This window comes from Peromyscus maniculatus, chromosome 5 (genome assembly GCF_049852395.1).
Source record: "Peromyscus maniculatus bairdii isolate BWxNUB_F1_BW_parent chromosome 5, HU_Pman_BW_mat_3.1, whole genome shotgun sequence".
NCBI classification, from domain to species: Eukaryota; Metazoa; Chordata; class Mammalia; order Rodentia; family Cricetidae; genus Peromyscus; species Peromyscus maniculatus.
The window spans coordinates 50,472,308-50,528,821 of NC_134856.1; the positions used below are offsets into that span (position 1 = coordinate 50,472,308).

Below are 56,514 nucleotides of genomic sequence, written 5' to 3' on the forward strand. Positions count from 1 at the left end.
CTCCATTTAAACCAATTAACTCCCCACTGCAGCTGAGTCACCAACCCCACTTCAAGACTCGCTTGGTGGATTGGTCCTAGGAAGCATGCTTCCCAGCTAGGTGGTGTTTGGGGGTGCCCTCCTGTTTTCTTTGATTCAATATTTGGGAACCATCTCTGAAGAGCAACTGGTACCAACCTCAGCCATTGGGATAGTGAGTGGAATTCTCTTGATTATTTTTAACATTAAAAAAAATGTATCTTTATTTTGTATGTATGAGTGTTTTGCTTACATTTGTGTCTGTGTGTCACATGTGAGCCTGGTGCCTGCAAATGACAAAAGAGAGCATCAGAGTCCCTCAAACTGGAGTTACAATGTAGTAATGAGCTACCATGTGAGTTCTGGGAACAGAATGTGCTCTTAACTGCTGAGCCATCTCTCCAGCCTACATTGTGTGTGTGTGTGTGTGTGTGTGTGTGTGTGTGTGTGTGTGTGTGTGTGTGTGTGTGTGATAGCACATATGTGGATGTCAGAACACAGCTTACAGGAGTTGTTTATTTCTCCTAGAGATCAAGCTCAGGCCATTGTGTTTGGTGGTTGAGTCATCTCATTGGCCCTCTTGTGTGTGTGTGTGTGTGTGTGTGTGTGTGTGTGTGTGTGTGTGTGTGTGTGTGTGTGATAGCACATATGTGGATGTCAGAACACAGCTTACAGGAGTTGTTTATTTCTCCTAGAGATCAAGCTCAGGCCATTGTGTTTGGTGGTTGAGTCATCTCATTGGCCCTCTTGTGTGTGTGTGTGTGTGGTTTTAAAGACCCCTGTGTAGATGAGCCCTCTAGGCTTGCTAGCGTGTGTTTGTTGGCAGATTTCACAGGATAACCTGGACTTTGAAAGACCAATCATACAGAAGGAGACAGTGGCTGGGTGTGGTGAGGACTGCTTGTAATCCAAGTGCCAAGAACACCAGAGACAGGCAGATCTCTGGCTTTCACTGGCCAGCAAACCTAGCAAAATTGGCAAGTTTCAAACCAGAGAAATACCATGTTCCAAAAAAAAAAAAGAAAGAATGCCACATGGCCGTGGAGGTAGAGATCGGAGCACTGCATTTATACACCAAGGAGCACCAAGATCTCAGGAACGTGGTAGAAGCTGGGAGACAGAGAAGGGACAATCATCAAAACCCTCCAAAAGATCATGGCCCTGACCCCTGATCTCCAACTTGTGGCCTCCAGAGTGGAAGATCGGTTCCTGTTTTTAAGCTGACCAGTCTGTGGTGTTCTGTACAGGGCACCCAAGGACCCACGTACAGTGGCCACAGCACGATGAGCTACACATGTGTCTGTTCACTGAGTACCTGTTGAATACCTCCTGTGTGCCACACACACCATTCTCCTTCCATACGGGAAACTGCCGCCTCGGTGGGGACTTTACCTTTCACCTTTAAACCTGAAAACCAAGATGTGGACATTATCTGCCCAGCTTATCGCCCTGGCTAATTAGCAGCACCACCTAGAACTTAACTTAATTGGAAAACTGCAAAGTAATTTAGATATGATAACACTATCTCCAACAAGGAGACAGTCACTGGAGATGGGCAAGGACTTCTAGAAAGAGATACAGAGTTGCAAAATGAGACTGTTGGGTTTTTTTTTCATAACACAGTTTGTATTTTTTGTTGATCTCAACTTTTACTTCGTGTGTGTGCATGCACATGTGTGTGTGCACACTGTGTGTGTGTGTGTGTGTGTGTGTGTGTGTGTGTGTATGTGATTGGTGTTATTGTTGCTGTTGCTGTTGTACAGGACTATCCTCTGAGCCCAGCTGCCACAATCTTCAGGATGGGCCTGCTCCCAAAAAGATTATCACAGCAGGGCTCGTTGACTCTCGATGTCCCTTCTTGGAAGCAGAGGACAAGGAGGGTTGTGAGACCCTCAGCTGAGTATCCACCCCCTCCCAACAAGCTGTATGTAATTATGCCCTAACTGCTCATGGCCTCAAGGTCTCTGAGAGAGGCAAAAGGATGCAGGTGGGGATTAGAGGAGGGAGCACCATCATCCTGGGGACAGACCTTCCAGGGTGGCCACTTTAAGGTCACCCACCCTCCTGTCTGTAACTGTCACCCCTCACCCAATGTTCAACCTGATACACTCATTGGCTCCCCAGAGTGAACGTGGGTGGATCGGCTCCTGGGTTTGTCATTGTGGGCATCTCCCCCATGGAAGGAATTTTAGCAATATGTATGTGCTTATGTATGAGTGAGTACACGCATGTACAGGCCAGAAGTCAATCTTGGGTGATGTTCCACTTGATTTTTGAGACAGGGTCTCTTTAGCCTGGAGTTCACCAACTAGGCTAGTCTGGGTTGCCAGTGAGTCTCAGGGATCCCCCTGTCTCTGCCCCTCCAGCTGTCCTGGAACTCACTCTGTAGACCAGGCTGGCCTTGAACTCACACAGATCTGCCTGCCTTGCCTCCCTAGTGCTGAGATTAAGTGTGTGCACCACCACTGCTCAGCTTCATACCCAGTTTTTTAATGTGAGTTCTGGGCATTGGATTAGATCCTAATGATTACATGACCAGCCCTTTGCTGTGAGCCATCTCCCCAGCCTGCCATGTTTACTTGTTAACCTCGTGAATCCATCCTGTGGGATAGGCTGTCCCATGAAATGGGATACACACACACACACACACACACACACACACACACACACACACACACACACACACACAGACACGTGGGCACGTACATACACCCCACCCCTCCCACTGTTCCTGTGTTCAAACTCTACTTCACCACGGAGTATGATCCCCATCCACATGCACAAGTCAACAAGCCTCATAAAGCACTGGCTATGAGGGGATGAGATGTGATGTATGCAGAGTGCAGACACCAGGTCACTGAATGTGAATCTCCTTCCGTTAGCCCCAGGGTTCAAATTTCCCTTCCAAATGGAGTTGGTGGAGGCTGCTGGCTACCCCTGTGAATACCTGACCCTTCCAGGGCAAACAGGGGCTTTGTACACGTCAAGCCATGCCTCTTGCAGAGGTAGATCCCAGTGAGACCTCGCTGTCTGTCCACCAAGACTGTGGAGGAAGCCCAAGCGATCCCCAACTGCTGGGATTTTCTGTCCTCCGAGCATAACTGCCATTACCATCTTAGAGCAGCTGTGTCTACCTGCAAGCATTCCTCAGCAAGGTCAGGCCTGTGGTCGTTCCTTCACAGAGGGAGAGGTTGGGGTGTCATTAGACACCTACCCCCACTTGAGGTTGCAGGCACTCCCTCCCTCCTGCACCCTCTTACCAACTGCCTGTAATTCTTTTCTAGCTGCATGTGATCTCAGGTGGTGCAGTAGTATTGAGAAGGTAGAAGACTAGCTGTAGTGCGGAGCCTGTCCAAGCATCTTGGGGGAAAATGTCATCCATGCTTCACAGAGCTCTTTGGTGATGTAGCTGGGGCTCATCCATACTCCTAAAATCATGGGCTCACCAAGCTAGAATCACATGATCCTTTCTGGGTTGAATGGACATTTGTTCGTGACTCTCAGGAAATGCTTTTATATTATGTTTGTGTGTGTGTGTGTGTGTGTGTGTGTGTGTGTGTGTGTGTGTGTGTGTGTGTGTGAGCATGCCAAATGTCACATGCAGAGTCAGAAGACAACTTCAGGGAGTCAGTTCTCTCCTATCGTGTGGGTCCCAGGGATTGACCTCAGACTTGGTGGCAAGTGCCTTTACACCACTGAGCCATTGCCGGCCTACATATCTCGTGCCTAAGTTAAGACATTGCATCGAGCAACCTACAGGAGGTCCTGGCATGAGACGCTCTGTGCAATGCGTCTTCCTCTCTGTTCTTCTCATTTCCCTTTGAGCAACGCCAGCCTTCACACCTTTGACCTGTTGACAATTCTCCTCTCCCTTCTCTTCCCTTCCTTTCCTGTCAGCCATTCTCTCCTGCTACAGCCTCACAACACGCCTCTCACAGTCAGAGTCCCCTGTGTGGGGGCTGTGCTAGGGGACACTTGAGATAGCCCAGCTCTTCCTCTGTTAGGACCTCCCTCCTCATCTCCTCCAGTGGGCTACACCTAATCAATCACCCAGCAGGTCTCGGCTCTGTCTCTGGTCCTCGTGGAGGCCCTCTGTGTTGGCCCCTGTCCTCACCGTGCACTTACAGGCTTGCGGATTTCCCACTCCTTTCCTTTTCTCTGTCCACTCTCGCTGGACAGGAGTGGCCCATACTCGTGGAACTAATGAATGAGTGACTGAATGTGTGGGCCAATGCACACTTCTGTCATTCTTGGCCTTAGATGTTGTATCCCCTACACTACGGGTTAGTCATAATTGCCTCTGCCCCCTTAATCACATGTCAATGTTATCTTAATAGCTCTTCTGTTAGCTCAGCACTATCAACAGAACTTTCTGGAAATATTCTGTGACCGTCCAATGGGTGGATCCAGATCCCTTGAAACATGGTTGGTATGAATCAGGAAGTGACTTTTTAATTTAATTCCATTATGAGTCCTTCTTTCTTTCTCTTTGAGAGAGTTTCATGTAGTCCAGACTGAACCAAAATTCTCTATGGAACTAAGGCTGACCAAGAACACCTACTTCCTGCCTCCCCTTCCCCAGTGGTGGGATTACAGACATACACCATCACACTCAGTTTATGTGGTGCTGGAACTCAAAGCCAGGGGTTCATACACACGTGCTAGGCAGGCACTGGACCTGGGAACATCCCCATCCCTCACCGCAATTCATCTATATTCAAATTGAATGGCCACAGTTGGTGACTGGCTGTCACCCGAGTGCCTGCCCTGGACATTGTCTCCCAACTTAGATCCCATTGCTTATGAAATAAATTTCTACAAACCCTGTCTGGTCCGGTCCTAGCCACTTCCTCTCTCATCCCAGAGGAAGTAGAGACTCAAGTTCAGACAGAGTGAAGCTACGGTGGTTCAATGCCGGCTGCGGAGAGTACCCATCTCATGGGTCTGTCAGGCCAGGGCAAGGCACTGCCCCTACGGCTCCCCTGAAGAACTGACTCATAGAGAGTGCTCAGTGGGTGATGGCCACTGCTGTAAAGTGGGGACAAAAAACAAACAAAAAGAGCATGGCCATGTTTGTATGTGCACAACGTGCTGCTAACATGGGAACTGGCTTCCATGCTTTGCAGGGTAAATTGAGGTCTCAAGGGGCCGCAGTTATTTTTTTATTTTTATCTTTGAATGTATTTATTTACTTATGTACTTACTTTTTTGTTCATTTGTTGTGTGGGAGGGTATACATGCACAGTGCACACATGGAGGCTGGGGGACAACTTGTGGGAGTCAGATCTCTCTCTCCACCATGTGGGCCCTGGAGATTGAACCCAGGTCATCACGCAAGGGCCACAATTATTAAAGCCCAGGCTGGGAGCTTCAAACCCAAGTCTTCTATCTTTTAACAGAAAGCCTTCTCTTCTCACCCAATAGTGTTGTTTTCCCCCTGAGCCCCTGGTGTATCCCAGATACCTGTACAAGGATGTAACTTTCACAGTGTGGAATAAATAATTCTGGCATGTGTTTGGATATGACAGCAGCATAAACAGATAGGTTATCAAGGGGCTTACTAAAAATGTGGGGTAGAGAGGAGTGCTTTCTAAGAGAAGGGAGAAAAGATAATGGGCTTTGGGATTCTGACGTCACTGCACTCCACTTCAGAGCTAGGGAAAAGGAGGCTCAGAGAGAGGAGCGTGACCAGGCCCGCAGACACTCCAGGCCAGTGTCAGTCAAGCACTCCGGCTCTTCCTGTGGATGGGCTCCTCAGCTCCGGCTGTGCGCAGCAGAGTCATCTGGAGACGTTACTAGAACACTGGCCTCTGGCTCCGCTGAGATTCTGAGTCAGAGGGTCTGGAGCCCAGCCCAGCACCAGCACTTTGCAAGCTCTCGATAGGCAGGGGAGGAAGCACAGCCTGTTCTAGAACTCTCCGAAACCCTGAATGGTGGCTCTCAGCTCAGCCCCCACCCTCCTCCACAGCTGGGTATGTGAAGGCAGGCACCATGGACCCCTCTCTTTCTCTTTCTCCCCAAACTGTGTGTGTGTGTGTGTCTGTCTGTCTGTTTGTCTGTGTCTGTGTGTTTGCAGGTGAGTGGGTATGCCATCACGTGTGTAGGCCAGAGGACAGTTTTGGCAGTTGCTTTCTCAGGCACTGTCTACCTTATTTATTTATTTATTTATTTATTTATTTATTTATTTATTTATTTATTTATTTATTTATTTATGTTTGAAACATGGTCTCTCCTTAGCCTGGAACTCACCAAGGAGGCTAAACTGGTTGGCCCACAGCTAGGGAGCCGCCTGCCTCCACCTCCGTAGCACCGGGATTATAAACAGGCATAATATAATACATACTCAAGTAACATGAGTTCTGGGGATTGAACTCAAGGTCGGCCTCATGTTTGCAAGTCGAATACTTCACTGACCAATCCATCTCCCCAACCCCAAATCGTCTTTATTTTAGAATTCTATTTCATTACATAAAACATAGAAATTGTACACATGTGAGGTGTCCCGTGATGCTTAGGGGATCTCTCCACGTGTCGTGCAGTGTGGAACCCAGCTTGATCCTAGCCTTCTGTTACTCTGAGGGCATCACTCTGAGCAGCAGGAATCAAGACTTCAATTCCCACCCAGTGCTCTGAAAAATTCAATGTAGGTTTTAGGCAATGGCATCATATCAGGGTATGTGAATGTCAGGGACACCCTAGAGCCAAAGACAGTCATGGCTTCTCCCTCTTGACAGCCCAAGTTGAATTGAAGGGTTTCAGCTGGGCTGGCTGTCCAGCAAGCCCCAAAGATCCTCCTGTCTCTGTTCCCCAGTGCTGGGATTTATGTGGGTGCTTCAGGGGAACTCAGGTGCTCATGCCCACACAACAAGCCATGTCCCCAGGCCCTGAAGTTGTTTGGTGTTTTAATTATTCTTTGGTTCTTGATAAAAGCCTTTTCTTCCCTGTCTTTGTTTTTAAATGTGACACATTTTTTGTGCCCTTTTTCCAAAAAGAAAACCAATCAAGTGTCCATTCATATGATTTTTTAAGAGTGAGAAGTAACTAGGCCCTTGGTTAAACACACACACACACACACACACACACACACACACACACACACACACACACACACCTGCCACAATTGTGTTTGCAGAAGGTGAAGATGTCACCAACCCACACCATGCAGCAATGTGATCAATGCATTTGATGGTTGAAGAGCCTTGGCTGATCCTGATCATCTCCCTGATTCAACCATAAACACATCCAGTTCTCAGGATGGGCTAGCTCAGGCAACCTAACTCAGCAGAACGTACCGAATCCTCTCTGTCAACTGTAAGCAGAGCCTTCCTTGGGTAAGCTAAAAGTGAAAGCAGAGAGGAAGAGTTGGAAAAACACTAACAGGATTAAAGATTAGCAGTAACACATGGCTTGGGAACTGACCTTTGACCAAACGTTGTATAAATTACCCAGCAGTTTCTGGCAGCAGGCAGAAACACTGACTTGCGGAGAAGAAGGAGGCAGAGAAGAGAGGGAGTGTGGAGGGACAGATGTAAAGGAAGAGAGGGCAGGAAGACAGGAGCACACAGGGCATCATGTCCACTCCGGTAACATCCTCCTCACTGCCATCCTCCAGTTCCATGGAGATGATATTTGGCAGGAATAAGAAAGAACAACTGGAGCCAGTGTCAGCCAGAGTGACAGGTGAGACTTCTGGGTTGAGATGGGCATCTTTTTTTTTTTCTTTTCTTTATTATAAGCTGCTTTTGGAAGCCTGGTAACCCATTTATAGGGACAAGATAAGCCAAGATCCCAAAACCATCTCTGTGGTAAACTGGGTGTGTTTGCACAGGGTAACTCAGTTTCCAGGGAGAAAGCTGTTCCTTCTCAATGTCTCCCAAAGGATACCGGGAATGCTCTGATAGCCACAGTGCAAGTGGGGAGACCAGAGGACAGCTTACAGGAGTGGGGGTCTTTCCACCATGTGGGTCCCAGAAATTGAAGCCAGGTGTCAGGCTTGGATGCAAGGGTCTTTACCTGCTATGACATTTTGTTGGCCCTCAGGTGGCGTTTTCTAATTGAGGAATTACCTTAGACGTTGATGAAAACCTTCCCAGCTTTTTTGTATATGTTCTGTGATTATCATGGTAATATTCAATGTATCTATGTTAAATTGTATACAACATTTAGATGAATATTTAAATACAAAAGACAAATTTAAAGTATCATTATCTGAGTGTACTCCCCTCAAGTTTTTAAGCTTTTATTATCTTAAACCATGTGTGTATGTTTGTATCTGTGTCCAGGTATGTAAATATGAGTACAGGTATCTGGAAAAACCAGAGGTGTTAGATGCCCTGGAGCCTGAGTTACAGGTGGTTATGAGCTACAGTGGGTACCGGGAATCAAACTCAGGTCCTCTGGAGCTGGAAGAGCAGTGTGTGCTCCTAACCACTGCACCATCTTTCCAGATCCTCTCAAGTTTTCTTAAGTCAGATGTCTTAGTCAGGGCCACTAATGCTGTGATGAAACACCATGACCAAACCAAGTTGGGGAGGAAAGGGTGTATTTGGCTTACACTTCCACATCACGGTTCTTCATCATTGGAGGAAGCAGACCAGGAACTCAAACAGGGCAGGAACCTGGAGGCAGGAGCTGATGCAGAGGCCATGGAGGAGACCATGGAGAGGCCGTGCAACTTCCTGGCTTGCTCCCCATGGCTTGCTCTTCATGGACAGTGAAAGGAGAGAGCTGACCCCTGAAAGTTGTTCTCTGAACTCCACACACACTGAGGACAAAAGTCAGCCTTGGGTGTCATTCTCAAGATGTCATCCACTTCGTTTTTCGAAACAAGATCTCTCCCTGGCCTGGAGCTTGCCAGTTTGGCTAGACTGGCTGAGGAGTCTCAGGGATCTACCGTCTCCACCTCCCCAGCCCTGGGGTCACAAGCACGTGCCATCATGCCTGGGTTTTTTATATGGGTTCTGGGAGCCAAGCTCAGCACCTCCTGTTTGGGTGATGAGCACTTTTGGAGCCATCCCCTAGCTTCTAGAGTATTCTTCCATGCCTTAGTGAGGGAAATGTGCTCCCTCAAGACTGTAGGGCAGCATTGGGCTGCAGCACTGCCCCTAGCAAAGTGTGTTTGGAGCATCGATTCTTTCATCTCCTTAATGGACCGTGAGCAACTTCAGGCTGGGGATGGCATCTATTCTTCTTGGTCATCCTCAATGTCAGCAAACTACCAGCCCTATTGCACCATTTCTAGAAAGGACCGTGGAGTAAATGGACAGACAATGAGTAGTAATTAGCTCTAGGCACTCAGTTTCTTCCCAAAGCCCCCCACCTCCCCTGCTTCCCCCTTTTTTGGAGTTTTTCAGTTTGGTCGTGGAATCTAAAGAGTTCATCTGGCAACTAAACCATTTATCTTTTAACAGGCACAATTCCAGCATGGCTGCAGGGAACCCTGCTTCGAAATGGACCCGGGATGCACACAGTGGGGGACAGCAAATATAACCATTGGTTTGATGGCCTGGCCCTCCTCCACAGCTTCTCCATCAGAGATGGTGAGACCCCGGCATGAGTTTCCTGTTGCCGTGGCAACAAACACAAGGCAGACTCCAGGGCCTGAAACAACAGGAGTTTATTCTCTTTCTTTGGAGGGAGGGGGTGTCAGAAGTCTGAAACTGATGACACTTGGGGTAACGTCAAAGTATTGGCAGGGTTTCTTTCCTTCTGGAAGCTCTGGGGAGAACCCATTGCCTTGCTTCGCAAGATTTCAGACGCTGCCTATGCCCTTGGCTTGTGGCCCCATCCCTGTCTCATAGCATCCTGTATGTTTTTTCAACCTCTCTGTCTCTCTCTTTCTTCTCCTTCCCCTCTCCTCTCCTATCTTCCTCCTCCTTTTCTTCTTCCCACCCTCTCCTCCTCTTTTCTCCTCCACTTCTTGCTCTCTCTCACTCTCTCTACTCATCAGTACAACCTCGTTGACCATCCCTCCCCCCTCCGCCCCCCCCGCCCCCCCCCCGCCCCCGTCTCCCTCTTTCAAGGACTCTATAACGCCACCATGCCCAGTCAGGTAACCCCAATGCTTTAACGGAGTAAGACCCACCAAGTCCCTTCCCCCACGCTGGTTCTTCAGGGGCCCGGATGCAGGCTGATCTTGGGGAGAGCATCACCCAGCCTGCTGCCAACACCTCTGGGAAGATGCCCAAGGATCTCTGTCATTTCCACTTATGATCAAATCTGCCATGGGATGAGCAATGACAGGGAAGGTGACAGGCTGGGAACTCAGACATGCCTCTGATCCAAACAGGAGGAGAGCAGGCTGAGAAGAAGCCAGCTGAGCACAGTGCTTGCCCTAACCGTCATGGCAGTGTGTCCTGGGCCCCCTCCTATCAGGGCCTCCCACATCTGCCACCCAACCCTCCAAGTGTCTTCAGATTGCCACCCAGGCCTCTCATCTCCTCTGAAGCCTTCAGTCACCACCCCGCCCCGCCCCCATTGTGTAACAGTGGAGGTGGAAACACAGGATGTCAGCGTCTGTGTCCCCCCCCCCCATGTGCGGAGAAATTGGGGTTGGGGGGTAAAGAAGGAAATGCAGGTTGTTGTCCATTTTGTTTTGTGCATTTTATGGTGGAGCTTTCATTCTGTAGATTTTTGTTCCTTTTATTTTAGTTCTCAGGTAGGCGTGTATCAGATGTTGAACCTATCCTCATATCCCTCTATATGCTCTTTTTCTTCCCTCTCTCTTACCCCATTTGTTCCCCTAGACAGTTTCACTTCTACATTCTCTCTCTCTCTCTCTCTCTCTCTCTCTCTCTCTCTCTCCATATATATATAATACATGCATAATTGTATCTATATATATATATTGTATATATTATATATACATATGTAATTTTATGTAACTATATCTAGGAGCCACAAATGAGAGAAAACATACAATATTTATCTTCCTGAGTCCGACTCAATTCTCTTAATATAATAATCCCACCTCCAGCCATCTTCTTGAAAACGACCCAACTTCATTCTCTACAGTTGAAAGAAAATTGAATTGTATACACATACCGTATTTTCTTTACCCAGTCTTCTGTTGTCGGACACCTAGGCAGGCTCCATAACAGCTATTGTGAATGGAGGTGCAGTAAACATGGGTGTACAGGTGTCCCCTGGATGTGTTGCCTTAGAGTCCTTTGGGTAAATACCAGGAGTGGTATAACTTCACATGGCAGATCTAGTTTTAGTTTAGCTTTGTGGGTTTTTTTTTTTTTAAAGACTTATCTTTAATTATGTGTATGCTACTGCATCTGTGTGTGGGTATGTGCATGTGAATGCAGTACCCAAGGAGTCCAGGAGAGGGTGGTGGATCACCTTGAGCTCAAGTTAGAGGTGGTTGGGAGCCACCCAACGTGGGTGCTGGGAAGTGAACTCAGGTCGTCGGTAAGAACAGAAAGCACTCTTAACTATGGACCCATCTCTCCAGTCCTTATTTTTGGTTTTTGAGAAACCACCAACCGACTTCTAAAGTGGTTGGACTAGTTTTCATTCCCACAGGAGTGGATCCTGGCCAGGACTTGATTTCACGACCGCCAAGCTCACTGGGGTGAGATGCAGTCTCAGTGTAGCTTTGAATTTTATTCCTCTGATAGTTAGTGAGGTTGGACATCTTTTCATATGATTACTGGCATTTTATGTTGGTATTTCATGCTTTGCAAACCGCCTGATCATTTTATTAGCCCACTTATTTCTCTAAGGAAGTGTAGGGCACAATGGGCATGGCAGTGCACACCTTTAATCTCAGCACTTAGGAGACAGAAGCAGGAGAATCTCTGTGAGTCTGAGGCCGGCCTGGTCTTACGGAGCAAGTTCCAGGACAGCCAGGGCTACATAGTGACACCTTGTCTCAAACAAAAAACAAAAAAAGGAAAGGAAGGAAGGAAGGAAGGAAGGAAGGAAGGAAGGAAGGAAGGAAGGAAGGAAGGAAGGAAGGAAGGAAGAAATGGAGAGGAGCTGGAAAGATGGCTCAGTAGTTAAGAGCACTTGTTACTCTGGTGAAAGACTGAGTTCAGTTCCCAGCACCCACGTGATGGTTCCAGCCATCCATAATGCCTGTTTCAAAGGATTTGATGCCCTCTCATTATGGAAGCTGCATGAGTGTGTGTCACATACATACATGCCTACAAACACTCCCACACATAAATAAACATTTTAAAAAGTGAACAGGCAGACAAATGGTCTGTGGTCTTCCCCAGAGACCAACAGAAGTTAATGCTTTAAAAAACAGCAAAGACCAAGCATGATGGTGTACACCATTAATCCCAATGCTTGGAGAGGCAGGGGCAGGCGGATCACTTTAAGTTCGAGGCCAGCCTGGTCTACAGAGTGAGACCCTGTCTCAAAAAAATTAATTAAATTAAATTAAAAATAAAAATAAAATCCATCAAAGACTGGGTAAAAGAGAAGGAGCAGAGAAGAGGAAAGTTGGAGAAGGGTAGAGAATAGGTTCCTTTGTCTAAATCTAAAAGGACTTCAAAATAGAAAGTTTTGTTTAAAGTAGTGATGGTGAGTGATGCCAGGTCTCTGTCAGCAGAGAGACTGTTTCTAGGAGATAAAGTCATCCCACTAGGATTTGAATAATCATATGCACATGCATGTGTGAGAGTGTGTGTGATATGTGCACAGGGGTTTGTATTGTGAGCATGTGCATGTGATGTGTGTCAGGGTGTATGGGTACACACAAGTGTGTATAGTGTGTGTGCATACATGTATGTGTGGTGCATGTTGGGGGGTGTGGGAGTACACATGTATGTGTGATGTATGTTGGGGTGTATGTAGACACACAGCATTGTGGTGTGTGTCAGGATATGTGGTATACACAGTATGTGTGGTGTATATTGGAGTGTGTGAGTGCACACAAGTGTGTATGGTACATGTGTCAAAGTATGTGGGTATGTACACATGTGTGTGAGCACATGTTGCAGAATGTGTGTGTGTGTGTGGTTGTGTGTTGAAGTAGATGGGTGTACACAAGTGTGTGTGGTGTGTGTCAGAGTGTGTGGGTGCACATGTGTGTTTGGCTTATGATGTATATGTGGATACACACCCTCATGCCTACCTTAATCACAAGACTATCAGACTTGACCCAGTTCTTGAAGACACTAGGCAGAAGATTGCTGTTTACTCTGTCCCTTCAGATGGGATGCGGCTGCAGGGGGCTCAGGAGAGCAGGGTAGGCAGTGGCTGATGACTTTAATCTCACACTCGTTGTCCAGCGTCAGCCTTGAGCATTTCCAGAGCTACTTTCTCTCTGGGCCTCTAGTACTCTGGGATCCCACAGCTCCCTGTTTATAGGAAGTGGGTGGCCTGGCCCAAGAGTTTACATTTCAAGTGAAAAGAATTCACCTTTCAAGCCAAGCACTGGGGCCCAAAGGCCCTTAGCCAGTGCGTGTGGAGGGTGGCATCCAGAGAGAGTGACCAAAGAAGGACAGGCTGGCTCTAAAGTGGGTCTTGGTGCCGTGCGGCGCTTGGCTAAAGACCGACACCAGGCTCACCCTCCAGGCGAGCTTCCAGCTTTAAATATCAAGGGTTTTCCTTGACCATCCGGAATTTCAGCAGCCAACACACTTGTGTAAGTCACTTTTATCATTTCGATGAATACCTGACGGAAGAACTTACAGTGGAAGGAAGAATTCCTGTGGGACTCACAGCTCATCTTGGAAAGATTGGTGGCTGGAGAGAGAAGCACACCGCCATGCTGCTTCCACGGGCTCAAGACCCCAGCCCACAGGGTGCTCTTACCCACATTCAGAATGGCTCTTCCGTCCTCAGTCAAGCCTCTCCGGAGACAGCCTCTAAGATTTGTCCAGAGGCGTGTCTCTGAAGTGATCCTGAAGTTGATGGTGAAGGTGAACACACGTATACTGTGTACCCTGCAGCCAGATGCCTCACAGCATCTCATGGAAATGCTGACTCTGGGAGCTGGGAGAGGGCTACGTGAAGTCAGCCACAATCTCAGGATGGCTAGTGTTGCTAACATGGTCATCATTTCCCCTTAGGTGGAGAATGGACGTGGTTTTCATTGAAATGTATACTCAGTCCTTTGGAGAAAGATAAAAATACACCCCAGAGGAAAAAAAAGCCATTGGTGCTGTTAGGAGTCATTTGAGGGATTATCAGGGAGAGGGCTTGTTGGTGTGTGGGTGTTAGGCCTCATATCCCCTTTCTTAACTGAGATATCACCTGTATGAGATGGTCCATTCATAAAACTCTACCCAGCTGCGCATATGGAGTGTATTTTTAGTAGAGTCAAACTGGCTGTATCGCTGTGTTAAGACCCTGCCTAAGAGGGGCCATTTCTATGTTCATTACCAGTCTAGGAATCCATTGACTACTCACTAGTTGTATAACTTAAGACATTTAACCTCTCAACACGTCAGTTTTATTGGGTGAGAATGGATCTGTGGTTGCATTTGTACTTTATGTGCTAAGAAATTTTGCATTCAAAGTGTTATAACTTCTCTGATGTTGCTGTTACTTGGCAACTTACAGAAATGTTAGTTTCTGTTTATTCAGGACATTTCTTTTTATATTGATTTATTTGTGTGTATGTGTGTGTCAACACAAGTGCATGCATGCACCAAGGACATGGGGCAGGGGGGGGGTCAGTTCTCTCCTTCCACCATGTGGGTTCTGGGCATCAAACTTGGGTCATCAGATTTGCCAGCAGGTACTTTATGCACTGAGCCATTTCCCCCATCACCCCCTCCCCATCCTTTATTTTATTTTTATAACCCACTGAGTCTAAATCACAAGGCTCCTATGTGCATAGGTGTGGGGCCGTCCACTGGAGCCTGGGACACCTACAGGGATCACACCTCTACAGAGAACGGACTCTGCTTGCAGCTAACAACTGCCAGTAGCTCTTCAGCTGGGAGTGGGAGGGGGAAGGTTGTGAGGTCATCTCTGCGCATGTTGACTTGATGTCATACAGGGAAGCATAGCTCTTGAGTCTGAGTGCCCCAGTTCTACTGAGTCCAGAAGACCCTGTTTCAGCTCTGTCCTCCCCAGCCTCCAGCTCCTAAACTCTTTCTGCTGACTCTTCCTCAATGTTCCCCGAGTCTTGAGGGTGCTGACTCTTCCTCAATGTTCCCCGAATCTTGAGGGTGCTGACTCTTCCTCAATGTTCCCCGAGTCTTGAGGGTGGTGACTCGTCCTCAATGTTCCCCGAGTCTTGAGGGGAAAGGGTATAGTATAGCTGTCCCACTTACGGCTGAACAAGGAGACACTGCTTCTATGCAGGGAGCTAGTGTGGTTCTGGGTCCTGATGATAGGCCTGGGGGAGTTCCGACCCTCTGTGGATACACAGAATTGGGTGTTATGTCACTCCCCTACACCCGCTGCAACAGATACGAAATATTTCTCCAGGAGGCTGAGATTGCTGACACTGGCTTCTGAAGGTAGGTCCCCCAGCTGTGAATGAGGCCTCAGGGGTCAGCACAGCCTTCCCAACTAGTGCTCCGAATCTGTGTTTTCCCCAGACAAACACCACCATGGTGGAAGGCATTGCCAATGGCTAGGCCATACTGGGCAAGGTGACTGTTCCTGAGCCTCAGTTCCCTTGTGTGGAAATGGGGTATAAACAGGCACACTTACCATCTTCTTATGAGTCTCCAGTGACGCTCTAAGTGGTGTGGGTTAGAGATACAGCTGTTAATAGAGTGCTCCCCTAGCATAAACAGAGTCCTGGGTTTATTCCCAGCACCACATAAACATGGCCTAGCAGCATGGGCTTGTCATCCTAGCTCTTGGGAGATAGAGGCAGGAGGATCAGGAGTTCAAGGTCGTCCTTGGCTATAGTAAATTCAAGGTCTGCCTGGGCTACATAAGACATCCCCACACAGCACGCACGCACGCACCATAATACTGCCACTTTTTTTTTTTTTTTTTTTTTTTTGGTTTTTCGAGACAGGGTTTCTCTGTGCAGTTTTGCGCCTTTCCTGGAACTCACTTGGTAGACCAGGCTGGCCTCGAACTCAGAGATCCGCCTGCCTCTGCCTCCTGAGTGCTGGGACTAAAGGCGTGCGCCACCACCACCTGGCGACACCGCCACATTTTTTAATGTAAATGAACTTACACTCCAAATTCTCTTTTTAGTGTAGTTACGCACTTGCATGGAAGAGGCCTGTCTGGGTGACAAACCTCTTTCCGGCCCTCCAGGAAAGCTCCTAGAATGGCTGACATCAATTTCAAAGCCCCCGAAGGTGCCAGGCTGACCAGCGTCTGCTTCTTCCATTTCAGGGGAGGTCTTCTACAGGAGCAAATACTTGCAGAGCGACACCTACTGCGCCAACATCGAGGCCAACAAAATCGTGGTGTCCGAGTTCGGAACGATGGCCTACCCAGACCCCTGCAAAAACATCTTCTCCAAGTAACGTCCCCTTCTGAGTCTCAGCAAATGTCATGCTTTTTTGATATCTTTGGTGGTCAAAACAGCCCATATTTTCTCCTCTAGTAGTTTTCTTCAGGGTAGATAAACTCCGTGTGGCTGACCTGTGACCGTGGACACTGTGTGATTCGTGATCGTTGGAGGCCAAGGGCAGTTGACAAATTGTCAGATGTTCTCCTGCCCGGCTGGTGGGAGAGCGCTGGGACATTATCAATCAAAATGACAAATGTGTGTTCCCTTTGGTCTAGAGATACACTTGCTCCTGTCTGCAATGACAAACGGGCAAAGTTATTCCTGGCTGCGTCATTTGTTATGATACATGCTGCAAACAACCCAAACGTCATTGCCAGAAGTCTGGTTGATCACATGACACTAAAAAAGCATACAAAAATGCCCCAGTCGGGCAGAGAAGAAGTGAGGCTGCTGGCTATGATGTACAAAAATATTCTAAGAGGCATTAAGTTAAAAAGTTGTTTGTTTATTTGTTTGTTTGTTTGTAAGTCAGGGCAGGGCTGAGGAGATGGCTAGTGGGTGAGAGCACTTGTTGAGAGAAAGCGTGAAGTCTTGACTTCAAATCCCCAGAACTGCTAAGTACAGTCACAAGCATGCCTGTAACCCTAGCATAGTGTGAGAAGGAGACAGATAGATTGCAGGGATTTGCTGAGTGCCAGCCGAACTCCAGCTCTAAAGGGAGACCTTGCCTCAAGAGAGTATGGTAGAAAGTGAGACGCAGGACACCTGATGTCTCCTCTGGCCCACTGTGCACACACATGGGTACATGCACCTGTACACATACATGTGCTGAACTGCACACTTTTTTTTTTTTTTTAAGCAAGGTTCATCAATGTGTTCTCTGTTCAGGGAGAAAAAAAAGAAAGAAGTCTAGGTGTATTTTTGCTTCCACCGGGCATAAAGCCATCAGCTGTGGGAAGCTGACGAATGAGGGGGTGGGGAGATTTTTCTGGGACACACCTGAATCCATTTGGGTTATGAAGCAGATGCATGTGTTACACACTCAACGATTAAATCCTTGGCTAGAGTCAGACACACTTCAGAGAGCTGTGAAAAGATTCGGGTGGGCTGACCAAAGATAGGAAGGCTGCTTCTGCTTTTCCAGGGCTGACATCATCCGTCCCTACAACAGGGCGAGTCGCCCTTGCAGATGGGCTGAGCTGGGGAGGTGTCAACAGAGAAAAGGGAGTGGACTGGAAGGACTTCAAATCCACACCTGGAGCGGGATCCCTGCAGTTGCCTCCTCGGTCGGTAGGCGGAGCACCACTCAACACTTGTGTCCATCGTTGCCAGTTGTACCGATAAACCGCCTTGGATTCTCTTTCTTCCTGTTTGCAGTTTGGCAAAATGAACCATGAGTCTTAACTAACATGAGTTTGTTTTCTTTTTTACCAAAACTAATTCCAGGGCTGAGGATGTAGCTCAGTTAGTAGAGTGTTTACACAAAGCCCTGGGTTCAATCCCAGCACAAGCTTAAACCAGATGTGATGGACCAATGCTCTATGTCTGGACAGAGTCTCTCACTGAAGACAGAGCTAGCTACTAAGCAGGCGAGTTCCCGGGAATCCTCTTGTCTCCCCCTCACACAGCTCTTGGGTTGCAGGCATGTGTGTGACCATGCCTAGCCAAGAGGTGGCAGCAGGATGGTCAGAAGTTCAAGGACATCCTTGGGCACATAGCGAGTTTCAGGCTAGCCTGGGACAAATGAACCCTTGTTTCAAAAGAAAAACAATCAAAAACAAAAAACCACAAGTAACTTCTTGACAAATTTGAATACTCAGTGAAAACTCAGGTTCTGCCAAAGCAGAGATTCACTGTTTTGCTAGGTCTGGGGTGGGTATTATGGGTACGTGTCTGATATCTGTATGGCTGCTTAAAGTAGTTGGGAGCCTATCAGCTCCTGCTGGCTCTAGGTAAAGAGCGCCCTGCACTTTTGACACTCGGGAGGAGTGTCACGTGACCACTTGCCCCAGCACCTCACTTGCTGGTGAGTCCAGGTTGTGGAATGTGTGGGGAACCTGATACCTGAGTCCTCCAGATTCCTCGGGTGACCCCTTGAGACCCACAGTCTTTTCTCCATCGCTGAAGCAGAACGTGTTAAACGGTGAGAAGGGGAGTCGCAGAGAGCAGGGCTCCCCAGACACAGCCACTAACACCACCCCCTTTCTTCGCAGAGCTTTCTCCTACTTGTCCCACACCATCCCCGATTTCACGGACAACTGCCTGATCAATATCATGAAGTGCGGAGATGACTTCTATGCCACCACAGAGACCAACTACATCAGGAAAATCAACCCCCAGACTCTTGAGACCCTGGAGAAGGTATCACAGGCTTACAGTCAGCATCCATTTCTGACCCAGGAAAGGAAGCCCACTCCCCACCCCCAGGGGGAACACATGCATGATGGGGGTCCCAAAGATGATTCCACCTACTGGACGCTCTAGCCATCTTATTGGATAAACTCTATGATGTCCACGCAGTGAAATCTCCTCAGGATGCCTTTCTCATGTGTCCCCATGGGGCTGGAGAGATGGCTCAGTGGTTAAAAGCATGTACTGCTCTTAGAGATAATCTGAGTTCAGTTCTGAGCACCCAGGTTGGGTGGATTACAACCATTTGTAGCTCCAACTTGAGGGGAATTGGATGCCCCCTTCTGGCCTGCATGGGTACTGCACTCATATGTATGCATATACACACATGCACACACACACACACACACACACACACACACACACACACACACAATTTTAAAAATAAATCTTTAGAATATATCCCCATCCCTAAAAGTGGTGCAGACAAACTGGCTTAAAATAACAGAGACTTGCTATCTTGCATTTATGGAGGCCACAATTCTAAATTCAAGCTGTCAGTAGGGCCAGGCTCTGACAGTTTGTAGAGGAGTATCCTTCCTGTGTTTCCCAGCGCAACTTATTTCCAATCCTCAATGTTCCTCAGCTCATAGACTCATCACTTTAGTCTCCATCTCCTGGGTCCCATGGTATTATTCCCTTTGTGTCTGTGTGCTCCGATTTCCCATGTTCTATGAGCACACAAGTCATGAGGTCACAGGCTGCTCTCTTATGGTATGACATCATCTTGTGATTACACATTCAAATATGCTACTGTCAAGTGAGGTCCCATTCACAGCACAGGGCTTAGGACTTCCTCCTGTCTGTTTGGAAGGCACTCAGAACCATAGTTCTTAGGACCCAGAGGTTCTACCCACAGTGACCTGCAGAGGGAGGTATTACTCAGAGAGCAAGGGCACCGGAGACAGAACCGCTTCCTGGGAAGCACTGGGCCAATGTTCTCGTGAAAATCAATAGACCCTGTTTCAGTTTGCTCCAGCTGGTTCTTCAAAGCCACAATGTTGTCATAAGGCGTTTGAACGATCTGCTAAATTGAACACTTTTCTTAGCTGGGAATTTACGTCCTGTTCCGTGTAAACTAGGTGGCAAGGGCCCAACTGAGGCATGCTGGGAAATACCCAAAGGGCCAGAGTCCTGCCTAACGCTTGGCTGGCTGTGTTATTCTGGAGAAGAAGGGCAAACAGCTAGTCCCTGGCCATCCTGTTGTTCTTTGTCTGTGGTCTGTTCTGAGCAGGGTTCATAGTTCAACTTGTTAGTAGAATTCATGATTTTTAGTAAATGGTTTTATAGCCTCTGTTTCCAGAGTAGCACCATGAGAGGCCTGGAGAGCTAGCTGCCTCTCTGCCTCTGTGGGCTCCAGCAGGGGTGAATTTAAATGACTTAATGGGATCAGCACAGAGCAGTGGCTGAAGCGGGAAGATGAAAATCTACCTGCCCTGATCATTGTTTGGAGCCTTCTGTCATGAGGATTATGACCTGTCACTGTGCTGAGGATCCTGACAAGACCAGAATATGGGATGGGAACCACAGGCACTCACAGACACACACACACACACACGCACGCACGCACGCACGCACGCACGCACGCACGCACGCGCGCGCGCAAGCCTGCTCACTAGCTTCTCTCAACTGATTAGTTGCAGAAGCACCTCCTAATGCAAGGTCACATCAGGTCATGAGACTAGACATCTCTTTTGTTTTGTTTTGTTTTGTTTTTTTCCAGACAGGGTTTCATCATGTAGCCTTGGCCATCCTAGAACTATCTCTGCAGACCAGACTGGCCTAGAACTCACAGAGATCTGCCTGCCTTGAGTGCTGGAATTAAAGTTGTGTGCCACCACCACCACCACCTGGCTAAGACATCTCTTTCAAGGCAAATTATGCCTTTATTTTCAATCAGGAGATATGCAGGAGATCCACCTTTCTAGACTTAGGCTTAGTCAGGTGCTCATGGTATTCCATCTTCTCTTCTTCTGAAAATGGAGTAAGTGGCTATTGTATTTTACAGGTTGATTACCGGAAGTATGTGGCTGTAAACCTAGCAACCTCACACCCTCATTATGATGCAGCTGGAAATGTCCTTAACATGGGCACATCCATTGTGGACAAAGGACGGACAAAATATGTAATATTCAAGATCCCTGCCACAGCACCAGGTAGGTGGCCCTGGGAGTCTAACAAATCAAAGACAATTGAGGGATCCTTGCTGATGAGTTCCGATTTGTGTTTGTGACACACTGCTCAGTGCAGAACTTTCCTTCACAGATTATTCAGATGACCTTAAATTCAGTTTTGTCATTCAGGCAAATTAAAAAATTCTTTTGGGAATAGCTCAGTTTCCTCCTTTAACATGAAAGAGACATTTCTGAGGTTATTTTGGATAAAGGAAATCCTGTCACTATTTTTAACCTCTTGGTTTTTAGGCTCCAATTCATGAGTTCACTAATTTTCTACCTACTCATCTATTCACCTATTTATCCATCCATCTACCCATTCATCTACTCACCTACCCACTCAATCACCCATCCATCCACCCATCTATCCAACTATTCGTTTATCCATCCATCTATTTATTTATCCACCCACTCATCTATCCATTCATCTACTCACCTGTCACTCAACCATCCATTTACCCCTCTATGCACCTACCAACTAAACCATCCATCCATCTTTCCATTTATCCACTTCTGTGTACTCAATCATCTATCTATCCATCCATCAATTTAGCATATTCTAACTTTTTCTCTAAGTATGAACTAGTCATTTTTCAAAGTCTCCTGACAAACTTTTATATGCCAAGATCATGCCACCCCCTCCAACCTGTAGCCAGGCTCCCAGGGCTTAGAGTTGGAGTGCTTAGCCCTGCTGGGATCCACTCCAGATCCACACCCTGTTCCCGGGGCCTTCTGGACCTCCTCCTCCTCTTAGGGCCGGGTCCTGGAGCAAAGCCCAAGCCAGTGATTGCATGTTCCTGAGGGGGAAGAGGGTGAGGCTCCCAACCTATGTTTGTCTAGGACCCTCCTGGTTGCCGCACCCAGCCGATGAGGCCTTAAAGGGTGTTTGACCTGACCTTCTGGCCTAGGCAAGGAGTTTCTGTCTGTGACCCTGAAAGTCACTGCCTGCTCCCTACCCCTACAGTTTGTAGAAAACTATCAGGCTGTGCCAGAAGCTGGAAACACAGCACACGCCCCCCACCCCAAGGTCAAAGGGTGGCATGAATATTATTAAGTGAAACTGAAGTTACTTGGGCTGGCGAAGGATGTGTGATCCAGTCCTGCATTCTAGAGTGTCAGCTGGGGTCTTCTGGGCATTTTTTATTTGCTACCTCATATGACAAGGGACCGTGAGGCTCAGCAGATTAGGTGACAGTGACATGGTGTGGGTCACATGGCTTACAGGAGCCCAGCCATCATGCAAGAGGCAGTCTCGACTTCCTGCTGGTGCAGGGGCATTCCTGCTCTGCATCCCAGAGCAGGGCCTTTCATCTGTGGTCTGTGTTCTTCCTCGTTGGAGAAAACTAGCCCACAACCGCACAGCATCCCCTCCCACCGGCCAGCTGTTTACAGTGTGCACAGGTGGCCACAGAGAGGTGGGGACATTGACAGGGATCTCATTATAAATCAGCCCCAGGACTGGGTGGGGAAGCCTTGTGCCCAAGGCTGATTCATGCTCACAAAGGACTCAAAAAACAGAACACACACACAGCAATGGCCTCGAGTGCCATGAGAACTGACGTTGTGAACTGTGAACTTGTGAACTGCAGTTAGAACTGGGGGTGGGCATGGACCTTCCCACCCCTGCCCCATGCCTCATTTGTGTGTGTGTGTGTGTGTGTGTGTTGTTGTTGTTGTTGTTGTTGTTTTGTTTTGTTTTTTTTTGCTTTTCTGGGTGTATTTCTCCCTAGTAACATAGAAAGTCAAGGCTATGACTTGGATCCTAGACCCATTCACCTCATTTGCCCGTGTGTGAAGTGGGCATGGCACAGTTTTGCTTAATTGGCATAGTAGGTGTAAAAGTCCCTCACGGCTGGATGGAGGCACGGCCCTGTCAGGAGAACCTAGCCTTGCAAGTGTGAGGATTTGAGTTTGGTCCCCAGAGCCTGTGTAGAAAGCCAGATGTAGTGACACACACCAGTCATCTTAGCACTGGAGAGGCAGAGATGGGTGAATTCCTAGGGCTCACTGGTCTAATGTGTGGGCTCCAGGTCCTAGTGAGAATCCCTGTCGGGGGGAAAAAGCAAGGAGGACATGCCTCAGAAGGAATGACAGACAGCTCAGGTCGTCCTCTGGGCCTGTGCATGCACACACACCTGCCTCCCCTCTGAGACACAGAGGAGCCTCACAATGGGTAGCTAGTTAGTCCTCTGCTGTGTGTTTTGTTATGGGTAGTGTTAGAACAATGGATAGAAATCCCATGGAACGCTTTGTGTGTGTTGGCTCCCCCCAAAACACAGGGGCTTAAGTCTGGGAAGTTCACGTGCCCCTGGGAGACTTGGTAGACATGCGGCCTGGGGCCTTGCCCCAGGAACACATTAAACTCTGCATTTAATCACCATCCCAAGATTCACAGGTACGTTCAAACATGAGAAACATGGCTCTGCAGCTTCTATTTCTGCCAAATGACCATCAGGAACTATTTAAGGTCCTGAGAACCACCTCCCTGGTGTCAGTCACAGAGGCTCAGCTGGGCTACTGTCCCTGGAAGCAGAAACAGTCAGCCTGGCACAGAAGGCAGTGGGTGTGGCCGTGTTCCGCGGAAGACTGTATTTGTAAAAGCAGCGGGAGGCTTAGTTTAGTTCCCCAGGCTGGAGTAGGGACCGTTGGGTCCCCAGGGTCTCCCTGGGTGAGGTAGTGGTTTTTCAGGCTGGAGACCCAGAGTTCGCTCTGGCAAGTGGGCTCTAGGGTGAGTCTCTCAAGTCCTGGTACCTGGTCTTGTGGGCCCTTCATCAAAGGTTCTCCTGAGGACACGGTTGGCGTGTAGGTGATAGTGCTGTCCTGCTACGTTCTCAGGTTTGCTCTTCTCCAGGCACCAAGAAGAAAGGGAAGAGCCCCCTGAAGCACATGGAAGTATTCTGCTCCATCCCCGCTCGCTCGCTGCTCTCCCCCAGCTACTACCACAGCTTTGGCGTCACAGAGAACTACGTGATCTTTCTGGAGCAGCCTTTTAAGTTGGATATCCTCAAGATGGCCACCGCGTACGTGCGGGGGGTGAGCTGGGCTTCCTGCATGTCCTTCCACGGGGAGGACAAGGTGAGACCTTCCTGTCTATCTACCCCATGCCAGGATCACCGAGGAGGCCACCCTGAGGGATGCTGGCAGAACATTAGCTACCGTTTAGTGGCTCCGCGGGCAGCTGCCACCGTCTGGAGCGTTCTAGAGCTGGGGTGGGTTCATTAAAGTGGTTCTGAGTGAGAACATCCCTACTCCTAAATGCAGACTGTCCTGGGAACAGGATGTGATCTTGGGCAAACAAACTTTCCCCCCACCCCAAACCATCTCCACATGCACAGCTGCTCGCTATAGGACCAAGACCCCATCCATAGCTAGGGCCTGCACAGCCTCTGTCATCCACTCAGCACCTCACCTCTGCTCTTGTCATACAATGTTGGCATACTGAGTCGGGGTATCAGTTGAGCGTAGATATCAGAATAACCCTGGGTTCCACAGATGTTGAGTGGAAGGAAACATCTCCTTCAGTGAGAGACACATGAGTGTTCCATGCATGTGTACATACATGAGTGTGTGCATGTATGTGCGTGCATGAATGGATAAGTATATATATGTATATGTACTTATGTATGTATGTATTTGCTGTTGCTACTCTTGACAAATGTCCGGTAATTCTCAGTGTTATCTGTTCAAATAACACACGTATAGAAAGCCGAATATAAAATTCCTTTCCTGGGCTAGAAATGTAGTTCAGCTGGTAGAGTGCTGGCCTGGCATACACGAAGCCCTGGGTTCAATTCCCAGTACTGTATGAACTGGGCATGGTGGTGCATGCCTGTAATCCCAGCGCTCAGAGGAGGTGGAGACAGGAGGATTGAGAGTTTAGGGTCATCCTCAGCTACACAGCATGTTCAAGGCTAGCTTGGGCTACATGAGACCTTGTTTCAAAATTATATATATATATTTTTTAAATCCCCTTCTCACCAGACCCCCCCACCACCGTCCCTCCTCCTCCTCTCCCTTCCTGCTCCTCATCTGGAGAAAGTCGCCCTTCTCCATTGACTGTCCACACTGGAGTTTTCCGGACACTCACACCCACTTTCATTTACAGGTGCAAATATGGCGGCTAGCCACCCCCTCTAAGGCCCATCCTCTGCCTCCTCAGGAGGAGAATGAGGTAGATGAGGTCCACTGCTGCTTAAACCTTCTAGCAGTTTCTCATATTTCTCAGAATAACATTCAAGGGTTCCATTCACCAGACCTCAGTCCCCTTCTACTACGAAGTCCCTACTAAGGGCCTCCACGTCTTCTGTTTCTCCTGGAATAAGATGGCTTCCTCCCTCACTGGTCTAGCTCCCAAAGCCTTCTTTCCTGAGCCTATGGGCAGGAAATCCCACACTGGCTTTCCCTAGTTCCCACCACAACTGCATTTTTCTTGAGCATGCCCTTCGTGTGTTACAGATGTTATGTTTCTTGTGGGTTTCACCTCACTCATCTACACAGTTCTTGAGAGGACTGGCTTTTTGTCTCTATGTCACTTTGCCTCTATGGTTCCCAAAGAAATGCCAGGTACTCAGAAGGGTTTCTGTATTTGTAGCATGAATGAACAGGACAGAGAAGCCAGCTCAAGTTGAATACACCCTACAGCATCTCCAGAGACACCAGAGCTCTCCTACTGCCAGGAACTTGGAGACCTGTAAGCCTGAAATCTGAGGCTCTGGTGAGGCTCTGGGCTCGAGGGTCCCAGACTCTAAAGTCAGTTGGGAGTAAACACTTTGACTAAAAAAAAAAAGTGTCTGGCCTGGGGTTAGGGTCAGAGGGAAGACAATGCCTAAACCAATCACCCCCATGCTCACCTGTCCACATTGACGCTCCCCACCCCCATGATGTCAGAGCTCTCCTCGGGCCTCTGGGAGAGGGAAGAAAACAACCAGCCCAAAGAAGCCACCTCCGCCTTCAGGAAGGAAGTTAAGCCAGACCTGCCAAAAGAGAACAGAGAGAGACAGAGAGAGAGGAGAGGAGAGAGAGAGAGAGAGAAAGAGAGAGAGAGAGAGAGAGAGAGAGAGAGAGAGAGAGAGAGAGACATAGAGAGACAGAGACAGAGACAGAGAGAGACAGAGAGAGACAGAGAGAGACAGAGGGGGGTGTTGTATCAGACAACTGACCTGCAGAGCTAGCTAATTACCCCCCCCCGGGGGGATTCCAGCCTGGGGTACACAGCCAGGCCACGGGGGCAGATGCAGCCCCCTAGCCAGACATGGGTTCACTCCACTGCAGCCCTGAGGACAGGTCGGGTGGGTGTGACCAGCAGCCCTGGGAAGTGGGTTGTGCACTGCCCTGTGCCGTGCAGGAGAGGGGACCGAAGAGCCAAGTCTGAGGACTCTAGCCTCCTATGGAGCAGGTCCGCCCTGTACCCCTACAGGTCCCACCAGCAGGGTTATCCCCAGGGACCGGCTCTGTCACTAGAATCACAACAGTGCACTCTTGGGACCCTCCCCAAAGGCTGCCCGGGGACCTTGGTGGTAGAGCTGCCCTCCTGTGGCCTGGATGTCACAGAAATGCCACAGGGCGGTTCCATTCACTGAAGGCTCTTACCTGCCGGTCAGTTAGGCAGGATTTTTTTGTTTTCTTTTGATTTTTACTTATTTAATTGTGTATGTGTGTTCCTGTGTGTGTGTGTGTGTGTGTGTGTGTGTGTGTGTGTGTGTGTGCATGTCTGTGATACCTTAGGATGCCACCTGCCTTGTTTTTTGAAACAGTGTCTCTTACTGGCCTGTGGCTTGCTAATTAAGCCAGAAAGCACCATGGATGGGGGATCTGGTCGTCTCTGCTCCAGCCCAAGTACTGGGATTCCAGGTGTGCACCACCACTCCTGGCTTTTACACGTGTGTGCTGGGGCTCACACTCACGTCCTCAGGCTTGTACAGCAAGCTCTTTACCACCTGAGTCATCTCCCCTGCCCCTTGTCTTCACTTTTATTAACCAACACTCATCATATAAAGTGATGGATTTATACCGATATTTTCACTCAACAGTATCCTGTACTTGGACTCTGTTCATCCCCTGCTCACTCTCTACTTTCATTCACATACACAAAATACATAAATGTGGAAAATAAAACTTCATCTATGTATGGACAGCTTGGCTGATTTCACAATTTGGCCATTGTGAATAGCACTTCCTGGCATTTGAGGTGGGTACAGGGCTCGGAATGGAGAAAGGGATATCCACATGGCCACAGGTGAGGGCAGGCCTGGGTGTTGAGGCGTCACCGTATAACAGAGAGTGAGCTGACCAGTGGGAGGGTGTCTTCTTTCAGACTTACATTCACATCATCGACCAGAGGACCAGAAAGCCTGTGCCAACCAAGTTCTACACGGACCCCATGGTGGTCTTCCATCATGTCAATGCCTATGAGGAGGACGGCTGTGTCCTGTTTGACGTCGTCGCCTACGAGGACAGCAGCCTCTATCAGCTCTTCTACCTGGCCAACCTGAACCAGAACTTCGAGGAGAATTGCAAGATGACCTCAATGCCCACTCTCAGGAGGTTTGCTGTGCCCCTCCATGTGGACAAGGTAGTGTATTCTCTGTTTTCTGGACAGCCCTGGACCTGGGCGAAAATTTTCCTTGGCACTGAATTTCCAAATGAACTAACTGAGCTTTGTTGTTGTTGTTGTTGTTGTTGTTATTTTGGTGTTGTTGTTGTTGTTTTGCTTTGCTTTGAAGTACAAAGGATGGAACCCAGGGCCTCACACATAACAGACAAATTCTTCTTGGGCAATATATCCCTGCCCCAGCCCTGAACTATTTGAAAATTTTTTTTTCATTGTTTTCCTAAAAGCAGCTATGTTCTGTAGAAACATTAGAAAATATAAGTAAGAAAAAAGGAAAGTCCTTTTCAACCTGGCTGGGAGTGGTAACATAGGCTGTGTTGCCAGCACTGGGGAGGTTGAGGTCAGCCTCGATTACATACCCAGACCTTGTCTCAAACAAACGAATAATCCTCATTAAACCCACCATGCAAGATGGTCACTGTGGATGCGTTTGTGTCGACTCCAGTCTCTTTGGATACATATTACATATGTGTAGAGATACATACACATGTGTATATGTATATTTTAATTGCATCTTTTTAACAGTTTTATTGAGAGATAATCCACACACTACAGACTTCATCCATTTATTCAATTCATTGCCCTTTGCTATAGTCAGAGTTGAGCATCCATCCCCATCCTCAGTTTTGAACATTTCCCACCCTTAGAGAAATCCCATACCCTTGGCCCCTTGGCCACCATCTCCCAGAAACTCTCCTCTGACCCCAGGCAACCATGGATCTCCTCCCAGCCTTCAAGGCATCGCCTGTCCAAACACATTATGCTGGCAGACTGTGACGGCACCCGGCCAGGCTCCACTGGCTTCTCTCACTCAGCGGTGTTTTCTGCTTTGCCCCTATGGCAGTGTGTATCCACACTCCGTTTTCTCTCGTGGCCAAGTGTGTGCATGATGCCTTGCCTTCTGCCTTTTATATTAATTATACACTGGGGCACCTCTATGCTCTCATCTTAAATATTCAGCTAATGGTCCAGGGCAGGGATCCATCATTGCCAGCTTGCATGATTTCCCTGCTGATGAACTATCGTTCTTAACACGGTGCCTGACCCCCAGGACAGGAGTCCTCCTCAATCAGGGTGATGCTGTCATGGCTCTGAGCAGAAGGAAGCTTCTGGCCCCAGAACTCACTGACTTCATGATATAATTAATTTAAATGGAACCAAATTGAACTCAATTAAAATGTGGCGGCTCCCGTTTAACTAAAGGAGAGCTGTGTGCCAGGTGCTTGGCTGTGCGTTTTATCTCTTTGTTTATTTTACATCACTTAATGACCAAAACAATTTATGGGAAAGGTTGAAAGCCTTGATTTACAGTTGAAAAAACTGAGAATCAAAGAGATAAAGGAATGTGTCCCAGGCCACAGTGCAAGGTTAGAACCTGGACCAGTCACTAAATGTGTCTCTGTAACTGCGAAGAGACAGGAATTCAGTTGTTCAGCCTGCAGGCCTTACACCTGGAGAGCAGTTCTCCACAACTCAGGGAGCCCTTTCCCACCCTCACCTCTGGGTTTCTGTAGTACAGGGATTCAGCCCAACTCCTGTTCATGGGGCAGAAGAGTCAGGGTTTGTCCCCAGGTTTGTGTGTCTCCAAATTCTGGCTCTTTCCTCTCTAACACTTTGCTCTGTCGTGTGTCTCTGCCATAGCTGGTGCCACATCTCACATAACTCACATTTCACATCCATAACATCTTTGTTGTTGTTTTAATCAACTCCCTGGTAATTAAGCCATGTGAAAGGGAACATGTCACTCCCCAGAGAAAGCAGCACCGTCTGCTGTAAAGTGGAGAGGAGTGTGCAAATGAGATCTGAGAGTCCAGAGGGGGTCTGTAGTTCCAGTTAGGGCTGCCTCCTCCCAAGGCCTGACTTTGGAAAATAAATTTAGGGTTGGGGGTTGTCCTAGCTGAGGTTTCTATTGCTGCGACAAAAAGTCAAGTTGAAGATGAAAAGTTTTTTTGTTTTTTGTTTTTGTTTTTGTTTTTTGACTGCACTTCCACATCATAGTCCAGCACTGAAGGAGGGCAGGACAGGAACTCAAACAGGGCAGGAACCTGGAGGCAGGAGCTGATGCAGAGGCTGTGGAGGGCTGCTGCTTACCGGCTTGCTCCCCATGGCTTGCTCAGCCTGCTTTCTTACAGAACCCAGGACCACCTTATAGTGCCCAGGGATGGCACCGCCCACCATGGGCGGAGCCCGCCCCCACTCATCACTAATTAAGAAAATGCCTTACAGCCAGATCTTATGGAGGCATTTTCTCAACTGAGGTTCCCTCCTTTCAGATAGCTCTAATGTGTGTCACGGTGACATAAACCTAGCCAGGACAGGGGTGTTAGTTAGGGGTAGAAAGAATGCTTATCCAGTGAGGCTCTGAGTTTGATCCCTGCTGTGACACTGGACAAGAAAGAAAGATGCCAAACAGCCGGGCATGGTGGCCCATGCCTGTAACCCCAGCACTCGGGAGGCTAAGGCAGGGGGGTTGCAAGGTCAAGCCTAGGTCAGTAGACTAACTGGTGAGACCTTCTTAAAAGATTTTTGTTGTTGTTGTTGTTTTCATTGGAAAAAAAGGAAGGAAGTAGGCAATGGACTACTCATGGTGCTGGTCTGTAATCCCAGCTACTCAGGAGGCTGAGGCAGGAAAATCTGAAGTTTTAAGAACAAACTTGGGCAGCTCAGTGAGACTCTACCTCAAAATAAAAATAAATCTAAAAATCAGGACAGAGGTTTAGTACAACTCAATGGCAGTATGCTTGCCCAGCACACATGAGGCCCTAGGTTCAATTGTTTCACAGTTCTACTAAAATGTAGGGGGGGGGGCACTTAAAAGTATCAGAAGGCATTAGCTTCCCACCCTCATGATAAGGGCTATTTGGGTGGCCACTGGCACCGCATAAAATCGCCCCAGCCCTGGCCTCTGCACCCTTCATACTGGGAAAGCCACAACGCAACACTGAGGACTGTCTTCTGGTCCAGGAAGAACAGGGTGTCACAGAGCACCCAGGGCATGAGTCACGAGGCTGAACTCAGCCCAGGGCTGATGCCAGAAGAGGGACATGTTCTCTCCCTGCCCCCACCTAAGGTTTTACACCCTTTGATCACAGGGGGGAAATGGCTACTTCCTCAGAACCAAGCTTGGATGGTTTGTGTGCGTGTGTCTTTAAAAGCCACCTTGTAGCCACCGGGTGCTTTGAAATCGGCAAAGAAGAGCAAACCCTCGGATGGGTGGCTCTGGCCACGCTGCTTAATTGCTGTTTATTGTCCCTTAAAGATGGCTTCTTGGCTTTCAAGTCACTCAGCTGCCTGGACGGACACAAATGGGAAAGTTGGGTAGGTGGACACAGCCACACACACACCCTGCTCCCAGGGCATGGCTCCATCTTAACCTTGGCTTAGGAAAGTTGCCCCTTCTCAAATGCCCTCACTCAGGGGCCTTTGCCCATCAATGCCGCCTCCACCTGCCCCGCCGGCCTATCCTGGAGTGCCCTCTACTCTCCCTAGGGGCAGCTCGGAGTCATCTGCAGCTCTTTCCCAGCCCACACTCAGGACAGTGTCAGCCAGACCCCCCTGCTGCTGTACCAATGGACTGGAGAATCCTGAGGGATTGTAATACATGCTGAAGAGGCTCTCTGGGCCTTGAGAGCCCTTCATCCTTTGGGCCTCTGTGCCATCACCCCCTCAGGGGCGTGTGTATGCTGTGGTACCCCCAGGGTGACACTCAACTCCAACGTGACAAGCTTGTTTGGTTCCCCTCTTGCTGCTGAGATACAGGCTCCTAGAGGGCAGGGACTCCTTTTTGCAACAGGTCATCCTTGCATTTAAAAACTCTTAAACATGGGAAATAAAAGAATGAATGCATAGATAATGAATGAATGAAATGAATGAATGAATGAAAAACATGAAGCAAAGTCTCTAAGAGGACACAGTTCTCCTGTTAGCATTCATAACGTTTCCCAGTGAGCCATGCTTTACACCCAGAGCAGAAAATGGGAGATTATTCTCAGAGGTCTAGGAGCTCCTGGTCACCCCTGATGCTCAGACCAGCTGAGGTCAAAGGAAGACAGTGTGGAATGCCCCCCCCAACCCCTGCTGATTATATAGGGCTGCGGGCTCTTGAGGTGGGGCTCTACAGAGGAGGAGGAGGAGTGGCAGGGAGGAACCTAGGCATGTCCAGACAGTGGGGCAGCTGCCCTGCCTTCACCCTGAAGGGCGCCGCAGCGCGTCAGAGATAGGTCTGTGAGCGTTCGCTGTCATGGGTCAGAGAGGCTGTCACAAGGAGGAGGCATGCTAAAGCTACGTGATGTGGCTTCAGATCCTGGAGCAGCAGATTTGGGGTTTCTCTCCAAACGCAGACATGAATCTATGAGGCTAAGACAGAGTAGTATTCATGGAGGGTGTGCTGAGTGTGGGTCTTGTGGTCAATAGCTTTTCTGCTCTGAGTGGGTCTTTGGCGACAGGAAGCTTCTCTGAGATTGTCACTTTAGAGGCCTCAATCTGTCCCTTCTGCCTCCAGCATGGCCCCTTCTCCATAAGATAAGAAGGGCCAAAGGGTCATGCCTAATAAGAAAGGCATCTCTCCATCACACCTACCCATGCTTAGGCTAACTGGGGTACCAGCCTGATTGAGAGACTGCCTCTTCCCCCTAAGAGCAGACTGTTGCCGGTGTGCCTATGAGGTCTCTAGGACTGGCTGGGACTGAGGCTTCTGGGTGGGGCATCTGGGTAGCTCCAGGCAGAGCCGGGAGTAGGAAGCTCTCACCACGCCATTTCATCTGGCGGGGAACTAAAGCCCTGCTCCTCCTTCCAGGGCAGCCCATGAGACAGAACCTGCTGTACTGCTGGGATGTTCTCTGTCCATCACAGTAGCTGCCAACCACCAGTGCGGTAGTGCAGTGCTCGAGATGTGGCCAGCATTAGGGTCCACGGAATTTTCAACCTCACCGTACCTTATTGTAAAGTCTCAGTAGCCACACAGGGCTCTTCTCTGAGTCATTTCTGTCTCTCGGCCTCAGCTTCCTTTGCTATAGACTGAGGGATGTGAACTGGGCCCATCTTTAAAGACCCCTGCAATCCAACTATGGAAATGCAAGGAACTTTCTCTTCTTTTCAGAAAAAAATAAGAGCTGCTATCATTGAAATAGGCTGTTTTTAGTCCTAGTGCATTAGACAGAGCAGTTCTCCATGGCAAAGGCCCACGTGTCTGGGTAGGAGAGGGATTTAGTCTCACGTAATCAGCTTGCGGCACTTGGGCCTAGGGCCCGTGGGCCTCAACTTGGGCTATTGCTCCAGGCCCTGCAAATTTTGAGGACTGTTAACCGCTTTGCCAATTCATAATGCAACCCTCTGAGTTATTCTTTATCCCAGAGTCTACAGTTAAGAGGGAAAGTAGCTTGCCCAACGTCAAAGACTCATCGTTGGGATTGTGTCAGGATTTGAATTCATGTCTGTTGTTAACTACAGTGCCTCTGGCCTGGGACCAGATGCTTATATAACCATAACTTTTCTGGGATCAGGCAGAAAGCACTGTGCTCCCCCCAGCACCCCATTTATAGACAGGAAAGCCAACCCAGTGGGGTGAAGGGTCTTTTCAAACTCACATAGCAAGTAAGGAATTCTGATTCCACACGGAAGCTGGTGCTTCCATGGCAGCAGGTGGGCAGATTTCTGAGCTCACTGCTCCCCCTAACCCCCCACCCCACCTCAGAAGTTCCCTCTGGCATCAGGATTACAAGCAAGCTAAATTCTGGGGTTTTCACTAAATTCTGCCAATTTCTCCTCAACACTGAGCAAAGTTGACTGCTGAAAGCAGCCGAGTCATGTTAGGTTACTGCTGTGTGTGGAAAATTAGAAGTTTATCCCTTAACCAGTCTGACCAGTTTCAGGCTGGAGCTAGAACAGTCTCTGGAGACCAACTCCCTGTGAGTCAAGGTTGGACATGCCTTGGGCGGGGAGCGGCTGGTGCGGGGTGCCGCTGTCACGTGTCTAGCAGGCCACAGGCACAGTGTAAGCCACTCTAGAGCACCCAGCGTGGGGCTGCTTGGTTCACAGACTGGGTTTCATTAGATTCTTCAACCAAACTGCAGAGCAGGCATGTTCTTTGTCCCTTGACCACTGAAAGTGCATGTGGGGGGTAGGGGGGCTGTGGAGGCAGGGGGTACTTATTAACTCATGTATTCACTTCCTGGGTGCCATGCACTGAAGAAAATCTGGTCTCAGACATCACGGAGAAAATGACCACAAGGAAGGGCAAAGCTTCATGAATGAAACAGAGCCTGTGACCGCTGCCTTCAGGACACGGCAGGTTCAGGTTGAGTGGTTAAGGAAGAGGATATTTGAGCTGAGACCTACAGCGTGGGAAAGGACCCCTCGCTCTGCCCTTTGCCCCAAATGCTCTTGCTTCTGGGAGAGTCTTGATGTGATTCCCATCTCTTGGCCTCTGCTTTCTCTTCTAACAATCACGGGACTGAACTAGATGAATAACCTCTAAGGACCCCTTCAATTCAGCTACCATGATGCGGCTCACTTTCTCACTTTCCCAGCAAAAGAGCTGCTATCATTAAAATAGGTTGTTGCAGTTTGGGGGGGGGGTGCGGGGGGAGGCTGGGAAGATGACTCAGTCCCTGAAGTGCTTCCTATGCAAGCGTGAGGACCTGGGCTCCATCCCCAGTATCCACAGGAAATACAAGCATGGCACTGAGTACCTGTGATCCCAGCTCTGGAGGTGTAGAGACAAGCAGATCTGAAAGCTGTCTGGTCAGCCAGTAAAGCTAATTGGTGGATCCCAGGTTCAGTAAGACCTGTATCAAAGAGAGAGAGAGGGAAAGAGCAAGAAAGAGGTGGAGTCTTCTTTTCCTCCTTGGATGCTCAAGGACCCCCCATCATGAATAGCACAGTAATGATCTAACGGTCCTCACCAGGAAGTTCATGACTAACCTTTTGCTTCAGAGGAAACACACGGTCTTTGATGTTCCTGGGAAGACAACAGTACCAAAGACAGAAATGCAGGAAAAGATAGCCACAGTGTACGAGACAACACCAGCTATCATCTTCGTATTTGAATTCGGAACCCACTTTGGTGGTGTCAAGATGACCGGCTTCGGTGTGATCGATGATTCTTTGGGTTATGCAAAGAAGAATGAGTCTAAACACAGACTTGCAAGACTTGAGCTTTTCTAGAAGATGACTTCCAGGAGGCAATGAAAGGAAAGTGGGAAGAGAATGAGGAAGATGGGGCGGGGGCGGGGTGGGGGGGTGGGGGGAAGGAACGGCTGCAAAGGCCATCGCTGGTGCTGCCGAAAAGCAAAAGGTGTAGGATTCTCCTGTGATTCCTAAAAACTTAAAACTGCCTTTTTTTTTTTTTTTTTTTTTTTTTTTTTTTTTTTTTTTTTTTTTGGTTTTTTCGAGACAGGGTTTCTCTGTGTAGCTTTGCGCCTTTCCTGGAACTCACTTGGTAGCCCAGGCTGGCCTCGAACTCACAAAGATCCGCCTGCCTCTGCCTCCCAAGTGCTGGGATTAAAGGCGTGCGCCACCACCGCCCGGCTTAAAACTGCCTTTTGAAGACAAATAATAAAATGGGAATGTGATTGAGTAAGACACCAAAGGCCTCCATACACAAGCACACACACAGTAGACACATACACAAGCCCCAAAAGAAGAAACAGGTGTTTTTTAATGTTAAAAAATGACATTGAAAAATTGGACAGAGAAATCAGACATAGTAATAATAATATACTAGTATTCCTTTATCTGGTTTCTCTTTCTACCCATATAGTGACTTAGAATCAAGTGTGCTCCACAAATGCTCAATGAAAGCCCCTTCTAGCCAGGTGGTGGTGGTGCATGCCTTTAAACCCAGCACTCAGGAGACAGAGGCAGGAGGATCTCTGTGAGTTTGAGGCCAGCCTGGTCTACAGAGCAAGATCCAGGATAGGCTTCAAAGCTACACAGAGAAACCCTGTCTCAAAAGAAAGAAAAAAAGGAAGGAAGAAAGGCCCTCTCTAAAGAAACAATTCTTAGATTGCATGCTGTTCTGATTAACAGTCCAAGATCTCAGACTTGTTCAGAACGTAACACATCATTTTGTACAAAGTATCCATTCTGCATATGCTACCCACCTGTTAGTCATTCTGTAATTGTCTCAGTTATCAGGTCAATGCTGTTGGTTGCAACACTTACACCAAGTGTTCAGTGTTATCGGAGTTTCAGGGCATCATTGAGGGTTTGGAATGAATTCTCTGAGAGTGAGTACTATATCATAGACCTCCTGTGTCACTGCAAAGATGTCGTCATCAACAAAGTGTTTATCTGGGTCCTATTGCAAACCATTTGGCAGATGATGTCACTTAATCTTTGCAATCAGTTGAAGACGTGCATACTATTATCTTCATGATACACAGAAGGAAACTGGAGCACAGAGAAGCTAACTGCTTGCCCAAAGTCTCATGCTCAGTATGTGAAAAATAGGGAAGTCTCCTCCACCACCTGCTCTGTTGTTCATATCTGTGAGATTTCTCACACTCTCACCCTAGTGTACTCCATTAGCACACTTGGTTGGGCTCAGACCGTGTGTGCAGTTTGTCCAGAGTTTCTACTCACTGCTATGTCCTGAGCATATCTGTTACCGTAGACGCCACACAAACACCCATTGGATGATGGAAACAACTTTTTACAGGTGAATCACCCAGCATTTGAAAAGGGAAAACATACTCTTTGGAAATATTAATGTTCCCTTAAAGAGATAAAGAGCCAAAAAGAAAAAAAAAAAAAGATGAAGAGCCTAGGTAGGTCCTGACTGTACTGCCCACCAGCTGTGTGGCCTTGGGAGAGTCTGTTCCTGTTGCCAATCCTTATTATTCTTAAAGTGATGGTGGTTGCTTTTTTTTTTTTTTTTTTTTTTTTTTTTTGGTTTTTCGAGACAGGGTTTCTCTGTGTAGCTTTGCGCCTTTCCTGGAACTCACTTGGTAGCCCAGGCTGGCCTCGAACTCACAGAGATCCGCCTGCCTCTGCCTCCCGAGTGCTGGGACTAAAGGCGTGCGCCACCACTGCCTGGCTAGATGGTTGCATTTTTAAATGCATTTATTTAATGTGTACAGGAGGTGATTTGTCTGCATTTTTTGTCTGTGCACTTCTGTATAGAGTACCTCATTGGGGGCCAGGAGAGGGCATTGGATCCCTGGGACTGGAGTTAACAGATATTTGTGAACCACCTTGTGTTGCTAGGACTCGAACTCAGGTCCTCTGGAAAAGCTGGGCCCCAATCCATTATTATTATTATTATTATTATTATTATTATTATTATTATTATTATTACTGGGGTTTTTTTCGAGACAGTGTTTCTCTGTGTAGCTCTGGCTATCCTGGAACTCCTTCTGTAGACCAGGCTGGCCTCAAACTCCCAGAGATCCACCTGCCTCTGCCCCCTGAGTGCTGGGATTAAAGGCGTGCACCCCCAACTGCCCAGAGAACCTCGTTATTTTTAATTGAGAATAACAGCAATGAGACAGCTGCTTCCTGTGGTTACTGAGAGGCCAAGTAAGGTGCTCTGTCTTGAAGCTCTGTTCAAGCGCAGATGGTAAAGCAAGGGTTTGTGAGAATAACCTTTTCTTTTTGTTGTTGTTTTTAACTTATTCTTTTCAGAATGCAGAAGTGGGCTCAAATTTAATCAAAGTGGCATCTACAAGAGCAACAGCCCTGAAGGAGAAAGACAGCCATGTTTACTGCCAGCCTGAGGTCCTCTATGAAGGTAGAATACATCCTTTCTCACAGAGATGCCCAAAGCCCCTCTCTGTGATACCCTTCTATACAGGAACAGGGAAGAGCAGGGAAGGCTCTTGAGACCCCAGGAAAAGAATTTGGGGATTTTTCTTGGATAGCTTCCAACACTTCTGGTCCTCAGATGGATGGCATGCACAGTTGATGTATGCAAATGGCTGTGATGTATTAAACAGGCATGGTAGATTCCTGTTTCTCCACATTGTCACAAGTCCCACGAAGTGGGAATCGCCCACTGGGCCTGGGAGATGCTGGGCTACACACAGAGTGCCAGCCACAGGGCAGGAGCCACACCCATAGGCCCACGTTCATCAGCCCTGGTGACATTCGGGGCAGGTATTCTTTGCGGTAGGGCAGTGCTGGTACTAGAGGATGTGCAGAAACATCCCTGGATGCCAAATAGCCCTCACCCTAAACAGGAGCCAGCCACAAGCTCTCTGGGAAGTGCCACTGTCCCACAGGGCTGAGTTTCTGTGCTCAGTGTATCACAGGACGTGGCACAAAGCCTGGTGTAGAGAAATCGGCATTTCATACTTCCAAGTGTACAATGAGGCTGGGTGTGGCAGTACATGCCCGTAATCCCAGTATCAGGAGGCGGAGGCAGGAGGATTGCTGTGAGTACCTGGCTAGCCTGAGCCACATACTCTGTCTCAAAAAACAAAAACAAAACAAAACAAAAAAAACAAATTATATGCCTGGAACCCCAGCTCTTGGGAGATGGGGGTGGGGGAGTGATTAAGGTCTTCTTCGATGACTCCATGGTGAGTTAAAGGCCCGCACAGGCTCTAAGAGGTCTTGTCTTGAAGCAAACATAAAAACAAGCACAAGGACTGGGCAGAAGAGCAACAGAAATACTGAAAGCTGCGAGATGGAGTGTCAGCCGGCAGGCAGTCCTGATCCCAGCAATGCTTCTGAACGTTCTCTTTGTGATGTAAGGGACACAGCCCTAGTGCCAGCCTTTGACACTTAACCTGATCCTACCGACATTTCCCATGTTATGAAAATCCTTTGTAAACATCCTTTTTATACATATTATAATAGGATTTACCGATTTTGTTTTATTTTATTTATTTTAGTCAAGGTCTCACTCTGCAGGCCGGGCTGGCTTTGAACTGGCCATGATCCTGTTGCCTCAGTATCCCCTGGTGCTTGCCCAGGGACTGCACCAAACCTAGGAACCAGAGTTATTTTAGATTGTGCAATGACACTCCTCCCACTCCTGAAGTCTCTTTTCATACTCATGTTTGCTTACACACACACACACACACACACACACACACACACACACACTGTATATTTAGAGAGCTTTTTAAAAATTGCAGCAGCCTGTGATTTAAATCTGTACTTCTCTGATTTCTATCATGGATAATTACAGGTACTTACGCAGTTGGAGCCCCCTGGTCTATGGCACCTCACCGCCCCCCCCCAACCTTCTGGCAGGGCCAGCATCATTATCAGAGGTCCCTCCCTACCTGTGACCACCTTTGATGTAATCTGGGTCTGAATCAAGGTCAGGGGTGGTACTTGGGAACTGTTCCTATGGAACAAGGCCCAGTTTGGCATGAAGAGGGAAGTTCCCCGCCCCAGTGATGGAGTTTCATCAGTGTCCCGTCTTTTCAAGGCCTAGAGCTCCCTCGGATAAATTATGCTCACAACGGGAAGCCATATCGCTACGTCTTTGCGGCTGAGGTTCAGTGGAGTCCAATCCCAACCAAGGTACTGTCCCCTGCATCCTGCAAGTCCCTGTGCCAGAAGACTGGCTTTCTCTGGACCCAACTGAATGCCTGCAAGGCTTAAGACTGGGAAAGGGATTCAGGAGGGAAGTCAGCTGGGATGAATCTCAAGTATGGGTTCTGTGTTCCCAATAGAAACAGAAGGAACGTTACCAAACTCTTTTTATGAGGCTACAGTTAACCTGATACCCACACCACACAAAGACACAACAAAGAAAGAGAATTACAGACCAATCTCCCTCGTGAACATGGATGTAAAAATACTCAACAAAATATTGGCAAACCGAATCTAAGAACACATCAAAAAAATTACCCACCATGACCAAGTAGGCTTCATCCCAGGCATGCAAGGATGGTTCAACATACGAAAATCTGTCAATGTAATCCATACATCACATGAGTTCTGTGTTCCATCTGCACTGTGAGCCCCAGTTATGTGGCACACTGTGGTGGGCCCTGAGGGCAAAGGAGTCGGCGGGGAGTGCTGCCTCCAGCAGCCAGCTTGCCTTCTCCAGCAGGAAGGGTGTTCCTGGGACTTCTAGGATTCATTTTGTTTTTTAAGCAACTATCTGTCAGTATTTACTACCGTCCGGTGCTATCCAAAGTGCTGGCCAGATACACACCACTTTTCTTTCATTTCAATATTTTTATTTGCATTTAAAAAAATGCAGAGCAGATGAGATAGTAGTAGCTCAGTGGGTAAGGGGGTGTGTTGTCAAGCTTGACAACGTGAGTGTGATCCCAGGAACCCACATGATAAGAGGGAGAGCACCAACTCCTGTCCTCTGCCACATGCGTGATGTGGCATGATGCAATGAGGCGTGCCCCTCCACACACACTAACTGTAAAAAAAAAGCATACAGTAAAAATAAAACAATAAACTAAAAATAATTTTAAAAATTTAAATATCTATGGCACAAAAATACTGACGGGCAAAAATTAAGGTCTATACACACACACAACACACTCTCCGACACTCCCACTAACTCTATCTGCTACAGGAACGGGCCTGTGAGAGCTTGTGGAAATTTTCCCTTTCATTTGTTGTGTTGCTTTGTTTTTTTTTTTTTGTTTTGTTTTTGTTTTTTTTTTTTTTTTAGTTCTTGTTTTGGATGCTGGGACTCAAACCAAAATCTCAGGTTCTGGGCAGGGGCTTCACCACAACTCCAGCCATAGTCCAGGGCTTTCACTTTCAAAGCAACAAAAGAATTGTATCATATTTCAGTTAGTGGCACTAAACATCTTGGTTATATAATGTAAAACATTGTGATATAGTGCCAAATACCAGAAAAATTCAGGATTGTAGGATCTCAGCCCGATGTGGGCCAGGAGACTTGCACTGGACTTTGGAGGGGGAGGGGGATGTTTGGCTCTTCCCTTTCTATGGTTGTGCTGCCTGGGACAGGTGTCATCGGAGGTGATGTCACAAGTATAGGTTTAAGGGCTCAGTCTCCCCTCGCTGGCCTTCATGCCCTCCTGCTCCCAGGGAGTCAGCGTGCTTGCAGACACGGGATCCCAATGTCCTCTTCTCTGCATATACAGATACTGAAATATGACATTCTCACAAAGTCCTCCTTAACGTGGGGTGAGGAGTGCTGCTGGCCGGCGGAACCCCTGTTTGTACCCACGCCAGGTGCCAAGGATGAGGATGATGGTAAGAGTGGGGGGAGGGAGCCCGTGTGGCCACACTTCTGATCACCCATCAAACAGAGGCACCATCCAGGAGCATCCCACAGATGGGTGGCCTGATGAGGAGTCTAGGTGTGTCCATGGTAAAACCACATTAAAAACTGCCCAAGACCACATTTGCTTCTGATGTCAAGTGTGAGCTCAAGTGTAGTAGGACAGGCCCATAGGGTCGCAGGCTCTCACCACCACATTCTGTAATTCACTAGGACCCCCCAGAGCTCATGGACAGCCATTATTCTTAAGGCCATGCCTTATTGCAGTGAACAATTACAGACTAAAATTAACAAAAGTCTGGAGTGGACACACAGGATGGGATGCAGGAGAGACTAGGACAGAGCCCTGGGCCATCCTTTCCCAGTGGATCTGCCCATAGTGTCAACCTCTGACAACCAAGTGTTTCCAGCCATGGAAGCATGCCTGAGCCTCTGTATCCAGAGGTTTTATCATGGCTCACTCACATGGCATGACCGATATACCCTGGGCAGATGACCTCAGTGTTCAGCTTTTCAGAAGCCAAGCAGGGACCATGTGGTCCTAGCATCCATCATATATCACATTGTCAGCCAGGCATGGTGTAGATGCCTGGAGTTTCATCATTTGGGTCATGGAGAGAAGACAACCAGGGGTCTAAGGTCATTCTCATCTACACAGAGAATTCAAACTACTGAAACCCTGTCTCAAAAAACAACAGCAAGAAGATAGGTAGGTAGATAAGTAGGTAGGTAGGTGATTGGATGGATGGATGGAAGGAAGGAAGGAAGGAAGGAAGGAAGGAAGGAAGGAAGGAAGGAAGGAAGGAAGGATGACAGTGTTAGAATACAATACCTGGTATAGCCCACAGCCTCTGAAAACATTCTCATAGGTAAGACTGTGACAGACCTTCTTTGGGCAAGGTCTTTAAACTTTCTACTACACAGAACCTGTATCTTTCTACTGAGTGACATCCTCTCTCTTAGGACGTGCAGCTTTAGTTTTAAAATTCATTCTAAGAGCTGGCCCCAAATCTCAAGTGACCTCTCGTACAAGCATGGGAAGTTTTCATAGGACCTGGGAAATGTTGGTTTCCACATAGCCAAATCATCTTATCCCCCTTTGCCTCAAAGATGCCCTGCCCACAGCCTTGGGGATGCTAGGGAGGGTAATAACTATGGGTGGAGACCCACCCCGGCCAAGCCAGTGATGGAGCTGCCCACACCTGCAGGGGAGGGCAGGCCATCCCACTGAGGCTGCCAGCTTCTTCCTTCAGGTGGGAGGGAGTGGCTTTCCACCTGGCCTTGGCTTCCTACAGACTGTGGCCTGGCACACAGGCAGGGGGATCCCATGTCACCGCCATCTCCGAGGCAAGGGACTGTTAGCACCCACTCCTACTGAGACCAATCCCCTACTTGGCTGGGCAACTGCTTCTCACGCCTTCTCTCCATGGGTGTGGGGTGACACTGTCCTCATTTCATCAAGGGGAGGCTCAGAGTGAGGCAAATTGACCAAAGTCACGTGCCCTGTATGCAGAGGCTGGATTTGAATCCAGGCCAATCTGACGTCACCCACGTAAGGCTACCCCAAGGTCCTTTGGGGAGGACTCTCGGGCACTTACTAAAAGCTTCCTTGACCCCACTGTACCTTGTGAGTACAGAGGATGGAGAACATTCCGATTCACAGGCAAAAGTTGGGGTTGCCAATCTAACCAAGAGACGAGTTGGATTCATTCCAGTGCCGCCACGAGCAAGGCATGGCAACACGTGGTCGGTAATCCCAGCATCCGGAGAGGTGGAGGAGGGAGATATGAGTTTAAGGCCAGCCTGGGCTACTTTGTAAGACGTGTTTCAAAACAAAACAACAACAGCACAAATATGCAAATGCTTTTGCAACTCAAGAAGTCCCCGCTCAGCTGAGTGGCCCATCTTAGTCCAGGCGACCTCCCAGAACTGGCTGGGTCTCTCCATACTCAGATTCAAACAATAGAAAAGGAGCCATTCTTCGATACACGCGAAAATGAAGAACGTGTTTCCAGAACCCACCCTGAAGACCCCCTTCAGCACTCCGTGAGGTTGGAGGCTGGGAGGAATGATCTCCACTGCAGGGACGAGATAAGGTTCAGCAAGGCAAAGTGGCTATCCTGGAGTAGTGTTCTCATTCCAGTCCTGGACTTCTCCTCCGCCAACAGAACGTCCTGTATTCTCTGCCCTCCTGTTAGGGTTGAGAATGAGTTGAGCGAGGACAGAGAGACACCTCCGAGAAATGGCCCCCTCCAGGTGGAGGGCACACAAAGCTATACTTTGAACACTGTTAGGTATCTCTTAGGAGCCGGGATGGAGCTCGTTGGTTGAGTAGATGCCTAACCTGCAGGAAGGCCCTACCTTACATTGTCAGAATGTACATTGTGAGAATTAACTGGGTTTTGTTTGTCTCCCTGTAGGAGTCATCTTATCAGCCATTGTCTCTACCAACCCCCAAAAGTCGCCCTTTTTGCTTATTCTGGATGCCAAGAATTTTACGGAATTGGCTCGTGCCTCTGTTGATGCCGACATGCACCTAGACCTGCATGGCTTATTTATCCCAGACGCAGACTGGAGTGCCGTGAAGCAGACCCCTGCCGAGACTCCGGAGGATGAAAATTCAGACGCCCCTGTCACCCCACGGGCCTGATGGCACAGGATTGGGCCACAGGAAGAGAGACTTCACTGGCGGGACCTGGGGACAGTAAGTGTGATTGTTGACACTGTCAACTTGACAGCTGTCTTAGGATCTCTTAGGAAACAAACTTCTGGGCCTGTCTGTGAGAGTTTCTATACTGGGTTAACGGTTCAAGGAAGATCCTTGAATGTGGGCAGCACCATCCCATAAACTGAGGTCCGGACTGAATGAAAAGGAAAAGGCCAGCTGGACACCAGTATCCATCTGCTTCCTGACTGTGGATGCAGCTCAACCAGCGGCCTCATGACATGATGCTTCCTCTCCGTGATCGACTGGACCTGCACCTGAGAGCCAAACTAACCCTCCCTTCCTTACGTAGTGTCTATCAGGTACCTTGTCCCGGCAATGGGACAGTGTGTAAGCTTGCACCTCTCTCTGGGTGGAGGTGGCCAGGCGCTTCATCGTGCTGCTATTTGTTGTGCACATTCCACAATAATTCACAAAGACAGCTCTGGTTCCATTGTATTAGAATCCTTGTGGGAGAATGAAGTATTTAGCAGTCGGTTCTGGTATAGTTGAGAAAGCCCTTTCTTTTCTTCTGAAGGCCTCGAGGGACTGGGAAGGTGGCTCAGTTGGCGAGAACCCTGGCTGCACGTGAGAACCTAAGTTCAGGTCCCCTGCCCCCTCCCATAGTCACCCGCATAAACGCTGGACATGGCAGCATGTGCCTATAACCCAGGCTCTGGGGAGGTGGAGGCAGGAAGCTCTCCGGGGCTTGATGGCCAGATAGTCTAACTGAATTGGCACACTCAGCAAATAGTGAGGGACCCTGACTCAGAAAATAAGGTGGAGCAGGATGGAGGGAAATACCCAATGTCCACTTCACTCTACACATATATGTACACACACACACACACACACACACACACACACAAACACACACACATGCATACACATATACATGCAAAAGACCTTGAACATGAATCAGGAATTATATTAACCGTGTTATCATTGTTCTTAGAACAAGCAGTCATGAACGTGAGGAAAGGTGGGGGTTATCACTGCTCCTTCCTCCATCTGCCTCCCCCCCACCTTTCTAATGGACTAGGTTGTGGGTGTGGCCTCTGGCTTTCTCAGCCACGCCCTGTTTATAAGTCATGTGACCAGGAGGGCACGATGCTTTGCAGTCATCCCACACAGGATATAAAAGAAAAAAAAAAAAAACAACTTGAAAGTCTGTTCAGAGCTCATTTGATTTTTATATGGCTGCCTCTGTGAGTTCTCCTGAGCCCATAAAATAGGGCTGTGGGACTTCACCTTTTCTGGCCTGCAAGAGGCCCGATTGTATGATCAGTGACTGACAGATTTGAGTGGGACCTCTCTCTGCAGGAGGGGGACACTGACCTGGTGTTGACCAGATGAACCATGGCCAAAGGGTCAGAGTTCGGGGTGGAGGACCAAGGCCAGGCTGGCCTGAAAACCAGAGCACATCAGCATCTGAAGGGAAAGGAGACACCCTCCCTGGACTGTGTGTACTTCAAGGCGGACCAGACATGGGGGCAGAGGAAGGCGGTCCCCATGCAAGATAGTGACTGGGATGGAGGAGGTTGGAAACAAGCCAGCCGAACGGCCTCCCACCTGATTACTGGGAGCCCCCTGGATATCTGGGCCTCGCCTTTCGAGTCTAGTGGGTACCTAAAGCAGGTGGCAGAGTGAAGCCCTTGCCCTCCATGTCCTGCGGGCATCTCAGTCCTTCGGCCCCTGGCAGATTGGGAAGGTCAGCTACAGGGGACGAAAGGAGACGTGATCGGAGCCTGGGCTTGGGTGGCAGAAGGGCTGTGACAAATGGGACAGCCACTCACCCACTCACACTTCTGCTTTGGATGTCTGAGGGAAGAGTGGAATGCAATGTGTCCCCACCTCCATGCTCCCAATTGCCAAACAGCACCCAGACCTCACCTCAAGAAAGGGCCCAGTTCTGCAGGGAGGAAACAACGTTGGTGGTTTGTTGACCTTATTTAAGATGACAGCTGGGATACCATACTGGTGATGGAGGCTGGCACACCAGAGCCTGCTGTCTCAGTTTCGAAAAAACACTGAAGATTACCGACAGGGTATGCGATTTGTCTGGGTCCAGTGTTCGATAATCCTATTACATTTCGGACAGGCCCAGGCCAGGGCACTTCGATCCGAACCCCATGCACACTCCTTTCTCCAAAGGATCACAAAAACAGTCCTCATTCTCCTCCCAGCCTTCCTGGTTATGAAGCGTGTGGGTGGGCAAGATGAACAAACAGGAAGTTCTGGGAGAGAACCTCTGGGTTCATTTATTGCTCTCATCAAGAGCTACTTCCTGGAGAGTCCCAAGCCCGGGGTGTCAGGTGCGGTGAGGGGTCACAGGTGTTGGCTGCGCCCACAGCAGGTTTCTCTGGTGTGAGTCCAGTGCCGGGACAAAGCTGGACGGGTTGCTGGGCAAATCAGCTCATGAGAAACCTTCATGCCTTGGGGCCACGTTCCCACTGTTGATTCACACTTGTTTCCTCAGGACCAAGTTACGGGTGCAGGGCTCACAGCTTGGGACAGGCTGCTGATCCAGGATAAGTCAAAACACATTTGGTCCCTTCTTATACTGTTTGAAGATTTCTTGGGTGGTTTTTTAATGCCCAGAAGTCTTTCCTGTGGCAAATCAGGACACACGTGAAAAAGCCTTCGCCGTCTATACCACCTGACAGCAGGGAGACACCTCGGGGACCCCAATGCTTCATCTTCCCTTTAAACTCATGTCCACTATCACACAGGGCCATCTTGAGAAGCATCCCTCAAGGCTGAGTCCCAGCCAAGAAGCAGAGTATTTTCTTGGTCGCAGGATCTCAGAGGTATACAGCATTGTATCCAGGCAGGATGAAGATGAGCAAGACTTCCCTGGTGATTGACAAAAGCATCTGGGATGGGTGGGACTTCTGGAGCCCCCTGAAAAGACCTTTGGGGGACTCACAGAGGGCTGCTCCTGCAAGTGGAGGTTGCAGCTTGAGATTAGGATAGAGGTAGATGTGGATGGCTGAACAAATTGAGGGTAGCCAAGTTCCCAAGAAGGAGCCCTGGAAAAGGAGGGAGGCAGACAAGGGCATGTGTGTGTGTGTGTGTGTGTGTGTGTGTGTGTGTGTTTTCTGATTGTAAGATCCTGTGTGTTCTTTGTAGAACCGCTGGCTAGATTAAAATAAGATGAGAAAGATACCCAGAGTCCCATGACCCAAAGAAAACCAGTGAAAGCATTCTGCTGGGTTTCCTGCAGCTTTTACAGTTTGGGTGCAGAGTCCACAGGTTAGAGATCTATTTACAAGCAACATACCAGCTTGAAAACCTTCTGCTGCTTGCATTGAATAGGTCTCTACCTTCTTTTCATGGGTGCATATTACTCCCTCTTTGAGCCATGGCAGCGTGGGTACCACCTACCATCCTTACACTTTAAATTATTTCCAATTCTCCCTCCCTTCTCCCCCCCCCCACCTGGGAACTAGGGTCCTGATGGGTCAGTTTGCATGAAATTCTAGAGTCCATCCCTTGCTTGGAGAACAGATGATTGTTACTGCTCCCCTTTAGAAAAAAATTGTCTGCACAAGATTAAGCTAGTCACCTTTACCATGAGTCCCCACCACCAGCTGGAGAGCTGTTGACATTTCATGGCTGCTGGACTTTAGGGAGTTTACAATTGTCTTTTGGCTCTGGGGTATGATCTCCCCAAAAGCCATCCAATCGATGGCTGTTAGAGCAAGCTTATGCTCAGCCATCTTGGGTTCTTTCACTAACACTCAGTGGAGTTGCTAGACTATTTCCAAAATGGCCGGAGCCTGTGGTACTCCCACAATTAAGACATGAGAATTTCCATGTGCCCACATCCTCCCTGCCCGCTGTTTTCATTTTAGCTGCCTTCACAGCGTGAAGTGGCATCTTGGTGTGGTCGTGCCTGTGAAGTCTCCTTTGGAGAAATGCCTACTAAATAAACCCTTTGCCCTCATTTTCTGTGGTGTTTGCCTTTTATTGTTGAGTCTAAGAAATTCTTGCGGCGGGGTGGGATGGAGAGATGGCTCAGTCGTTAAAGAGCTTCCTGCCCTTGCAATTCCCAGTATCCACATGGGGTGGGTCACAGTTTTATATAACCAGTTCCAAGAGATCTGACACCATCCTCGGGAGTCCGCAGGCACCTATGCTCATGTACACACACACACACACACACACACACACACACACACACACACGCACACACACACACACACACACGCACGCGCACTCATACCCACACTTTAAAACAGTAAGACACACTTTAAAACAGTGAGAATAAATCTTTTTTAAAAGGGCCCTCATCAAAGGTGCGATTCTCCAGTATTTTCCCCTACTCTATAAGTGGGCTTTTCACTTTTTTTGGCAGTGTCCTCTGAAATACAAAAAACAACAAAAAAAGTTTAAATTTGGATGATGTGCCATTTATTTATATAGTATACAAATATAACATTCTTTTTAAATCCCATGATATTGGCGGTGAATCTGAGAAGCCATTGTTTAACCTGTGGCCATGAAAACTTGTTCCTGGTTTTATATTTGTTGCTAATTTGTGTGTTCGGCATGAGGTAGAGGGTCTGCTTCCCTCATTAACAAATGGTTACATTTGTCACCTTTGGAGGTGAAAAATCTTCCAGAGTTTCTTGGTCACTTTTCTGTCGCTGTGATGAAACACCATGAGCAAGGCAACCTGCAGAAGGAAGGGTTTGTTTGGGGCTTACGGGTGCAGGGGGATAAGAGTCTGTCACCGGCACACAGGAAGCTGGGCAGCAAGAGCAGGCGTAGCAGCGGGGACAGCCCAGAGCGGACAACCTCGACTGGCAAGTGCAAGGCAGAGAGAGCAACTGGGTATGACTGGAGGTTTTGAAATCTCAGAGCCCACCTCCAGTGACGTACTTCCTCCAGCAAGGCCGTACCTCCTCCACCTCCTCATACAGTGCCACCCTCTGGGGCCCAAGTGTTCCAATACACAAGCCCATAGGGGACGTTCTTACTCAAACATCACACAGGGGGGGAAATCTCTCTCTCTCTCTCTCTCTCTCTCTCTCTCTCTCTCTCTCTCTCTCTCTCTCTCTCCCCCCCCCATCTCCCTCTCCCTCTCCCTCTCCCTCTCCCTCCCTCCCTCCCTCCCTCCCTCCCCATCATTTCCTAAAAGTTTTTTTTTTTTCTGGCCCAAGCAACAAGATGTAAGCCACAGACATAGTCGGTTCCATAGCTCTTTCTTCTATGGAGATTTTAACAACTCCTTGTCTTCCTCACTGGGGGCTGGAGACAGTAATATCTGTGATGCCCTCGCTCAGTTCATACATCTGAGTACATTTTTCCAGTATGTCCCCTATGAAGTCCATCCACTGTTGCAGGATGAGTGTCAGCCTCTGACATCCCACAGTTCCTGCCCTTTGCAGAGGGCAGGAGAGCTCGGGGTGGCTTTGGGAGTGGTGAAGGTCACTTGACATTCTGACTTGGTTCTCATCCTGTCATTTGGATGGGGCAGGCGTGAGGCCCCAGCCTGGCTCGGGGCTCTTAGCCTCACCCTAGGAATGGATGTGGGAGAGACAGCGCTGTCCACATTGCTAGTGCGTCCTCTCAGCCAGGGGTGGGGACTGAGTTCTTACAGCAACAAGGAGAGTGGACGTAAACAGACAAACCAGCTCGAGCCAGATCAGGTGGTTTACAGGAGGGAGGAAGAGTCTCTTGTTGTGGATGAAACAAATTCCACACACCTGGGCATGGCTTAAAGCGGTGGCTCTCAACCTTCCTGATGCTGCGTCCCTTTAATACAGTCCCTCATGTTGTGGGGACCTCCAACCAGAAAATTACTTTCATTACTACTTCATAGCTGTGATTTTGCTACTGTTATGAATTGTCATGCAAATACCTGTGCTTTCTGATGGTCTTCGGTGACCCCTTGTGAAAGGGTTGTTGGACCCCCAAAGGGGTCATGACCCACAGGTTGAGAACTGCTGGTCTAAAGCAATGAGCACTGACTCACTTGCCATTCTGGAGGATAAAAAGCAGAGTCTGTAGGCCCTGGGAGGAACTCTGCACGACTCACCCTCATGCCCTGACCCGTGTCCTAACAGCACCGTTTCTGCTCCTGTTCCCAGGGACACATCACTTTCTCCCCTTCTGGGTCAAATCCTCCTCTCCCTCCCCCTTGTGAGTCCATTGGCCTGCTGGGATAATGTGGGATGTGTCTCCATCTCTAGATGTTTACTTCAGGCACATCTGTAAAGTCCCTTTGCCGTGGCAGGTCCCAGTCACAGGTTCCAGGACCTGGATGTCTTTGGGGGAAGGTGTCGGGTGACCACAAGCACCTAGCTCTGGCCTTCTCTATCTTGATCTGCCTTATTCACTTGAGACAGGGTCTCTCACTGGACCTGGAGCTCACCTTTTTTCAGCTAAGCTGACAGCCCACAAGCCCCAGAGATCCTCGTATCCCCACTCCCCACCGCAGTCCTGGGGCTACAGGTATATGCTGCCATTCCTGCCTGGCTTTTTATGTGGGTGGTAAAGATCCAAACCCAGGTGCTCAGGCTTGAGCAGTAAACCTCTTCCTCACCACGCCAGCTCCCCAGCCCTTCAAGAGGCAGTTTGTAGAACCAAACTTCTAACACAATCCAATCCAAAAGATCTCTAACTTGATACATGCTGAGGGATGATGGAAGGAGAGTATTAAGTCTTTGTTTTCTGCAACTAAACCGTTTTTCTGTAAGAGCAGAAGATGTACGTATACAGTAAAAAAAACACTGCAGTTCGTAGCATGCAATGGACTTGAATCTGAGCTGGGGTGTTTGAGGCGGAGTTCACAAGCAGCGTGTGGGTGATGACATGCCATGCAAAGTGTACCCAGAGTGTGTTCAGGGCCGAGGCTTCAGAGGAAGTCCTGCTGTGCACTACAAGTGAGAAACCAGAAACACCTTGGGTCTGTTCCGCATCTGATTTCAAACTAGTTTTTGGTTGCTGAACGTTCAGAAACCATTCATTGTTGCCAGTTGTTTTCAGAGATCCTCCATTCAATCTCAGGACTGTTCATGGGATCACAACCTGCAGTTTAAGAAGCCAGAGTCTAGACCTGGGCCTGGCATATAGAAAGTTCTCGATACATATGTGTTGAGTGAACATATATACTCAATGCCCTTAATCTTCTACCTGCTGTGGCTATTCCTGGCATTCAAGGTCCTGAAGATGCACCTGTGCTGAACCAGTCAGTTCTAGGTAATCTATGGTCTATCCTGTTCTCTTCCTCCACCTTGCCCTGTTAACACACTAGCAACCTAGATCTCTAAAACAGAGGACCTTAATTGTCCTCTCCACCAAGAGTTGAGAAAGGTTTTAAGAGAGAAACGGGTGGGTAGGATAGCCATGGAAGTTTCCAGAAGGGGAATGATTGTGGAGTTGTCATGGTGTAGCGTCCCTAGCTGGAGATGCTTGAGTGTGCTGCATTCCCTGAGTGTGCCCCCAATGCTACCTCCACCCCCTCTTCCTGGAGGTCCTGGGTTGTGTTTGTGTCCCGTTAGGCTCAAGATGTTCCTATGGAGGAATCTTGGGCACTTGAGAAGGCCAGGGGAGGCCTGTAGGATTCTCATGGGCTTCCTGAAGTAGTAGGTGACTTGCCACATTCACAAGTGTCCCCAAGAAGAGCAGAATCCATGGCAGAGTCTCCACCGAAGCACTTCTGCCTAGCCTAGCACTGACCTGTGACACGAGGCTGAAATTAACCGGCAGGCCACAGTTCAGAGAAGAAAGGCAGTGACTTCATCGGTGCGCCCTCTCCCTGTAGCTGCCCCGGGCTCTTGTGTTGAAGATGCTGAGCCAAGGGCCAGCTCAGAGCTCAAGCTGACCAATCCTCATTATGTAAGCCCTGGGACATTGTTGCCTGAGGCTGCAGTTTTCTTCACAGATGAAACTGGCATCATTCTAGTGTCTTTGATTTGGGTGTGATGTGGAAGGAGTTTTGACACAGAATTGCACAGTATTAACGATAAAGGGAAGATATGTTTGTTATGTAGTGACACACTATCTTGTTCTCTACTCCATCTGTTATCCAGTCATCCACCATTCATTACCTATCTATCCATCATTTTTCCATGCATCCGTGCAGAATCATTCATTTTCCCACAGTAAGCACAGAAGAGAGGAGGCAGAAGCAGTGTAGGGGGGTCAGGCAAGACATGCATGACAATGCCACAGTGTTAGCCGTAACATCAGCACTTGTGTTAATATCAAAGGACCTCTCCATATTTAAGTACAAATGATGCTTTGGGAAGGGTATGCATCTCAGTGTAGCTCACTGATAACACTTCCTACTACACATCCTATTTAGCCAAATCAGTTGTTCATTATTTATGTTTGTGTCTTATCCCAAGGCACGGAGGTTTAGAAGTTTCTAGAGACCAGGTTTGAATCCGATGTCTTCTTTACCCCTCCCAAGGCTTATCCCAGCACTCAGCATAAAACACCACATAGCAGACAATGACTTGGCAATGATCCGTTGAAATCTTGCTGCCTAAGTCAGGGGCCAAGGTAGATTCAGATGGTTGCCCCTGGTCCCTGCTCTTCAGCCACTTAGTACAGAGCTGGAGAGGCCGAGCTTTCCGTGCCTGCCCACAGAGGAACTCCCAAGACTCCTTCCTGGCACACCATTTTAAGAGCTTAAGACTATAACAAAGAAAGCAGTTCATTAGGCACCCAACAAAAAAAGTTTCATTAAATGGGACAAATTTTGTGAAAAGTGACAACCCGTTCCTCTGGAAGGACGGCATTGTCTTGATTAAAGAGCACACCTGGGAGCCACGGAGTGCAAATTATTGATGTTGAAACCACCCTTTCCCAAGAGGGAATCGTTGAAAACAGCTACCAGCCCAGATGCTATCTGCAGTGCTGATTGACTGGACCTGGAGGGACGTGTTCAGAACCGTGGTGGCCCAGTTAAATGCATGCTCCTTTCTGCATGCGTGTATAGGTTCTGAGTCTCTTCGGGCTGATTCCATTCATTGGCTGTTTGCCAAGCTCTTTGTGTAGATGCTGGGAACGCACAGATGGGCACTAACACTCGATGGAGCACGGGAGGACACAGACTTTTCCAAAGCAATAGGATTCAAAGTCCTGGCTACCCCGTGGGCTAGCTGAGGGCCAGTGGTCACCTCTCTGAGCCACAGACTTTTAGACCATGACACTGAGTGCCTGATATGTAACTTTAGATGGCTGGGTAGTGTGATGGGTAGGGAGCTCCCGGCACAGGGAGGCACCAGAAGCTCCACAAATGGGCACGAGAGGAAGTGGTAATTATAGAGAAACCGAGTTAATGGGCCCTTGTTTAAGAAACTCCCAGGGTAGTGAAAAGAGAGATGTTGGAGCTGCTGTCACTAATAGCATAGGTGTGATTGTGGGTTTTTGTCTTTTTTTTTTTTTTTTGCTTTGGTTTGGTTTTTGTTTCTTTTTTATTCTCATGTGTATGTGGTGTGCATGTTTGCACGTGTGTGGGTACATGTATGTGGGGGCAGGTGCGCATGTGTCTGAGTACATGGGGAGAGCAGCCACCATCACTCTTCTATCTTATTCACTGAGGTGGGATCTCTGAGTCAAACCCAGAGTTTGCTGACATGGCTAGTCTTGCTAGCCAGCTTGCTCTGGGCTCAGTTGTCTCTTCCTTTCCAGGCTTGAACTACAGGCAGGCCACTCTGCCCACCTTTCAAGTAAGTTCTTGGGATCCAAACTCCGTCACCCAAGCTTGCTTGACCAGCACTTTTAACCAGTGAACTGTCTCTCCATCTACGACTCTGTGTTTGCAGGTTGTTTGTGTGTGTGTGTGTGTGTGTGTGTGTGTGTGTGTGTGTGTGTGTGTGTGTAGTACCTGAGAAGGCCAGAAGAGGGCATCAGATCCTCTGGAGCTGCAGTTACAGATGGTTATAAGCTGTTTGACATGGATACTGGGAAGTGAACTAGGGTCCTCTACAAGAGCAGCATGTGTTCCTAACCACCCAGCCACCTGTCCAGCCCTGTGGCTGTGCTTTTTCCAGTCACTGTTCACTGACTGCTTGCCAGGTGCTGGACATGGTGGCACATGGTGGCATCTGGATAACTGCAGCTATCATGCATGGTGCTGTACACAGCTGGGCAGCAGAGTCTGAGACTGTCAGCCAAACCAACCATTCCTCATTGAAGTCATCTGGCATTTTGTCACAGTAACAAGAAAACTAGGTACACTGGGTAAACTGGGGCCAAGGTGTGTCTGTCAAAGCGGCAGAACACAGCTCGGGAGTGGGCGGGTTTCCCGGTGGAACACGGATGTGTTCCAGACAGGAACTACATGAGACCAGCGATGAGTCCGATGGGATGCAAGGGAGACAGTTATTTCCAGCTAGGAGCAGAGGCTCGAGCCCTTGCAGCAGCAGCACGTGCAGAGTGTGGAGCTGTGAAGTGCAGGAGCAAGAGTTGAGCGGGCAGCTGGACTCCAGGGGAGTCCAAGGTTCAGCGAGACCAAAAGGAACTAAATGGAAGGGCTTTGTGAGGTGATGCTGGGGACTGTCCAGCCCTGGGCACAGGTCCCCAAATCAGCTACATGAGGCCAGCGAGGAGAGTTCACTGGCTCCATTCTGAGGCTCGGGGGCTCAGTGCGGTGGGCTGGGCATGAAAGAGGGTAGAAATGTTGAAAACGAGAAAGGGCTGGTGACATGGCTCGGGGCTAAAGACACCTGCTGCCAAGCCTGATGGCCCAGGTCAGTCTCTAGCAGGAGAAGAGAACCGACTCCTGAAGTTGTCCTGGAGGGAGTGGGGACTGACTGATGAGTTAGAAGCAGAGGTGGGAACGGTACTTGACTGATGTGCTCCCAGAGGCAGGCGCGCACACGCGCGCGCACACACACACACACACACACACACACACACACACACACACACATCTGAATAAGCAGGCCACATCATCTTTGCTGACTAAATTACTGCTCTCTAGACATTCCTTCCCTGAGTAGCCAATTAGTCCCTTAGCTTTAGTGCTGACCCTAATTGCATATGGTCTCCCACAAGGGATGGACACATGGTAAGCACTTAGAATTTTGAATGAACGAGCTGTTCAAGGTATGAATGGACTTCATATTTAGGTGTATTTGTCTCTGCCGGACTGAGCTATCATTAAGACAATCCATGTAGCCGAGGCCGATCACAGACCTAAGCATGAAAGCAAGACCCTCTAAATGAAAGCTCAGGAAGGCACCCTGAAAACAAGGTTTTCTCAAGCAGAGTGTGGATGAAGCACCAGCCCTGGAGGTCTGATGTCTTCCTGAAAATAGTTGAATTGGTTTAAATATTTAAAATCAAATCAGAAGCGGTGGATGGACAGGAGAGATGGCTCAGTGGTCAAGAACACTGGCTATTCTTGCAGAAGACTCAAGTTTGGTTCCCCGCATTCATACTGGATGGCTCTCAACTGCCTGAAACTCCAAGTCCAGGGCATCCAATGCCTCTGATCTCCATGGGCATCTGTGCTCACAGGCACACAGCCACACAGAGACACACAAGATTACAAATAATAAAAGTGGGGTGTGGTGGTGCATGCCTTTAATCTCCACACTCAGGAACCAGAGGCAGGTGGATCTTGATGAATTCAAGGCTGGCCTGTAAAACATGAGACTCCGTCAATAAATAAATAAAGTAAAGGCATGGAGCCGGATATAAAGGAGACCAAGTTGGGGTATTCAAAGATCTGGTTTGGAAGGCAAAATATGTGGTAGAGTTAGGAAATACATGAAGTTCACCAAATTTCCAGAATTAGAGCCAAAGAAAAACAAAAGGGGAGATGGATGTCGACTCAGCCCTGGAGACAGGGCTGGCTCTGTGGGAGGAGAAACTAGATTTTACTTAAAAGTCAACTAGAGCTTAATAGTCCCCAAGCTGAGTGAGATCGCACCACAACCAAAGGGAAACAATGATAATATGAGGAACGACACAGCACGTATTGCACACCTACTGTGTGTCGGACCCTGTTGTCAGCCTTCACCAGCACCATCTCATTTTACCCTCCCTATTGCCAGATGAGGGAGTGTTTTGGTTATCCCAGGTGTATGGAAACAGTGATGTGTTATAGACGGCTCTGGGAATAAATAGACTTACCATCTTCATCAGAGCAGCTGTGACTACCCAGGAGCCACCAAGATCCAGCCTACTGACATTCCCTCCATAGAAGCTAGGGGAGGGTCTCCAGAGTCTCACCTGAGACTCAGCCAGTCCCTTCTGTGGCCCTCTCCCAGCTGTTTGCAATTCTTCCCCAGATGCCTGTGGTTTCATGAGAAGGTATAGAGGGAGTGAAAAGTTCATTGAAGTGGCGGGGGGAGGGGGGCGGTGTTGGAGAGGAACCAGGTCATTTATGCAGCTTAGGAAAATCACATCTACATTCAGATGAGACTTTTGGATTTGTGGCTGTCTTGGGGTCACACATGTTCCCGAAAGTAACCTATCACTCATGCTCTGCAAGTAACCCCAATAAATTCATCCCATTTTGATGGAATAGTTACTTGGTCAGCCATCCGTGCCCTTTTCCGAGGGGGGAGGGCATTTGTTTGGGTCTCCTTAGGAGCAGTTAGGACAATGCTATGTGAATTTCCCCAGCCTCCGAGGCTGAGACCCAGAGGAAGTAGGAAGTCCAGTGGGTAAGGAGGATTCAAATGAGTTCAGATTGTTGGACATATCCAAAATGCAGATGAATTATTGATACCATGTAAATATTGCCAAATAAACCAGCTTACCATACACCCAACAACAAGGTAGCTAGAATTCTTGCTAAAGAACAAAATTTGAGTACTTCTTATATACTGTTGGCATATTTATAAACCAAAGCAAGTGTGCTGGGTAAAAACTGAATGTGGTACATGCCTTAACAAACAAACAAAAAAAAACCCCAAGGTTCTAGCACAGGACCTAGTTTGAAAGAAGTTACTAGGTAACCTATGCCTGGAGCTGCTGCAACCTAAGGTTTCAAGTGTCATTTTGGGTCCCTGAAATCACTCTCAGTAACTCGCATCCTTGGATTGCAGAGTTTGGCTA

The 56,514-nt window shown here is 48.5% G+C and overlaps 1 protein-coding gene across 2 annotated transcripts; it reads left to right on the forward strand.

The window, feature by feature from the left end:
• Nucleotides 1-7,481: 7,481 nt before the first annotated feature.
• On the forward strand, nucleotides 7,482-44,372 carry Bco1 (beta-carotene oxygenase 1). 2 transcript variants are annotated; one of them, XM_006986343.4, is made up of 11 exons: nucleotides 7,482-7,698; nucleotides 9,429-9,557; nucleotides 16,291-16,420; nucleotides 18,625-18,772; nucleotides 20,829-20,976; nucleotides 23,846-24,069; nucleotides 27,308-27,565; nucleotides 37,229-37,334; nucleotides 38,985-39,079; nucleotides 40,639-40,750; nucleotides 43,199-44,372. In XM_006986343.4, exons 1-11 carry the CDS (start codon nucleotides 7,590-7,592, stop codon nucleotides 43,426-43,428), a joined length of 1,689 nt encoding a protein of 562 aa, XP_006986405.2. In that variant the 5' UTR covers nucleotides 7,482-7,589; the 3' UTR covers nucleotides 43,429-44,372. The 2 variants fall into 2 exon arrangements, with proteins under 2 accessions (XP_006986405.2, XP_042133687.1); XM_042277753.2 differs by lacking the exons at nucleotides 37,229-37,334; nucleotides 38,985-39,079; nucleotides 40,639-40,750; nucleotides 43,199-44,372 and adding an exon at nucleotides 34,538-34,799.
• Nucleotides 44,373-56,514: the final 12,142 nt, after the last annotated feature.

What these genes read in the sequence shown, in the direction of transcription:
- Bco1 (XM_006986343.4), top strand. Translation starts at nt 7,590, where the DNA reads ATGTCCACTCCGGTAACATCCTCCTCACTGCCATCCTCCAGTTCCATG. An exon ending in GCCTGAGGTCCTCTATGAAG is followed by an intron (nt 37,335 to 38,984) that starts GTAGAATACATC and finishes CGTCTTTTCAAG; the next exon opens with GCCTAGAGCTCCCTCGGATA. An exon ending in GGAGTCCAATCCCAACCAAG is followed by an intron (nt 39,080 to 40,638) that starts GTACTGTCCCCT and finishes CTGCATATACAG; the next exon opens with ATACTGAAATATGACATTCT.